General features: G+C 42.3%; 2 gene segments (V, D, J or C); both read right to left on the bottom strand.

Moving 5' to 3' along the window:
• Positions 1 to 17,430: 17,430 nt before the first annotated feature.
• Positions 17,431 to 40,550, bottom strand: LOC132808808 (Ig heavy chain C region, membrane-bound form-like). The segment is given in 8 exon segments: positions 17,431 to 17,895; positions 18,035 to 18,162; positions 23,471 to 23,800; positions 24,249 to 24,557; positions 26,527 to 26,838; positions 29,951 to 30,259; positions 40,428 to 40,473; positions 40,545 to 40,550. Coding segments are annotated over 8 exon segments (1,449 nt in total).
• Positions 40,436 to 41,822, bottom strand: LOC132808800 (Ig heavy chain V region-like). The segment is given in 3 exon segments: positions 40,436 to 40,518; positions 41,157 to 41,561; positions 41,690 to 41,822. Coding segments are annotated over 2 exon segments (453 nt in total).
• Between the last annotated feature and the right edge of the window lie 30,267 nt (positions 41,823 to 72,089).

The following is a 72,089-nucleotide window of genomic DNA, read 5'->3' on the forward strand; positions in this document are numbered from 1 at the left end:
CTATCAACCTGGGTGCCAACTTTCAGGGATCCATGTACATGGACACCGAGATCTATCTGCTCAGCTACACTACCAAGAATCTTACCATTAGCCCAGTACTCTGTTTTCCTGTTGTTCCTTCCAAAGTGAATCACCTCACGTTTTTGCATTAAGCTCAATATGCCACCTCAGCCCAGCTCTGCAGCTTACGTATGTCCCTCTGTAACCTGCAACATCCTTTGGCACTGTCCACAACCCCATTGACCTTAGTGTCATCCATAAATTTACTAACCTATCCTTCTACACCTTCATCTAGGTCATTTATAAAAGTGACAAACAGCAGTGGCGGCAAAACAGATCCTTGCGTTACACCACTGGTAATTGAACTCCAGGATGAACCTTTCCCATCAACCAACACTTTTCAGCTAGTCAATTTTCAGTCTTTCAGCTAGCCAACTTCTGATACAAACCATTAAATTTCCCTCGATTCCGTGCCTCGCTATTTTCTGCAATAGCATACCATGAGGATCTGTATCAAACGCCTTACTGAAAACCACATCAACCACCTTACCCTGATCCACCTGTTTGGTCACCATCTTAAAGCACTCAAGAAGATTTGTGAGGCACAATCTCCCCTTCACAAAACCGTGTTGTCTACCCCTAATCAACTTATTCCTCTCTAGGTAATTATAAATCCTTTCTCTTATGACTTTTTCGGACACTTTACCCACAACTGAAGTAAGGCTCACTGATCTATAATTACCGGGGTTGACTCTATTCCCCTTCTTGAACAAGAGGGAGTTGTCCTCCAGTCTTCTGGCACTATTCCTGTAGACAATGACAACACAAAGATCAAAACCAAAGGCTCTGCAATCTCCTCTCTGCCTTCCCAGAGAATCCTGGAATAAATCCCATCCGACCGAGGTGACTCATCTATTTTCACACTTTCCAAAATTGCTCACACCTCCTCTTTGTGAACTGAATTCCATCTAGTAGCCTGTTTCTCAGTATTCTCCTCGACAATATTGTCTTTTTCCAGTGTGAATACTGATGAAAGATATTCATTTAGCAATTCCCCTACCTCTTCAAACTCCACCCACAACTTCCAACTCCGGTTCTTGATTGGCCTTAATCTTTCTCCAGTCATTCTTTTATTCCTGATATACCCAGAGAACGCTTTAGAGGACACTGGTGGTTCTTAGCCTTCTCTTTAGGTCTTTTCTGGCTGACTTGTAAATCTAAAGTGCCCTAAAGTGTCTCATCCTAATAGAAGCCTTTTTCTTCTTCTTGACACGAGATTCAAACTTTTTAGAAAACTATAGCTCTATCGCTCGACAATTTCCTCCCTGCCTGACAGGCACATGCTGATCAAGGACACACAGTAGCTGTTCCTTGAAAAAGCTTCACATTTCAACTGTGCCCAACCCCTGCAGTTTCCTTCCCTATCCTATGCATCCTAAATCTTGCCTAGTCGCATCATAATTGCCTGTCCTCCAGCAATAACTCTTACACTGCCGCATATACCTATCCCTTTCCATCACTAAAGTAAACATAACTCGAATTGTGGTCACTGTCACCAAAGTGCTCACCTACCTCCAAATCTAATACCTGGCTGGGTTCCTTACCCAGTACAAAATCCAATGTGGCCTCGCCCCTTGTTGGCTTGTCTACATACTGTGTCAGGAAAACATCCTGTATACATTGGACAAAAACGGACCCATCTAAAGTACTCGAGCTATTGTATTTCCAGTCAATATTTTTAAAGTTAAAATCCCCCGTAACAATAATCTTGTTACTCTTGCTGCTATCCAGAATTATCGTTGGTATCCTTTCCTCTACATCACTGGAACTATTCGGAGGCCGAGAGAAAACTCCCAACAGAGTGCTTTCTCCTTTACTGTTGCTTACCTCAGCTCGTGCTACCTCAGTAGTTGAGTCCTCAAATGTCCTTTCTGCCACTATCCTTGACTAAGTGCATATCTCTCCCTCTTTTAGCATCTTCACAGTTGCATGTGAGTAGTTTTGGACCCAATATTTAAGGAAAGCTATTATTTCATTGGAGGCAGTTCCAGAACATTGATGTGGGTGATCCCTGATCAAGAGGTAAAGGCTAAACAGGCTGAGAATTTAGAAGAATGCGATATGATCTCATTGCAACATATAGGGTTCTTAAGGGACTTGACAGGGTAAATGCTGAGAGGATATTATCCCTCACGGGAGAGTCGAGGACCAGAGGGGATGGTCTCATAATGAAGGGTTGACAATTTAAGACTGAGATGCAGAGGAATTTGTTCCTAGGTTTGAGAGTCTTTGGAACTCCTCATTACATAGAGCTGTGGGAGTAACATCCCTGTCTATATTTAAGGCTGAGATAAATTCTTGAGCAGTAGGAGAATTGAGGTAATAGGAAAATACAGAAAAGTAAATAGTGTGGAATGTCGTATCAGCAATGATCCTAACGAACGATGGAGCAGGCTTAATGAGCCAAATGGTCTGTTCCTATTCCTATTTCTTATGGTTTAGGACCTTGAGCTATAATTAACCTATATCACGTTCTCCTTTCCCACAACATCACTCACATTTTCCATTGCTGTGACCTCAGGCACATTAGTCGAAAGTGGATGCAAGTAGAACATCTACAGAAGTCCGTGCCTGGCATTAGGAACCTATTGGAAGTAGATTATTCCTATTGGACACTGGCCTATGTTATATCTCAGCAGGGGTCAAGTAGCTGGTGTCATGGAAGTTAAATTGACTCGACTCAAATGCTAGCAAGAGCATAGACAAAGCTTTATTGTAACCTCTACAGGGGGCTAATAGATTTGGCAAAAATGTCTTATATAAGGGCCCTGAACAAGTTTCACATATTCTCTTTATACTATTTTTTGCTTATTCTTATCACAAGCTCAAGCACAAGGGTTGGGAACATTCAAGCCTCTTCCTGCCCACCCCCCATTCTTCACTCCCTCCAAAATCATTGCCATGGGTCTCCAGAGTCTGGTGACATTTGATGAAATATGCCTACATATTTGAAGAAATATGGCTATGGATTAGGATCGGCTCCTGGTCTCCTTGCCTTGGTCTATCTCCCATACAATGTCGCTATTGAATGCTTTGCACTTTTTATAATTTAAGTTGGCCAGAGGTCATGTGTATCCACGGAGTCAGGCACATTCCCTAGTAATAGGTATTTGTTTGAATCAAGCTTATAAAGTGTTTTCATGGCAAATTCAATACAGGCAGCATCACATCCACACCGTTTCACTGATGTCATCAATTAACAGAAGTCTAAATACTGAGGTGATTACACTGCTCTGGGTCAGAGACCTGTAATTATTCCTGGGTTTATTATGGTCAGATCTTTCAGTAAACTGCGAATGGATGAAGGAGCAGGAAAGGAAAAGGAATAAAATTCTCTTTTCAACAAAACAGCCAATACTGACTAATATGACATGAACCTTCAGTAAATTTGAATAATGAGAAATTACTATGTTCGGATTCTGAATCAAACATTGAGTTACAAATTGTGCTTGTAAGGGTTAAATTAGCAATCGTGTATAAAGACCTTGAGTTTCTTGTTCCGAGATAAGGAAGTTAAACTTGAATCCTTGCATTTGGGATATTTCCCCTCTGTCCCAGTGCAGACAAGTCTTTATTTGACCTATTTACTCCCCACCCACCAGCTCCTGCCCTCACAGCCAAAACTCTCGATGTTGATAAGAAGTGCCAAATATTAACTTTGTGATCATGCACATATTTAAAATGATTTAACTGATATTTTATGACCAGTTGCGGCTGTGAAAATGTTGACACCTCACACTGTGAATTAAGTGGAAATCTAAGTTTGTCAGAAACTAAAGGGAACACATTGGCAAGTAAGTTTGGTCTAATATCAGATTAAATCTGCTATATTAGGGATCCAATAATGAGAAAGGGAAGTGCTGGCAGTTGTTGTCAGATTATGTCAGGATTGCCTCACGAAGGCATCCCACGGCAGCGTGGTGAACACAAACACAGATGAGAACAATTACAGAAAACAACTGCTTGACTGGTTCAGAAATGCTTGGCTTATTTTGAGAGACCAATCTTAAATCAGCATAAAACATCCAAAGTTTTTCAATGGTCCGTTGAATTTTGCCTGTCTTTCAGTATAAAGGTATTGCATAGCCCAGAAATGGCTTTAAACAAGGATGACGTACTGTGACATACTGAAGAAATGGTTTTCTCTTTCTTTCGCTCTGTGCTGTCTCTTCCATACCCCAACCCCTGCATTCCCTCATTGTGGTGTACTGTAGACATCCTGTGGAAGTCAAAAGAACCCCATACCAACACGACCAAGATGGTTCATGATGCATCTTGAAAACAAATAAAATCCCAGCAGCATTTTTTAGATCATAGGACAGCATTGTCAATACACTCCAGGGGGATGGGTGGTGAAGACAGCAATAACTAGTTACATTAGCAAGATTACAAGACTGGGATACAAGGTATACTGCTTTGTCATTACCCCCTCATTAACTTCACCATTGCAAGGCTAAAATCGGGAGCATTGGAATCCTCACTGCTCACCTGGTGATTTGTTTAATTGCAACAATAGTCAAGAAGCTCAATATGATCAAAGAGAGAGCAGTTTGATTGACTGGCAAAAGAACTAACGTACCTAATTTCCACTCCCTTCACCATCACTGAGCTACGATGTTGGGCTACCTAGCACTTACACTGTACGGAATGAACTGCAGCAACTCATTAGACTTACACTGAAAGGACCTTTCCTGTCTATAATCTCTATTTCTGAACAGAACAATAATCAGCTAAAGGTCTGTTCCACCTGATTCTGACTTTGCATGGATATCTCTGTTCTTTTATTATCACTATGGCAAAATAATGCGATTTATTAAAATTGCAGTCATTGACTAACTTAGGAAAACTAGTCGACCAGACTTGGAATATTGAATCTCAAGTCTGTGATTTCTTTTTTGTTAAATTGCTTTGGACTTAATTCTGAATAAGTTTACTGATGTTAAATGAGTTAATTTGTGCTCTTTGATGAATTGCAGTTCTGGAAACGTCAGTGCAAACAGTGAGGAAAATGGGAATGCAGATTCTCCTGGATCAAGTGAAGTAATTACAAAGTAAGCTTAGTTGCATGCATGACTAAGTTAGTCACTATATCAGGATATGACAAACCATTAGGAAATAACTGGTGAGCTGGTAGTTTATGCAATGTTATACAACGATCAATGGTAACAACTCGGAGGCAATGATTTGATCAGCTCTCAAAGAGGAACTTGCCTATGTTCACTCCCAAGTCCTTTTACTATGTGATACTGCAAAACCTCTCCTTATGAAAATTGTAGATTCCTTTTGAAGACCTCAGTTGAAGCTGCCTCCACCACTAAACTATCAGGCAGAACAGTAAAAAGTGAGGTCTGCAGATGCTGGAGATCACAGCTGCAAATGTGTTGCTGGTCAAAGCACAGCAGGCCAGGCAGCATCTCAGGAATAAAGAATTCGACGTTTCGAGCATAAGCCCTTCAAGGGCCTATGCTCGAAACGTCGAATTCTCTATTCCTGAGATGCTGCCTGGCCTGCTGTGCTTTGACCAGCAACACATTTGCAGCTATCAGGCAGAACATTCCAGTTTCCAAGCAATGCTTTTTAAAAACAGTTTTCCTTGTAACCGTTGTTTTCTTTTTTTTTGCTGATCAAGTTAAATCCACTGATCCTTTTCTTCTCAAGCCTTTTTTAAAATATAATCCGCACGGTATGGAAACAGGCCACTTGGCCCAACAAATCCACACCAACCCTCCAATCCAAATGCATTCTCCTACTCTTTTACGCTACTCTATCCAAATCCCTCATGATTTTGAACACTTTTAAAATGAATTCTTCATCTTCTGTTCTCAAACTATCCAAATAGTTCTCCAGTTGCTCATCTCTGGTACCATTTTTGTGTACCTTTTGTGCACGTTCTCAAATCCCTTCCTGAAGCGTGCTGCATAAAGACCAGACATGAGGGAAAAGCATGTTTATAACTATTTGTCATAATTTCTTTATTTTGCATGCCACTGTCTTATTTATAATGTTCAGAATCCTCATGATATCTTCAATCTGCAATCAGAGGAAGTTGACAATTTAAGTTCACGAGTAAAGAAAGTGACAGTCAAAAAGGAAGTTTGATCCAATGTATGAACATGTTATGCTTCAACATGTGTTCAGTCTCTTTCTGAACCTGTGCCAACCTTCAAAGGTTAAATCTATAGGATGTTGCTTGATTGGAACAGCATTTCCTCAATCAATATTATGTGCAGTGAGATTAGTAATTCCCAGGTTATTCCCACATATCTCCCCATGTGATTATAGTAACTCTTTCAGGTCATTTCGATTTTCATCCGGAAGGTAACTCAGCAGTTTATCCCAGTTTTCCAGAACTTCCTAATTGTTCAATTTAATTTGAGGAATGTCCAATTCACAATCATCTGAAATTGTTTCATCACTCTGTGTTGTAGCCAGTCACACATTCTTTTTTGTTTTCCTATCAAAATAGCTTTTGAACAAAACACATCTCTTTAAGCCACAGAATGGTCACAGAAATAAGTGGAGCAGTAAGCCATTCAGCCCCTTAAGCATGCGCTGCTGTTCAAAATGACAATGGCTGATTATCCAACTCAGTACCCTGTTCCATTATTCTTTTGATAAGCTTTGATCTCTTTAGCCAGAAAAAAAACTATTATGTTTTGGACTCAATCAATTTCTATTCCTGTGAATTCTAAAGAGTCACCACTGTCAGGGTGAAGAAAGGTTTCCTCATCTCAGTCCAAAATGCCCGAGCCAGTATCTGTAGACCGTGACCCTGGTTCTGGACTCCCCAGCCGTGGAGAACATCCTTCCTGGTTATCTAATTCTGGATATAAACACTGACTTGTGCTGCATCTTGTGATCTTAGCCTGGGTCAATATGGGGAGGGTTATTCTCAGTATTGCCACACTTTGACAGTGCAAGTTAACCTCTTGCTGACAGCAGGCTGGAAGCAAGGTAGCCATTTGTTGCTAAGGAAGAGAGAGGGCTGAGTGCTCACTGCCCATATTCAAAAGGGAAGAATGACCCATTGAGGAGAGATTTTAGAGGACTTTTTGTAGCTGTAACGGTGGACACTGATAGAAATTACTGACTCCCGTATAACACACAGAGAATCAGCAAAGGTGACTCAAACTGCTGATTCCTAATTAGCACTTTCCAAATGACAACAGCCCATTGGTTGAAGAAGCTTTCCTTTTTCAAATTAAAATGTTCAGCAATGTATGACATGCCTCTGGAATAGGCAGGACAGGAATTTAAACCTACTAGGTCTAATCTAGGAACTTAAGCCGACTGATCTAGGGGTAGGGAGACTATCATTCCACCATAAGAGGCCTGTTGTGCATCTCATACAGAATCAATGCAATTTCCCTTAATTGCTTCATTAATTTCTGGGGATGTAAATAATAAGCCGCCTGTCAGAGTATTGGGTGTTGCTCAGGTGTCACTGAGTAGTGTGCTGATCTTTGAGTTGGAGGGTTCAAGACCTACCATCGGGTTTAGAACAGACTAATTGATGCTGCCACAACAGTGCAGTCCTGAGATAATCCTACGCATCAGATGTATATGAGGCATTAAACCAAAGCCACTCTGCCCTCTAAAGGGACCCTTATTATTTTGAATTAAAGTGAGGAGATTATACCTGGTGTCCCAGCCAGTACTTATCGCTCAATCCCGATGAGCAGATGATCTGGTCATCATCTCCTTCCTGCTTTTCTCATGGTACACAAATTAGATATCACATTTCTGACATGTGACTACATGATCAAAAGTACTTCAGTTGTTGTAAAGAACATCTCTGATTGAAAATTGACTTTGTCAGAACCTGCATGTATTGTTACTCAACTTGGTTGTTCATGTTTCACTCTCTGCTGTAAGAAAACACTCCTTCCCAACTTCCATCAAATGAGAATGAGACAAAGCTCAGTGCTGTAATATTTAACTTTGTACTAACATCTGGGTCAAACTAATATACCATTCAATGCAAATATAAAATAAATTGAACCAGTTTTAAAGTATCAAAGCAAATTATATTTTCCACCAAAGGAGTGTATTGAAATATTTCAATAGTTCTCATTGTGTCAAGTACCAGCAAACAGTGGAGTCTGTTCCAATCTATTTTATCTTGTCTAAAGAATAGGCTGAGGAAAAGAACAGTGCATGAGGAGAGCAGTACAGTGTGGATCAGTGATTAACAGCAGGAGAATTATTCTCCAGATTAGAATAGATATGTAGTGGAATATACTAAAATGATAGAATAAGAGAAGCTAAAGTGAGATGTTGTCAGCTGAAAGTTTTATAAGCTTGTTAAAATCTGGTTAGTCAGGATCTTATTGAATAGGGGAGCAGGCTCGAAGGGCCAAGTGACCTGTTCCCATTTATTGTTCATACCGCAAAACAATTTTGCGAGTTACTCGAGCGGAGGTATTAAACACACATTTTAAACTGTTACATGTGCACATGCTGACATTTCCATCTCTGATTCCCTGGGTTTGATAGCATGTAGTTGACAGTAGCCCCAGGGGTTCTGCACTTGTTTCAGAGATCTGGAAAGAGATGTTTAGGATACTGTGAGATTGCATTAAGATGTTATATAAATGCACAACTTTTCTACTTGCCTTCCTGCTGGGGTAGAGGGGATTTTGCTCTTCATCAAACCTGTGCATCATTTGACTTCAATTTGCTTTTCTTTGTTGCATTATTGTATGGAGTTTATTCTCTTAAGTCAATAGCCTGGATTTTGCCCAAAGTTTAAGAGGATTTTACTCACATTGGTGAGTTTCTGTATCCCATGAAGTAACTTCATTGCAGTCAGTAATGGGAAATAAAGCAGATCAAATATAATGTTGTTAATTGTTATTAGGTCAATTAATAGGGATAACTATATGCTGTTCTATGAGCCTCAGGATTTAAAAGCCTTTTCAGTAGGGCCACTGCTGATTTACCCAACGCGCTATATTGGTGAACTCACTGATACTGAAACCTCTATAATCTGGGACAATGATGAAATACAAACTGACTGGAACCGCAACTTATCAGAAAAACTAGGGAACAGAGAGAGATTGGGGCCGAAGCTCAGAACACAGAGGCACTGCAAACCCAAGCACCCATTGACACAGCTTCTCGAGATGAGTTATGGTGTGGTTCTGCACTATTCGGTTCTGATCTGTGATCGCAACCAATGCTTCTCTGTCAAGCCGATGTGGTTTATGGATAAAAATAATGTCTGCTAGAAGGCAACTACAAAGCTCTCTTGCGATAATGTGACACAGACTCAAGTGAAATGTGGAGTATCTCCTTTTGGGGCTTCTTGCATCCTTTCAAGTGGCAGCTGAATTTGATAATCAGGTATCAGTTACTATCGAATTGGATGAAATCTTGTTAATGGTTCATTTATTTACATTTCCCTATCTCTGAGGTTTGCTCCATTTCGTTATTAAAGAGCCAATGTGTGTGAGATCTCTTCAGTGCTGTCCATAGGATAGCCGTACTCCTGCCACTGTGCAACTGCATATTGATAGCTGCCTTTAAAAACAATCTGAATCTATGGTCACATACTGGTGTAGGAACTGAGCGGGGCCCAGAACAGAATGAGCAACTCTTCAACTGCTGCTAACCAATGTCATTATCACAAGGGTGCTTTTGGTGCCATCTTCACTATTCAGAATAACAATTAGTTTTCCTGCTGGTGCAGCATTTCTCTCTATTACTTTACATAATAGTGTGCTGTGTGCATGTGCATGTGGTTTGTTTCTATTTATTTCTGTTCCTCAATGACTTTGAAATTGTTGCTGTATAGGATCAAAGGTAAAGTAATGTCTCCACAAGGACATTGTTGCTGGTTTCCCTCTGAGACCAGTGCAGAACTTTACCAGTTCATTGTCGGCCTGATACATTATAGTGAAGTTTCACCTCTGCCAGCTGGGACAGCATGGACATTTGAGTATTGATGGAAATAAAGGTTTTTTTTATTTCGGTCTTTAGTATTGTACTTATCAGGACACTCTCAAGAATACCAATGGGAAGGGAGAAAGCATTTAATCTGTCTGGGTAATGAGTGCTGATTGGTAAAGGCATGGAGAATGGACCAGGTGATGATTGGCAGTTAACAGCCAATGCTTGTTGTGATTCGACTAAATTGGTGATGGCCATTCTCGGACTCATTTGGCAGGGCAATACCTTGACCACAAAGGCAACCTACCAATTGAAAACTTAACAATGTTTAGCTGTTAACTGTCTGTCACCATCTGACCAGTCCATTTCCATTGGGGACATCTCGGTCAATCATTGTGCATTTTCCAAAGCATCAGAACTCTTTTCTTGTTCAGTGTAAAATGTTGTTTCCCTTCATATCAAAATCCTTGCAGCTATCCTGATGTATGCAAGACAAAAAAAAGAGCATGTCCTATTTTATAGCAATATCCAATTTCTATATTTGCAAACAACCGTTTGAATATGGGAACCTTTTGTTAATGGAGTATCCAACATCCAGCTGATGTCATTAAAATGGAATCTAGTTTTCGAATTTGAAATGATTTAACCCCCTGACAAGCCCACTTTGTACATGCAGATCCTTTTTGAATATTGTATCAGTCTGGCTGTTGAAAGACAGCTTTGGAAAGTTGTTTATTTCTGTCAACTTCTATTTAATGAATTGCTGAAACGGTGGATAATGCATTCTATTGCATTTTCAAAACTGAGATATCGTGTGAAATCAGGAGATGTGCACAGTGCAAATAAAAATCCCATTTAATGCTGGCCTGGACAAGACTGGTAAACTTAAACTTGTGCTTAAAGAGAAAGGACTGAGATCTTAACTGGCTCATTATCATGTAATGTATTGAGATTAAACTTACGTCTATCTCTAAATTCTTCAAGGCCTTGATCCTGGCTGTCTCTTGTACCCCTTATATACACACTCTGTTCTTTGGTTCTCTGATTGCTTTTGTCCATGAGTCTGGTCAAGTCCCCTGAATTCGCTGTACTTTACTGATAAACTTCCTTACATGCCCTCCGGTACTCATTCTCACTTTGAAAGCTTGCTTAAAAGCCAGTTTCATGTCATTGGTCCTAACTCTTCTGATACATGCCAACAACCTTCTCCTGCTTGGCATTCGGTGCATCCTTTTCCAGTTTGGAAGGTCAAACTCGAATGCTGAATATAGGGTTAAAGGCAGGATTCTTGGCAGTGTAGAGGAACAGAGGGATCTGGGTGTGCAAGTACATAGATCCCTCAAAGTTGCCACCCAAGTGGATAGGGTTGTTAAGAAAGCAGATGGTGTTTAGGCTTTCATTTACAAGGGAATCGAGTTTGAGAGCAGCAAGGTTTTGCTACAGCTCTACAAGTCCCTGTTGAGACCACACCTGGAATATTGTGTCCAGTTCTGGTCGCCCTGCTATAAGAAATAGATAGAGGCTTTGGAGAGGGTGCAAAGAAGGTTTACCAGGATGCTGCCTGGACTGGAGGGCTTGCCTTATGAAGAAAGGTTGAATAAGCTCAGACTTTTCTCTCTGGAGAGAAGGAGGAAGAGAGGAGACCTGATCGAGGTATACAAAATAATGAGAGGAATAGATAAAATCAAAAGCTAGAGAATTTTCCCCAGGACAGGATTGACTGGTACGAGGGGGTCATAGTTTTAAGATATTAGGAGAAAGGTATAGAGGAGACGTTAGAGGTAGGTTCTTTATGCAGAGTGTTGTGAATGCATGGAATGCTTTCCCAGCAGTGGTGGTGGAAGCAGAGTCATTAGGGACATTTAAGTGACTGCTGGACATGCAAATGTTTAGCAGTGAGTTGAGAGGTGTGTGGGTTGTTATTATATTTTACATTAGGATTAGACCTCGGCACACTGTCGTGGGCCAAAGGGCCTGTTCTGTGCTGTATTTTTCTATGTTCTATGTTAAAGCATCTCATAAATGTGAGTATTAATATCCACTTTGGCAGATTTAATTGATTCTCATTGGAATGTATCTGCCAAACCTTTAGCAAAACCGAATCAGCAAACAGCTTCAGACTGTGCACACGTCCAACACAAAACATTGCTGCTCCTCATTCACTTTTCAAATGCACTGCTCCATTCCAAATAGCGGACCACCCGTTCCCATTCATAGACATTGGTTTCTGATGGATGGAAGTGGTTGTTTCTGTACTTCTGCCATTTTTATTGAACTCATCTCAAGTTACACTTTAGAATTTGACGGTCAGGCCAAGACTGTTTGTTTTAAGCTTTATCAATTTTGACCAGGTTGCCAGCTCTTCATGTTCTTGAATATTGGAATGGGACTGGGTTCTATCAGCCCTCTAGGGACAGGCTGCAAGGTCATTAGGTGGATAATAGGGTGGAAGATGATAAGGGAAGGAAGGAGTTTCCACCTCCGTAGTATTTTATTGATCCCAAATTCGGGAAAGGATGACCACTCAGGTGGCCAATGCAGAGTCTGTTTCTGCCAATGCTGGCAGTTTATTAGCAGTAAGGTCTTCCATTGTGTGGGAGACCTCCCCCTGCATCCTAGTGACACCCCTGGAGGATGTCCCTCCTAATGTAGTACCTTATGGTCACAACAGGGTATCCCATCTGCACACTGGAACAGTCCCCTGTCCATGGTGGTGATCATTACGGGAACTGGAAATCAGAGTAAGTGAGTGAAAGAAGCCGTGAGTGCTAGAATGTTCACAACATTCCCAGGATCAGGTTGGCAGCTCCTACTGAGGCCATTAATAAGTCATTGAGATCCCCCAATTGGTGCATGGACGATGGGTTACTCCTACTCCTAGTAAGAGTACTGTGATTACTGCTTTTTCAGTGCTATCAAGCAAATAGTGAAGTGTGGCCATGTGATAAAATCATTTACATTCAGTGCTGGATACTTGAGACTTTTTTGTGAGAAACTTTATAATTCTTCTAAATGTTCTTCATGCACTTTTTGTTTCATACAATGGTGATTTTCTACATAGGATTACAGAGGGAAAACAGACCATTTGGCACAATCAGTTTATGCCAGTGCTTATGTTCTACTCAAGGTGTTTCACATCTTTCCTCATCTAAATCACCCGTTGTAATTCTCTATTCCCATCCCTTCCAAGTGCTCCCCTAGTTTCGTTGAAATACATCTAAACTATTGATTTCAACTATTCCGTCTGGTCACATATTCCCCATTCTCATCATTCTTTCAGTGAAGAGGTTTCTTCTGAATTCCCTTTTGGACTTCTTGAGGTATCGTCTTATATTGACAGCCTCGAGTTATATTCTATCCCACAGTGAAATGTTTTCTCTGGACCTTCTCTTTTCAAAACCTTTCTTAATTTTAGAACTGTCATCCTTCTTTTCAAGAGAGAAGTGAACAGCACAACAATTCTTCGTTGACATGCACAGCCAGAAACTTGTGTAGCATTCTCGTAAATCATCTCTTCACTATCTCTCATACATTCTATAATATGTCAACTTGAACTGCAGGCAATACTCTGAATTATAGTCAACCAAATTTGAAACCCTACTTTCAAATCTATCCCTTTAGAGATAAAACTTAGAGCTTTGTTTGCATTTTTATGGCCTTTGGAACCTGTGGTGAAATTGTTAGTGACTGATGTAATTGTCTGAAATCCCTTTGTTTGTCTCCCTCACTTAGACGTGCATCTTTGTCTAAGTGACCTGCACATTATTCCTACCAAGATGTAACATCTTACGTTTATCTGTGTGGATCTTCATTTGCTAATTATTTGAATGTACGGTAAATTAATTAATGATCTCTTGCAACTTCTTGTAGTCCTCAGAATTGGCTACATTTCAACATTCCTTTCCAATTTGGTGTCATTGAATTGCTAACTTTTTTGTCGTAATTAGACGCAACATTTAATTTGCAGTTTTACTTTATTTTGTTTTGAATATTTAGAGAGGTGCAGTAATCCACACATTAACTATAACAACTAAATGTAGAATGACAGATAGATGAAAATTATTACAAACACAGGACTAATTAATAGACTCTATTAACTTCACGGTCAAAACAGGGAATTATTTTTTACACGAATGATATGGTGAGATGATCCGTAGTGCAATAACTTCTTGTCCATTTTTTTGTTGCAGTTTATTTCCCCAGGTCTTTCTGTGCTACTGATATGAAATTGAAAAGGCACCCATCCTCCATTTTAAACTAAATGATAATAAAAAAACCAATATTTATATTAAATGCAACATGATTTATGAAGCCAATCCTCTAGGCTTATACATATTCACGGCCATGTAGAGTTATATAGGGAGAGGCTGAATAGGCTGGGGCTGATTTCTCTGGAGCGTTGGAGGCTGAGGCATGACTTTATAAAGGTTTATAAAATCATCAGAGGCATGGATACGGTAAATAGACAAGGTCTTTTCCCTGAGATGGGTGGAGTCTCATCTAAACCGTGAGTATAGGTTTAGAGTGAGAGGGGAAAAAGTTGAAAGTACCTAAAGAGTAACTTTTTCATGCTGAGAATGGTGTATATGGAATGAACTGCCAGAGGAAGCGGTGGAGGCTGGTGCATTTTCAACGTTTAAAAGGCATCTGAGTGTGTATAAGAATAGGAAAGGTTTAGAGGGATATGGACCAAGTACTGCCAAATGGGACTAGATTAGATTAGGATAACATGGGCAAGTGTGATTGAAAGATCTGTTTCCAAGTCGTACATCTCTATGACTCTATGATCTACCCCTTTGCTCTTAATGTACTAGTCGAATCTCTTTGGATTATCTTTAACATTATCTCCCAAGGCTATCTCATTTTCCTTTCTTGCCCTCCTCATTCCCCTCTTTAGAATGTCCCTGCACCTCTTGTACTCTTCGAGATTCACTTGATCTCATTTATCTATATCTAATATATGATTCATTCTTAATCTGAACCAGAGCCTCAATATCTTTATTCCTCCAGTGTTCCCTCCTCTTACCAGCCTTACCTTCACACTAACTGGGACATCACGCCTCCGAACTCTCGTTATCTCACTTCTGAAAGCTTCATTCTTGCCGGCCGTCCCTTGAGCTGCAAACAGTCTACTCCAATCAACTCTTGAAAGATTTTGTCTCATACTATCAAAATTTGCCCTAGTTCAATTAAGAACTTTAACTTATATATAATGCCAATCCTTTCCATAGATATTTTAAACTAATCGAATTATGACCCTGGCCCCAAAAAGCTCCCCTACTAACCATTCAGTCACTTGCCCTGCCTTATATCACAAGAGTAGGTCAGGTTTGCTCCTTCTGTGATAGTTACATCTGTATATTAATGAAGAAAATTGACTTTAGCACTTACCAAATTCCTCACCATCCAAGCTCTTAAGACCATGGCTGTCCCACTTTATGTTTGGAAGGTTAAAATTTGCGATTATTACAATCCTATTATTCTTACGTATAAATAAGATCTCTCCACATATTTTTTACTCAATTTCACTCTGACTACTGGGGGGACTATTACAATTGCATCAAAGTAATCATGCCCTTCTTATTAATGAGTTCCATCCACATAGCTTCACTGGACCATCCCTCAGAAATACCTTGTGGTAGAACAGCAGTAGTTTCACCACAAGAAAAATTGACTCCAATCTCCTTCTAGCTCTTCCTACTTCTGCCGTACCTTTGATGGTGGGAGGGGCTTTGAACATAAATGATTCAATTTACTGGTGATGGTTAGTAGCTGAAAATAAAGATACTCTGGGGGACTTGGGTGATGGGAAATAAAAGGTTACATTGTGTGGAAGGAAAATTCTGGATATAAACAAGAATTTTAAAAAACGAACTCCACTCTGTCTGCGCAGGTCTTCCCTACACCGCTGTACCTCCAGAGTACTTTCCTTTTATTTTGATGAGTTCAAGTTAATCCCACCCACTGTTTTGTACTTGTCAACCATTTGTTAACGGGTGTTTGCTGTTTCAGAATGTAGGTTGCCTTATTGTGTACGTTCTCAGAGTTCAGTGTTTGGGTCCTTGTTGTTCCAACCTGTGCTTTGGTCTCTAATGCAAAATTACAGCAAAATATTAACAGCAATTTAAGGTAAAATGTTAGGATATTGGAAGAACAGCATAGAGCATCAAGTTTGACAGAGGGGTTGTGGGAAAGGACGTGGAAAGCAGCAGGGTTTCCAGAACTTCTGATCTCTGCCTTCCCTGATCGAAATCAACCTGTGATTGATCATTTTTGAGGATTGTTATTCATTAATATCAGTGTGTCAGATAGATCTCCGTCTCAGGGAGGGGTGACGTGCTCCTTTGTTTTGTGATGAATTCAGAGAACATACAACAGTAAGGGGGTAAACCCAAAGGGGTGAAGGAGCAGAGGATCCTCCGTGTGTATGCGCACAAATCAGGGAATGGACCATGACACGTGGACAGAAGAGCAAATAAACCCTACTTCATCAATAACACTGCAGAGAACAAACACAAAGCTATTATGTTACACTGAAATCAAACAGTCTCTTGTCTCACCTGGAATATTGCATCTAGTTTCAGGTGCCACATTTTTGACAAAATGCGAAGTTATGAGATTGGGTGTGTGACTGATTCACAACACCATTCCCGGGATGATACACCTCACCAACTCTGAGAAATTGAGAATGTTCTCCTCTGCTGATAGTTCCCAGACTCTGTGAACAGTTGCTATGATTGGTTCTCAATTCCGTCTTGCGTCATATAGATCCCAATGGCTGAATATTTCAGGGACTCATGAGCTCTGACTTGCCTGATCAACATCGACCTCTGATTTATTATTTTTGAGGGTTGCTGTTCAGTAATATCCCTGTATCAGATAGATCCCAGTCTCATTCCCTGGGATTTGACAGGTGTGGTGTGTCAAATAGATCCCAGGAATTCTGCTCCATGAGATTTATGTGTGAGAAAATCTCCAGTTCTGAGAATCCGCCCTTGGATTGTGCACATGTTGCTGTCTGACTACCTGACTGAGCGTTGACATTTTTGGCTGATGAATGTTTCGTTGGGCGTTTTAGGTGGTGAGTTATGCATTACTAACCCAGGCTGTCCGGACATTGGGAGTACATGTAGTTTAGACGGTGTAGAGTAAACTTTCAAACTCCTTTGCCTGCCTTTTATAGGCTTCTGGTGGAGCAAATCTCCTAATTTGTATCATTACGTGACCCGAGGCCGTGACCCTTGGTGCATAAGAGGAAATGTTCTCTAATCATTCTGCCTCTGGAGTGTTCCATCAGGCATATCGTGTGAAAGATGTATTTACATTAGTGGGCGGCATGGCAGCGCAACATTAAACTAAATGACTGGATGAAACACAACCAAACAGAACAAGTGAAAGTATTGGCTGGGAAAGGAGTAGGATGTGGAAAAATGTATGATTACTGACTGGCCTTGAAGAAAGAATGAAGCAAACTCAAGGTTAGTGCATATTCATTCGAGATTTATTAACCATTTCAGAAAGCATTTTTATCCAAAAAGTTGATGTAAAAGCTAACAGAAGTGAATATAATGGCTGGTTGCCACATTGAGACGAGAACACATGCGCTGTGAGGTGGGAATTTTCTGTACATCAGTAACAGTCACAAGAAAGGGAATACAAAGGCTCATCAGAAAGGGTAGGCAACCATTCTGAGTAAGGAACAAATAAAAACAAAACAAATGGGCTTCAAACAACAGGGAAGCTACAAATTCTTCCAACCACAACCATCTCAAAGATATCAAAGTAAAAACAAAAATCCATCAATAATTGTCTCAGTTACACACTGATAAACTGAAGTGATCTCACTGTTAGAGTCAGCAACAGGACAGATTGTAGATTGGGAATTCAGAGACCTTGATAAGCAGATCAGGAAAATCAAAGGGGTCCACAATTCATTCACTTAACCTGGAAAAGAAAGATAAAGCAATGACGCAGATATTTATGATCAGGGACTTTCAGATTTAATGTTTATTCAATGGCACACTTAGAGATTTCACAAAACATATTGGGCTGCTTGGCGTGAGAAAGATGTGATTATTCTCACCTTCACCAGAGTGACGGCAGCGCTGTAGAAAATACTCAGGAAGAACAAGGTGATGAACGTGGAAGCAGTTGTCCAGATGTTGCTGTTATCATCCTCATAGTCTTCAATCCAAGTGCGATTTATTGAATCTATGAATATAAAGCCGAGAGAACGCATTTAGATCGTTTATTGATCCAGATCGATCTATGTGCATCCAAGTCATGTAATTAGAGACCATTACATCTTCATAAAGCAGTCAGGTATTTCTCAAGTGTGACTCTTATCTGTATCCATCAGTGCATTATTGACTCTCAGCAAGAAATTACAAATACGAACTGCACATGTTCTTTCTTCATTGTCCATGTCAGAACGTTTTAAATTATTTTTCTTTTAATCTATTATTTCAGGATGCTATTATTTGAGGAATACTTATTAGAATGATTATTTTAATTATATCATTATATTTTAAATATAGGCTGTGACAGCACTTTAGTTGAAAATTGTGGCCATCACTGAATAAAAGTTCAAATGTGATTCTCACCTTTATGTATTGGTGACCAATTGCTTGGCAAATCGTGAATATAAGTGACATCACAGTCAGGACATTGCTTCACATTTTTGTTTGTAGGATCTGTATATTTAGGAATAAGTTTTTGTACATGTGTCCCTTAATTTATTTGACCTACTGCTTGGTGTGTTTGGTTTCCCTTTAATGTTTGTGTATGTGGTTATGAGAGTCTCTTACTTCACTCTTGCCCATGTTGGAGTCTGTGCATGAATAAACATATTCCTGTTCCTTTACTGCTGGTGTGCTCATGTGTTTGTGCACCGAAATTTTGGTCTTTTCACATTGTGTAAGCATCATCATGCTAATATGCCATTTTGTTGCTGCCTATGCTTATCTTGTAATGTCTTTGTGAGTGTTCACTTTTCATGAGTGCTATCTAAAATGTGTGCTTATGTGTCTGTTTCAGGTCCTTAATGTTTATGCTTAATAAATGTTAGCATGCAATGTTATGTTTTGATGGATGTTTATATTTATATGATGATGTTTGCTTGTGTGGCAATCTTTCCCAAACCATCTCCTGAGAAGCTTGTTTGTGTTACTGTGTGTGGATGCTTGCTGATGCTTGTGCCCATTCTCCTTATTTAATAAACGCCCCTCTATTTGTTGATCTATGCACTTGTGTGTCTGCATGTGAGACTCTGAATTTGTGTGTACGTGTGACATTGTATACATGCTGATCAATGTGGTTTAAAAATAACTAATTAAGCTGCCTCTGTCATTGTATGTTTGTGATTCTGAAAATGGGGAAATAATGATATTAATATTTATCTCTGTGCACTTACGTGCCTGTATGAGTTGACATGTGGGAGGACATTTTTCGGAATTTGTATCTGTGTGTTCATGCGTGTATGTCTGTACGCATTGTGCTGTATGAATGTATATGTATTCATGCCCATTTGTGTGTTACCGTGTGTCTATATTTCTCATGGTTATGTGTGAGTACCCCTGTTCATTTGTGCAAATAATTTTCTTTCGGTGTATGTGAGTTTTTGTATGAGCTTAGGTGAGTGTTCAAGTACCACTTGCATGTGTGGCTCTGTGCGAGTATGCGTGTGTGACATCTTATCTATATGCACATTTGAGTGTGCACATAAATATGTGTCTTTAGGTGAGAGCCCATATATGTGTCATTACGTGTGTATTTGCGATCATCTCTCTGTATCTGTTCTTATACCAGACTGCAATTTTTATTATTCTAATTTATTGTTCTAATTTTAATGGATTGCCCATAATTAGATTTGACCTTGGTGTTGTAGGAAACATTTCCCATCATCGTGGAGAGATAAGCGTTTTATGAGCAACTCTTCTGTTGCAGTGATAGAATTTCTGTCTCTGAGAGAAAAGGCGTGAGTTCAAATCCCCACTGCCCCAGAGATAACATTTCTGAATATGTTTATTAGAAAATGTCTACTTGTGTTCTGTATGTGAAACAAAATGATATCAGGTATTCGAATAACAGTAGAGGAAAGTATTGCGAGGATGATTCAGGAGAAGAGTGAAAGTAGCAGGGTGGTTGTTATGGGGGACTTTAACATCCCAGGGATTGACTGGGAAAGCTATAGCTCGAGTTCGTTAGATGGGTCGGTGTTTGTCCAATGTGTGCAGGAGGGTTTCCTGACACAATATGTGGACAGGCCAACAAGAGGTGAGGCCATACTGGATTTGGTTCTAGGTAATGAACCAGGCCAGGTGTTAGACTTGGACGTAGGTGAACACTTCGGGGACAGTGACCACAACTCAGTGACTTTTACGTTAGTGATGGAGAGGGATAAGTGTGCACTGCAGGGCAAGAGTTATAGCTGGGGGCAGGGAAATTATGATGCGGTGAGGCATGACTTAGGATGCGTGGATTGGAAAAATAGGCTTCAAGAGAAGAACACAAATGATATGTGGAGATTGTTCAAGGAACAGCTATTGGGTGTCCTTGATAAGTATGTACCAGTCAGGCAGGGAGTAAAGGTTCTTGTGAGGGAGCCGTGGTTTAATAAGGAATTGGAATCCCTTGTGAAAGGGAAGAGGGCGGCCTATGTAAAGATGAGGCGTGAAGGTTCAGTTGGGGCGATTGAGAGTTATAAGGTAGCCAGGAAGGATCTAAAGAGAGAGCTAAGAGCAGCGAGAAGGGGACATGAAAAGTCCTTAGTTGGTAGGATTAGGGAAAACCCAAAGGCTTTCGATAGGTATGTCATGAATAAAAGGATGACTAGGGTAGGTATCGGTCCAGTCAAGGATAGTAGTGGGAAGTTGTGCGTGGAGGCGGAGGAGATTGGAGAGACACTAAATCAATACTTTTCGTCAGTATTCACTCAGGAACAGGACACTATTGCTGATGTGAATAGTGAGTCACAAGTGATTAGAATGGATGGCCTTGAGGTATGTAGGGAAGAAGTCTGGGGAATACTGGAAAGGATGAAAATAGATAAGTCCCCTGGGCCTGATGGCATTTATCCTAGGATCCTCTGGGAAGCTAGGGAGGAGATAGCAGAGCCATTGGCCTTGATTTTTATGTCACCATTGTCTACGGGAATAGTGCCAGAAGACTGGAGGATAGCGAATGTGGTCCCCTTGTTCAAGAAGGGGAGTAGGGATAGCCCGAGTAACTATAGGCCAGTGAGTCTCACTTCTGTTGTGGGCAAAGTCTTAGAGAGAATTGTAAGGGATAGGATTTATGAACATCTGGATAGCAATAATGTGATCAAGGATAGTCAGCATGGTTTTGTGAAGGGAAGGTCATGCCTCACAAACCTTATTGAGTTCTTTGAGAAGGTGACTAAGGAGGTGGACGAGGGTAAAGCGGTAGATGTGGTGTATATGGATTTTAGCAAGGCATTCAATAAAGTATCCCATGGTAGGCTAAAGCAAAAACTACAGAGGTATGGCATTGAGGGTGCATTAGAGGTTTGGATTAGGAATTGGCTGGCTGGAAGGAGACAGAGGGTAGTAGTTGATGGAATAGGTTCATTTTGGAGTGCAGTTACTAGCGGTGTTCCACAAGGATCTGTTTTGGGACCATTGATATTTGTCATCTTTATAAATGATCTCGAGGAGGGGCTTGAAAGCTGGGTGAGCAAGTTTGCGGATGACACGAAATTCGGTGGAGTTGTGGACAGCGAAGAAGGATGTGGCAGGTTACAGCGGGATATAGATAAGTTGCAGAGCTGGGCAGAAAGGTGGCAAATGGAGTTCAATGTAGCTAAGTGTGAAGTAATTCACTTTGGTAGGAGTAACAAGAAGATGGATTACTGGGCTAATGGTAGGCGACTTGGTAGTGTGGATGAGCAGAGGGATCTTGGTGTCCATGTACACAGATCTCTGAAAGTTGCCACCCAGGTAAATAGAGTTGTGAAGAAGGCATATGGTGTACTGGACTTTATTGGAAGAGGAATTGAGTTCCAGAGTCCTGAGGTCATGTTGCAGTTGTATAAGACTCTGGTGCGGCCTCATCTGGAGTATTGTGTGCAGTTTTGGTCGCCATACTATAGGAAGGATGTGGAGGCATTGGAACGAGTGCAGAGGAGGTTTACCAGGATGTTGCCTGGCATGGTAGGAAGATCATGAGGAAAGGCTGAGGCACTCGGGGCTGTTCTTATTGGAGAAAAGAAGGTTTAGGGGAGATTTATAGAGGTGTACAAGATGATTAGGGGTTTAGATAGGGTAGACACTGAGAACCTTTTTCTGTTAATGGAGTCAGCTGTTACTAGGGGACAGTTTTAAATTAAGGGGTGGTAGGTATAGGACAGATGTGAGGGGTAGATTCTTTACTCAGCGGGTTGTGAGTTCATGGAATGCCCTGCCAGTAGCAGTGGAGAACTCTCCCTCTTTATGGTCATTTAAGAGGGCATTGGATAAGCATATGGAGGTTATTGGGCTAGTGTAGGTTAGGTAGACTTTGGTCGGCGCAACATCGAGGGCCGAAGGGCCTGTACTGCGCTGTATTTTTCTATGTTCTATGTTCTAATTGATCCCATGTGCTCCAGAAAACTGAGACAAAACTATGGAATTCAAACCGGGACAATGCAAACACCAGTTTTGGATTATGGGAATCGATGTTAATCATTTGTTAACAGAGCCAAGCGTGTCCAACATGTTTCAAAGGTATTATTTTGCATGGAAATGTTCAATCTTTGGACAGTAAGCAAGAAGCTGACTGTTCCTGTTAGTAACGGGGTTACATTACAGAGGACATCGACCATGAAAACTCTGCACAGGGAGCAAGAGGACAGACCATTCATCGTTCCCCTCCCCTCTGCTCCACGACAACTTATCTGTCGATTCTCTTTGGTGTGAAAGTGAAGATACATTCTGTCAACTCATGCGCTGGCGCAAGATCCCTGGCAGTTCCCCAGAAACAAAGGTTACATTCAAACTGTTCTGCACTCTTTACGATTGGTATGTTCCAATCAAATTTAATTTTAAAGTGTCTTAAATTTACATTTCCAATTGGTGCAATGTGGCAGTTGAAAACTGACATGAATTTTGTTAGAATGTCCAATCAGGGGAATCAAGAACACCAAGTTCAAACCTCGTGCTCTACCCTTGACATAAAATGGACAGTGTCAGATTTTGTCACAGAGGGATTTAGGATGGATAAGGTACTTGGTGGAATCCTGCAATGAGTGAGCTTTACTCTGTCTCTGACCCAGGGTGTATCTGAGCAGAGAACATTAACTGCACAAGACCCTTGTCCTAGACCTGTTAATAACCCACTTTAACTACACCGATGTAATGTAAGTCAGAGTGAGAAACAACTCATTCAGTATTTACCTCACAACTGGAGGGAAAAGAAACTTTATTACTTCTGTTGAATTATTAAATGCAACTTTGAGATTTTTATTGACATGAATTAACAGTGTCCATCAGTGCAAGTGAAATGTTTACGAAACTCGGTTTACCGCTGGATTTATCGACTGTTCTGTTGATGATCTTCAATGGAATCGCTTCATGTCCCACCACACAGGAGTAAGAAGCACCGCTGGCCCACTCCTCCGCTGTAATGGATAACAGGCTGTAGATGAAGAAGGAAGTGTTGTCACTCTCCGCCATCACCTCGGTGTTCTTGTAGTTACTGGGATTCACCTGCTTGTCATTGTTTGTCCACTTGACGAAGATCTCTCGGGGGGAGAAACCTCTCACTAAACAGGTGAGGGAGAGAAACCTCTGAGCGGAGATTTCTTCTGTTGGTGGCAGGAGGACCGACACTGATGGCTCCAGCGGATTAATCACTGCAGAATATTTGAGACAAATATAAATCAACCAAAAGCATCCTGAACCAATATCACAATTTCACTCAATATTAAAATACGTCATTTTAAATTTGGGATTTATTCACTTTCCTTTTCTAAAGGAGCAGTATGGTACACATTCTGTTCAGTAAAAAAAGTAAAGTGAAAGTTGCCTCCATGTTTCCAGCCCACAACAAGGGCATTCTGTCCAACTGTCATTGCTGATGGTGACATCACAACCCAGGTTACTTCCCACCTTATCTGACTTAATCAGAATACAATATCCTTTGGTCCATCTTTTTCTTAATCAGCTACTTAGCTATCCTGCCTTCAGATGCATCATTAATGCTCCCAACGGTGTTTGTTCATTACCAGTGAAAGCCTGCCATTGATGTAACTGGATCTGGATTCCACATGGGATGCTTTGTGTTTTAATCTCACCGCTCACCTTTCTCCTTGTGGATGGAGTCTCTCAGCGGAGTCGGTAGATTCTGATGGTACACCACACATTCAAAAGTAACGCCACTCAGCCAGGCTTCAGTAGAAATGTCTAATTTGCTGATCACGCTGTCGGGATTCTGTCCAGGCTGGTCAGCAATCTCTGATTTCAGAGGCTTCTTTTCTTGTTTCCAGGTCACGTTGACTCCAGAAGGAAGATTGGACACAACGCAGGTTAACGTCACTGTCGCCTCCAGTAAGACTTGTTCTACTGGCGGTGGGAGGATTTTAACGGTGTTAGGGTGGCACTCGGTATCTTCTATGAAACAAAAATCAAAGTCAATGAAAAATGCCCCTTTATGATACAAACACCCAATCTTCAGATTACTTCTTCACAGGGTGAAGACACCACCTTCAAAATGGCAACTCCAACCATTGCTGAAACGATGCTTACTATTGTTGATGTATTTTGATTTGTGAAAGCATTTGTGATTACCTATGACATACCCTGTGTCATTATTCCTAAAGAACACTGGCTTTGTAACAAGTGACACCTGTGAAAAAAGTAAAATCATCGAAGATACCATTATGTAACCCATGGAATTACCTTTCTTTCAGAGTTTGTCTCTCACTTAAGACCATCTATTGATACTTGTGACAAGAGTAATCTGAATATAATGAGTTCAATTCCATGTTCATAACCCTTAGGTGTAAGTGCTGCTGGTCACGCTGACTGCTAAATCACATCCCAAATTTCGGACAAATTATAATAAATAATAATTATTCTCTTTGCAGAGTTCTAAAGTGTTACAGGAGCGGTGAATAGCCATGGAAATTCTGTTCATTATATTTAACGTGATCAAAAATACTTTGCGTTATTGGTGTGATGTCATTCTCTAATTTATGTCATTGTTCCTCGTGGGCTGAGTTTGGAGTAGATCTGAAAACAAGGCACTGAGTACAGCATTGGATATCGAGAAGGACACCCATCTCCTTAAGTCTTTCCCTCCATTCAGTTCGTTCATGACTGGTCTGTACTTTCACTTTATTTACCAAGCTGCATTTTTAAAATTTCTTCATAGAGCAGGGGAGAAAAAAAACAAACAAAAACGTCTTAAATTAATCTACAAACGTGATGGAAATGTACACTAATATTACAGACATCCACTACCCACTGTGTAAACATCACCACCCTAAACCAGGCTAAATCAGCCTGTCTCGAGTTCCTCGTTCATTCATCCCTTTTGTAGCATTCTTACCAGAATTTATTCTCCTGCCTCATCCACTACTTACAGAGAGCATCTTAAAGAAGCTCAGTGAGACCACGTTTATCCCAGTTCATCAAATGTGATACCCACTTGGTCTGTGGTCTGATCCCATAAATGTAGTTAAAGAGCTCAGTACCAGATAAAAATCGATGTCGTACAATGTCCAAGGCCAACAGGTCATTCCTGATCAGGGAATGAAGCATTGAACGCATTCTGATTTACTTTCAAGTAAGGGTCACTGCATATTTTAACCACGTCATTTTGAGACCACATCATCATAAGATAGAGGATCAGAATAAGGCTGTTCGGCCAATCCAGAGTTTAGGTCAGAATGATGCTGGAAAAGCACAGCAGGTCAGGCAGCATCCGACGAGCAGGAAAACCGACGTTTCGGGCTAAAGCCATTCTACTGTCTTCTCCCCACACGAAACAAGAGCCGAACTATCTCTGGCTTGAATATACACAATGGCCTGGTCTCCACAGCCCTCTGCAGCAACAAGTTCCACAGATTCATCACCCTCTGGCTGAAGAAATTCCTCCCCATCTCAGTTCTAAACGGTGCCCCTTTGACCCTGAGACTGTGCCCTTAGGTCCTAGTCTCGCCTACCAGTCAAAACGTCTATTCCACGTTCACTCGACCTCAGTCTCTCAGTATTTTTTATGTTTCAATTAGATATCTCTCCAATATTCCCCTCCACCCCCAAACTTATCCTTGAAGCCACTACCAGGCAAGGATTCAGCACTCTGAATGCCTCTCCCAGCAAGGTCAGGCAACAAACTATTTAACAAAGCTCACTGTCTATATATCTATCTTCAACAGAGAGGAAACATGCTTTTCTGACTTGCCAAAATGTTGAATTATGAGCAATGCTAATGTAACACTCAAACCGAAATGAGATACGTGACATGTGGGGAAACGAGAAGCTGTACCTTGCTGTTTACTACGCCTGATAAATTAGTGTGTTTGATTCACATCAGAGTTCAGAGTGATTTGTAGCTCTCTCAGTATGTGTCTCTTACCCTGGAGTGCGGTGATGTTTTTACTTTGAATGTTGTCTTCATGAGTGACCTGGCAGGTATAGACTGCGCTGTTGTACCATTCACCATAAGGGACCATCAGCCGACTCGTCACCGAGAAGTTCCCGTTCGCCTCACACACGGGAGACATGAAGAAGCCAGAATCCAAGAGTCGGCCATTTTTCAACCAACTCACGGAGATTGACTTCGGATGGAAATCGATGATTGAACAGACAATGGTTGCAAACTTGCTGCTTGCGATTTCTTCACTGGAGCTCACAGTTAGGAGAAGAGTTGGTGGGAGAGGACCTCTACCTTTAGGAAACACATCGCATAAATTATCTGATGAATTTCATAACAAATACAATCAGTTCTCATATATCAAGGTTTCTTGTGGTTAATGGATACAAGAATCATAATTGTGCAGAGTGCTGGAGAAGCTGGGATCCACACAGAAAGATCATCAGGACAATGTGAAAGGCTAAAATTATAGGACACAGCAAGGGAGTCAAGGAGGCATAGAAACTGTAGACCGGTAACATCAGAAGGGAGATAGCAATGTTGGATGGTATTCGTTTTAATGACAGAGTCTGATGAACAAGGCAGATGAATTACCGCCATAAATGAGGAAATGATGCGGTTGCTATCACGGAGACATATTGAGAGATGGGCAGGAGTGGCTATTCAATATTCCAGGATTTAGTGCCTTCAGGCGAGACAGGGAAAGATGGAAAAGGATAGCGGCGGGGGTTTGCGGCACAGAATGTTGCTTCTGTCACAATTCTGACAAGAGTATTTTAGGCTGTAAATAGAAATGAAATAATGGATACCTCCTCGAACAAAGGCAAATGGACAGTACCTCAAAACCAAAATCCAGCAAACATCACTACTGGGAGAACACGATAGACCGTACTATAGGTCCAAAAGACCAAGTGCAAATACATGGGCAAATTTCAGAGAAATGTAAATTAAATAGGGGATTGAGAAAAGAGGTTTTTAACTTCCTCAGAATAGGCTTGGATATTCATTGTGTCAAAAGTTGAGAGGGAGCACAATTCTGAAAATGCCCCCAGGAGAATATTTTAACAAAGTATGTGTTAATACAGAGAATTTTAATCCAGACCTTGCAAGAAAGGGGTGAACCTGGACTTAACTTTTGGAAATGAAGTCGACCCAGTGGGTAAAACATCAATGGTGGTGCACTTTGCAGACAGTGATCGTAAATCAGTTGGATTTCAGATTGTACTGCAACGGAATAGAAATTGTCCCAAAGTTCTGAAAAGGGGAAGGACAATTTTAGTAAGATCAGGTAATGACTTAACCAGAGTGGATTGGAAGCTGACACTTATTGGTAAATCTGAGTCAGAGCAGTGTGACACATTTAAGAAAGAGATAGGAAAATCACAGGGAGGACATTTCCCAGGAACCCACTGAATGGGACCAAGAATGTAGCGGGCTCTGGACACCAAAGGGCATGGAGGGTGAGATAAAGAGAAACAAGGGAGGCTTCCGGTCTATACTGAAATCTCAAAACAATAGAAATTAGTCTGGAGTACAGAACGTGCAAGGGGGAGTTTGAAAGACAAAGGAATTAGAAGAGCAAAGGGGACCATGAGAAAATAATAGCAGTCAAAATAAAGGAAAATATTTTTAAAAGTTACAGGCTCATTCATAATAAAAGAATGATTCGGGAAACAGTAATGCCCATTAAGTGTTATTATTGGAGTGGAGCCGGAGGATTAGGTTGTGGTCAAAACGAATGTGTTGTGTCAGTGTTCACTAGTAAGACGGACAATGTGGGGACAGAAATCATGGAGGGGTGTTGTGATGTACTTTCAGAAATTAGGACACATGATGTGATCTTCTGTGTTGTCTTGATGAATGAAAAGTGGTTATATTTCCAGGGCAGATGAAAAGTATACCAAGCGGTTGAGCGATGCAAAGGATGAAATAGTTGGGTCGCTGACAATAATTTAGAATTACTGCCTGGCCACAGCAGTTGTGCCAAGTGAGTGTAGATCAGCCAACGTTGCACTGTTACGCAGGACAAAGTAAGGGGTAAATAATGAAAACACAGATCTGTCAAGCTAGTCACAGTGGTAGGGAAACTATTGAAAAGTGAAATTAGTCTTCATTTGGAAGATAAATCAACAATTTTCAGCACGGTTTTATTGAGAGAAAGTCATGTGTAACAATTTGATAGTAGTTTTCAGAGAGATAACTCGATGTACAGATGATAGCAATAATCAGAGCCAATGGGATCCGAGTTAATTTGACAGATTGGATCTCGAACTGCCTGAGTGATGGGAGCAGGGGATAATAGTCATCGGGTATCTGCGTGACTGGAAATCTATGTCTCCTGGTGTTCTGTAGGGATTGGTGTTGATTTCCATGTTATTTCTCTGACATACCAATGATTGAGACTCAAATTTAGGAGGATTAACCAGTGAATTCACAGATGAAATGAAAACTGTCATGTTGGTAAGTCATGAGCATTATGGCTTTAGATTGCAGGAGGATATAAAAGAGTTGGTTGTATGTGAAGAGAAGTTGCAAATGGAAATTATTCTGGATAAATGTAAGGTGATGGAATTCGGCAGAAGAATCTGTGAGGTATGACATTTTGAATGGTGGAACCCTGGAAAGGCCTGAGGATCTTTGGTGCATGTACCCACCGATCCCCTATAGTACTGTGTCGTCTGGATAAAGAGACTAAGAAGGTGGGAGGATATTTGCTTTTATTAGCCTAGACATTGACAATGAAGAATAGGGAGATGATACTGGAACTTAATAGAACACTGGTTAGGCCATATTGAAGCGTTGTGTGCATGTTATCGAAGGAATGTGATTACATTACACTGAAGGCAGTATTGATGAGATTTGCCAGGATCTTGCCTGGGTTGGAGGGTTTTAGTTATGAAACTAGATGAGATAGACAGGGGTTTTCCTTGGAGCAGAGGAGAGTTAGGGAGAAGATTATCATGATGTCTAGAATTATTTTAGGCATAGACTGGGTAAACTGGATCAAACCTTTCCCCTTGATGGAGAGATCAATGCCTCAGGGGCACAGGGTGAAGGTAAGGCCAGGAGGTTCCAAGTGGATCTCAGGGGAAAACAAAATCAAACAGAGGGTGGTGTTAGCCTGGAGCTCAGCACCTATAAGTCATGTAGAAACTGAGCCCCTCATAATAAGTATGAAGTATTGAGATGCATCCTTGCAAGGGCAAGTCACACAAGGCAATGGATCATGTGCTGGCACATGGGACTGGAATAGTTAGGTGGCTGTTATTGACAGGCGTAAACTGGATGGATCAAAGGGCCTTTTTTCCTGTGCTGTATAAGGTGATTCTGTGAAAATGGTTATAAATAATGCCTTATTCATATTAATCCCAGATGCTCTGTTTATCTCAGTTCCCACAATACGTACCACATGGCATTTCTTTGCTCTTGTGTGAGTGTGACCCGCTGTGTTCAACCTCACAGTAGATTTTGCTGGGGCAATCTACCGCTGACCCGGGCAGGGTTAACTGGCTGCTCAGGGTGTAGGTTCCCTTCTTGTTTCTCACTGATGGGTAAGTCTTCAATCCATCCGTGATTAGCTCCCCACCTTTCTTCCAGGTTACCTTGGTGACGTCAGGGGAATAGTCCATCACCAAACAACCAAAGATTGTCGAATCGGTGTTGTGCCCCTCACAGGAGGAGACCAGGCCATAAAGCGTGGGGGGAGATGGTGTCTCTACAATAGAATGACCAATTGAGCATGTTAGTTTCTGTTAATTTGACCTTATCAGTTACTCAAATGTATCCTCAGCTGTAACCGTTTGCCAGTATGCTCCCGCTGAAGTCTACAGCATAACTGGAGTTTATTTTTGTTTCCTACCAGTTGCTGATCATGATCATTGGTTCCCTCTTTAGGAACATGCCCTCGACCTTGAACATTGCCATATCATTTAGGAAGAAGAACATCCTGATCCCACCCCAGGAACTGTTTGAAGATCTCACCAACTGACACTTTCATTGGATTGCTGTGAAGAGCAGAGAAGTTTCACAAAATACAAACCAAGGAAATGCAGATTCATTGAAATTCTACAGTGTAGACAAACAGGCCATTTGGCCCAACAAGTCCACACCCACCCTCTGAAAAGAAACACATCCAGACCCATTCCCCAACCCTATTATGCTACAGTTAACCCTGACTAATGCACCTAACCTCCCAATCACTGAACACAACATTTGCAATTTCCCCAGCTTGTACATCTTTGGACTGTGGAAGAAAATGCAGACAGATATGGGGAGGAAGTGCCAACTCCACAGACAGTCACCCGAGGCTGGAATGGAACCCGAGTCCCTAGCACTGTGAGGCAGCAGCGCTAACCACGGAACCAGCATGCCGCCCCACTAGGTACCCTGCTGCTGGAAATACCCAACAGCTGGCAGTACCCCCGGAGAGAAATCAGAGTGAATCATAGAACATAGAACAGTACAGGGCAGTACAGGCCCTTTGGCCCTCGATGTTGCGCTGCTCTGACATACTAATATGAAGCCCATCCCACCTACACTATTCCATGTACATCCATATGCCTGTCCAATGACAACTTAAATGTATTTAAACTTGGCAAATCTACGCCCGTTGCAGGCAAAGCATTCCATACACTTACTACACAATGAGTAAAGAAACTACCTCTGCCATCTGTCTTATACCTATCTCCCCTCACTTTAAAGTTGTGTCCCCTCGTGTTTGCCGTCCCCATACTTGGAAATCAGGTCCAGTGAGCCTTCCTCACTTATCACTGCAAGGCAGAATGTTCTCTCTGGGAGGAAGGTCACAGCAGCAGCAGCAGCAGCAGCAGCAGCAGCACAGGCAGGAGCTGAGCACTGGGACGGGGAGGATGGCTGTCACGGCTGAACTCAGGCCAATTGGCTGGAAGTTGAAACATCTCATTTACAATGATCTGAATTCTGGCGGCCTCTGAAAAATGGAGGACCATTAAGGTTCAGAGACTTTGGACTGTTACAGCTGAGTATTTACGTAAATATGATTTGAGAAATGAACAAGTAATCTTTAACTTTAATAACTATCAAACTGATACGCAGTTCACCACCAAACCTCATCTCTCAGACTAACCACTGCACTTACTCTGCCTAGACCTAAATTTCCACTCACATTGACAAACCCTACCCTGCTATACACCCATTCATGCCCGGAACACACAACCCCTATCACACAAAACACATCCAAGGCAATCCATATTGGTAGTGTAGCTGAGCAGAGAGATCTCGGTGCCCATGTACATAGATCCCTAAAAGTTGCCAGCCAGTTTGATAGAGTTGTTAAGAAGGCATACTTTGTGCTGGCTTTCATCGATAGAGGGACTGAGTTTCAGAACCATGAGGTTAGGTTGCAGCTGGACAAAACTCTGGTGTGGCTACACTTGGAGTATTGTGTACTGTTCTGGTCACCACATTATAGAGAGAATGTGGAAGCTTTGGAAGAGTTCAGAGGAGGTTTACCAGGATGTTGTTTGGTATGGCGGGAAGGTTTAATGAGGAAAGGATGAGGGTCTTGAGGCTGTTTTTGTTTGAGAGAAGAAGGTTGAGAGGTGACTTAATTGAGACATAAAAGATAAACAGAGGGTGGACAGTGAAAGTTTTTTTCCTTGAATAGTGATGGCTAGCAGGAGAGGACATAGATGACAGATGTCAGAGGTTGTTTCTTTACTCAGAGAGTAGTAGGGCCATGGAACGCACTGCCTGCAACAATAGTACACTCGCCAACTTTAAGGGCATTTAAAAGGTCATTGGATAAACATATGGATGAAAATGGAATAGTGTAGGATAGATAGGCTTCAGATTGGTTCCACAGGTCAGCGCAACATCGAGGGCTGAAGGACCTGTACTGCACTGTAATGTTCTATATTCTATATTCCAGATGGACATATGATCTCAATCCCTTTCAGTCATTTACACTCCTGCCATCCTGCACCTGGCCCATAGCGAATCTGGCCCTGACTGGACCTGGCACCATCATTTTCACAACCTCTGACAAAAGCCCACTACCCAAGACATGACCTCAGCCCTTGATCACTGACCTCTCATCTTACCCAAGACAACCTGTGCACATTGCATCCTAGCTCCGCTGGCATCTGTGCTTTACAACCTACCATTTTGCCAGACTCCGAGCTTTGCATTTTGACAACACGTCCACCTGTCACTTCATTCCAGTGACCTTCCACCCCCGAAACATCCTGGCACTCTGCCCACCTCTACACTAACCAGCCTGGCATCCTGCCCACCTCTCCATAAACCAGCCTGGCAAAGACAGACCTCCTGCATTTCAGCTCAAACTACCCCTCACCTACCAAGCACAATTCAACCAAATTATCCTGTGACCATTACCATTTACCTTGATGCCACCTTTTGCCAGACAGAGTGCACGCAAGCTTACCCAGCAGCCAGCCAACCAGCCTCCCAGCCCAAACTCTCCCACATGCCCAATCTAGCCCCTCACTTGCTCACCACCTTCCAACTTTAAGCCTCCTCCACCATAAAGTCAGTGAGACATAAAGTCGTACAGCACAGAAACAGTTCCTTTGGTCCAGCCCAGCCATGCTGACCAGAGTTCCCAAATTAAACTCATTCCACTTGCCTGCCTTTGGCCCATATCCATCCAGACCGATCCAGTTCCTGTAGCTGTTCAAATGTCTTCTCAATGTGGGACCGATCTCTGCACTTCCCGCTTCCTCTGGCAGTTCATTCCAATGTTTTGGACAGTTACAACATGAAGCCCTAACTCCTGCACTCAGTGCTCTGACCAATGAAGGTACATGTGCCAAACACCTTCAACACACTAGGTACTTGAGACAACGCTTTCAAGAATCGATGAGTCTTGAATCTATGAATTTCTGTGGTGGAGAATTCCAAAAGAATTCACCATTGTTTTGTTGAACAGGAAACAATCAGGTTCAATGTTATCGAGTGTTGGGAAACTGGTGAGCAGCAAGATTAATCATGATCCCATGAATGGAATAGCCTTCTAGAGAGGCCGAGATGCCTTCTTCAGCTTCCATTTTGCATGCTGACATGTCCCTTCGGCAGCATGTTCCAAAATTGTGATCCTTGAGGATAAGGGCACACATGCATGTAAAGCTTGCCTCCAAATCAGACTTCAACTTGACTCTCAACTATTTCCCTGCCCGTTTCCTCTTCCTCAATCACAGCCATGGGACTCACTTCCTAACAGCGCTGTGAATGTGCTAATACCACACAAACTTCAGCAATTCAAATAAACTGATGACAACTGGTTTCTCAAGGCGATATAAAAAGTCTGACACTTCCACACCTGTCTAGAGATTCAAACAACCACTGGAAGAATTGAAAATGATTTGATGCACTTGTGTGTCTACACAAGATGACATGGTTTCCTTTTTTAAAAATCACACAACACTAGGTTGTAGTCCAACAGGTTTAATTGGAAACAAACTAGCTTTCGGAGCGTTGCTGATAAAGGAGCGTCGCTCCGAAAGTTGGTGTGCTTCCAATTAAACCTGTTGGACTATAACCTGGTGTTGTGTGATTTTTAACTGTGTACACCCCAGTCCAAAACCGACATCTCCAAATCATGGTTTCCTTTTGTGTGATTTGACTGTGTTTTCACTGAATGAACAGAGCTATTTCTTAATCATATAATAGGAATGAAGCTTCCCTCATTTTTAGCAACTGCTGAAAATGTGTTGCTGGAAAAGTGCAGCAGGTCAGGCAGCATCCAAGGAGCAGGCAGTATCCAAGGAGCCCTTCCTGAAGAAGGACTCATGCCCGAAACGTCGATTCTCCTGCTCCTTGGATGCTGCCAGACTTGCTGCACTTTTCCAGCAACACATTTTCAGCTCTGATCTCCAGCATCTGCAGTCCTCACTTCCTCCTCATTTTTATCAAGGCAATCACACATTATATTTCTTTATTCCAGGGAAGTATAGTGTTAAATTAATGAAATATGATGATTGGGATGTTTCAATTGGAAATTGTCAGAGATTTAAAGTTTACTTTCATGAGCAATTAATTCCAGCCTCATTGTGTCACTGTACTCACAGGAATGTCTTTCAGAAATAGTGTCTCCCTTTGTTATGGGCAGTCGAATCAGTAAATCTGGGATAGTTTTTGCTTGTTAAAGAGTTTTAGCCAAAGGGAGACCTGGGGATTGAGCTCACAGATGCACCATGATCTAAGTAAGTGGTGGAACAGCTCGAGGGGCTGAGTGCCCTCCTCTTGTTCCTACCTTTCTATCATTGTGTCATTCATTAAGCTAGCACTGGCCGTGAATACTTGTTATTAAAATATTTCAACAAATTAATTGTTTGACACGTGCTTTAAAAAAAAACTTCTGTTGATTATTTGGAACGGGATCATTGACATTCTCTATTTGAGTGATCAAAATAACTTCCACCCAATTACAGCAGCCACTGCACTCTGCAGTGTGTTGTTACTTCATAGTAGTTTCTTGTGAAACTACAGCTCGAGATCAGGGCACTCAAATTCAATAATATCTCTGAACATTCGCAATTTGTTCAAATGCATCTTTTCTCTGAAGAACGTGTTTAATCGAACAGAACTTTTTTCAATGAAACAACAAACTTTAAATGCTAGAAAACCAAAATAAAGACAGAAACTTCTGAAGAAACTCAGCAGGTCTAGCAGCTCCTGTGGAGAGAAGGCAAGGTTAACCTTTCGCATCCAGAGACCCCTCTTCACCAAATTGTTTTCATGTTTTTGGCACAAGAGCTCACATCTGTTGAGATAAACAGTGATTACGTTGGCTTGAGTCCTGTTGGAAAAAGAATTCTTAGCAGAGGTACTGGATGGTCTGAGATAGCAATGGAAGACCAACTGAAAAGCTATCACCATCTGCTGCAAGTGTTGGATCAGCAGAACCCTCACCGTACTGAACTATCAAATTCAGCTACAGCACTGGTTTAATATAAAGTAAAACAGCCTCAGCATAATCTCATCAAATATACTTTGAAAATGATTCATTCGGGATTAGTTATAAATGATATTGTTAGAACAGCAAGTCAAAAGCTGGGATTTCTTTGAGCACTTACTCCATTAACCCCATCTAGCGATGCCCAAAAGCTTGTGAACAAATATTGATCTGGAAAAAGCTGCTAACCACCAAAATTCTGTTTAATATCTAAGAGACACAAGTCAGGACAGAGATTGAATAGATTTCACTGGCCTCTGTGAGTGGAATTCCAACAAACACCCAAACATCTCAATCTGCTTTCTTGCATTGAAGTAACCTGATAAGAGATGGTGTTACATACCTCTCTAACAGGTGGTAAGTGAACACAGACCACCTGGCACAGAATCAGGGACCCTCCTATAACTTCACAACAGACCTGAACACAATGAGCTCGACACTATCACGGAGAACATAGCCCACCTGTTTTGACAGTACATAAACCATGTTAGTTATTAACACCTTCCAACAACTAGGGATTGTTCCAGAATGTTTGTACAATGAAAGTAACGTTTCAACATTTATCCAAGAATACTTTGACAGCAGCTCCAAATTGTTCAAACTCTATGGGAACTACAGAGGAATAAAACTAGGAATTGCATTGCCATCAATTCACTGTCACTGGATTCCAACCTCGAACTCCCTTCCTCTTTCCGCTGTGAATGTTGCTGCACTAGACGGTCTACTTAGTTTGAGAAAGTTTAAAATGTTTTGAAGTGTAATATTACTGTTGCCAGTGACATTAAAAGCTGATAATAGGTTTTCAAATAATAAGGTGCAAAAAAATTCTGATTCTGCATTGTGCCACGAAACATGTCCTGCATAACTGAGGCACAAAGAAAATATGCAGCATATTTCCCTCTGCCTCGCTCAATCAAATATCTCTTGTTGCCAACAACCAATTTCAGAACTCTTGCTATCTGCCTTTTGTTCCTGAAACGTTCGTTCTGATTGGAACAACTTAGTCAGGGCTCTCAATTCTGAGGCACCTATTGTATTTCTGGCAGATAAAAGTGGTTTTGAAGCGCGAGATGGAATTGAACTGTCTGAGATTCAGGTATCCCAACTGGACAATTTACAAATGGTCAGGACCGTTGGCAAGTTAGTCAGAGATAGCACTGAAACAAACTGTACAACAGACTTAATCCTAGAGGATACATTGCTCAACTCCTCACGTCAAATATATTCACTGTAATTGAATATTCATCAGAAGAATTAACCAGTGGATTAATATGAACGAGAATGTGTTCATAATGAACATAAATAACCACTGAATTAATAAACTTAATAAGTCATTGCATAAATTATTGAGGTGGGAAATATCACCAATTAAAGCACAGATCTGGAGGAAATGGGTTATTCTCTAAATTATTTTTACATATTCTTAAAATGTTCCTTGAACTGTGGAGATTTTGCATGCACTGTATAAACAATACTGCATTCCAGTGTGGAAAGCATTTCTGTTGAAGGAATTAGGGCAAGGTTATTTTCTTGTTAACTGCTTTTAATGAACTAAAATGTTTAAAAAGGTATGAATTGAAAACATGCTTCTGTCTGGAGTTGCCCACTTTAATGGATGTCTAAGTAAATGTGGCACTGCTGCCTCACAGATCCAGGTACCCAGGCTCGGTTCCAGCCTCAGGTGACTGCCTATGTGGAGTTTACACAATCTCCCCTGTGTCTGTGTGGATTTCCTCCCACAATCCAAAGATGTGCATGTCAGGTGAACTGGTCATGCTATATTGTCTATAGTGTTCGGTGCATTAGTCAGGGGTAAATATAGGGTAGGGGAATGGGTCTGGGTGGGTTACTCTTCAGAGGGTCAGTGTGGACTTGTTGGGCCAAATGGCCCGATACATACTGCAGGAAATCTAATCTGAAAGATTGTCACACTTAACTAACGTGAGCAGATTCCTTCTGATCGCTACATTGCAATAAATAGGTCAAGTATATTAATTAAAATAAATATTACTCTATTTTCAGTGTCTGAATAAACAATGTGCTCTGTTATCCTCTAGTTCATGTCTTCTGCAAATTTGTGAACTCTGCATCCGTCTGAACACATCGATGTAAAATGAATTCTCTGCGTTTGCAGCAAGTACTCCCATGGTTTTAAGAGGAGAGTTCCTACAGTAAGGAAACAGGCCATTTGGCCCAACAATTCCACACTGACCCTCTGTTCAGTAAGTAGCCCACCCAGACCCATTCCCCCTAATTTATATTTGCCCCTGACTAATGCACCCTGACATACACATCCCTGAACACTATGGCTGTGCTCAATTGCACAATCACCTGACCTGCACTTCTTTTAGACTGTGGTAGGAAACCAGAGCGCCCGAAGGAAACCCACGCAGACACAGGGAGAATGTGCAAACTCCACACAGGCAGTCACCCGAGGGTGGAATCAAATTTGGGACCCTGGTGCTGTGAGGCAGCAATGCCAATCACTGAGCCACCATGCTGCCCTGCGAGTTCATGAGTGGATTACTTTAATTAATTCGAAATTTGGCCTTGGTCACATAACTCACTCTCGCAGTTGTTTCCGGAAGAATGACTCCTCAGTTGATATTTTGTTGTAAAATGTAATTATTTATTTAAAATGCACAGATTGGGAACACCTAAAGTACTGTGCAGGTTAAATAATTCAGTTAATGTTTTATTTTTATCCTGCAAATCCAGTTTAATCAGGGACATAACAATTAATTAACTCAAGTTATGTGTGAAACTGATCAAAGCAGTGAAACTGATCTGTTCTTCATAGAATTGAGCAGAATTTCCAAATGGTCTTTGCCAATGATCTTTTCCAGCCAGAAAAATATGTATGTAGTGTACAGCGGAATTGAAAGGTGTTTCTTGATCAATTATAGCACAGTCATGGCATTTTTGCTCAAGAGCAAGAACTATTAGAACATTAGACTTTTGAAATTCTATTTATATTTCTCTATGACTTGCAAACTGTTTAAAGACAGACCTTGTGATTGAACTAGATAGTTGAGTTTTGAATTTGGATTGTAAAGCATGGATTCGATTAATCCTTAATTATTTATTTTAAGTAAAAATGGTGCCTGAAGGTATCTGTTTTCCCTTCATTTCTAAAACTTTGCAATTTGCTTTCACTTAATAAACGAAATAATTTCACTTTATGAAATTTTAACTCGCATGCTGATTGCATTGAATGAGGAAAGAGCAGTTCACTGTCACCAACCGTGTTAACATTGCAAAAACAATGTAGAAACCAGAAACAGTTTCCCAAATATAACACATTTAATGTTACCCAAGCACAGTCCCTCCTCAACAGATCAACGATCACCAGATCACAACACGGTGTGTTTGCAGCAGAACTAGCTCTGCAAACATTTTCAACAGAACCAAGAACATGACGTAACCTCACAAAAAAAACAAATTGAAGTCTATCAAAGCTGCTTAAAATCCACCAAACTAATGATTAAATTGAATAGAAATAACAAGTCATAACAGCAACCTTGTTTGTAGGGGACTTAACACTTAAAGCTGTAACGTTTCTGGCAATAGTTCAATTTATTTCCAACCTGCACACTCTTCCTGATCATGACTATCTTGTGCAGTGCACAGTAGAGTGGGGTTGAAGGCATATATTGATTAATCACTTCATGGTCAAAACAAAATTACTGAATGGACAAATATTACCACATTATAATTTTAAGTTAGTTTCAATTACGTAATCTGATCAATTCTGCAGTTTCAGATTTTAGTCCCAAATTTTATTTTGAATGAGGCTATTCAAAACAAAATTCAGTTCGTTTACAATTAGAACGGAGTTTTTTTTAAAAGTCAACGCATTAAAAACTCGTTTTTTTTTTCATTTCTCACACTTCTGGGTTTCTGCCTTGAGTTGTTTTTCAGACCGTTACAAATAGATGTAATGTTTTCAATCAAGCAGAGAAAAATGTGTCATATAAGTTTAACAAATGCAGAAATGATTCATGAAAACCAAAAGAACTTCACAAATATTGGTAATGAAAAGTAATCCAGAGAGTCAATCTCCTCACCAGAAAGAAAACACCAATTCAGAAAGCATGAAAACGCAGATCAATTTCACAAACTGAATAAGAATCCAATCAACTCAATTCAACAGAATCCAGGAAAATAAAATCAGAATCCAATCAACACAAAACAACAGATTTGAATGAAACATAATCAGAATCCAACCAATTCAATTCAACAGAATCAAATAAAACCATTTCAAAAACCAATCAACAAAATTCAACAAAACTAAGTAAAAACAAAGTCAGAATCCAATCAACACAGTTCAACCCAATCAACTAAAACAAAGCCAAAATCCAATCAACTCAATTCAACAGAATCAAGTAAAACAAACTCAGAATCTAATCAACAGAATGCAATATAGCACCGCAAGAAGCTTTTATGACAGTTTCTAACCTGCTTGTCATCAACAAAATTAACAAAATAAATGAGAAAATATAATCATGGTAAGAACATATATTCAGGAAATGAATCATGATATTTTAGCATATTTTAGTCATGTTTGGTAATATCTTGAACATCTTTGAATTCTTAGCATTTGTTGTTGATAATAAAACTCACAGTCAGGGTGTCACTGGCATTAAACATTATTTATAGCTGACTGATTAAGAGACATTAGGTGTTTCAAGTAACCCAGCCACACAGAATGCCCATCTGATCAAACAATAGAGATACACCGAGCAACTGACTCCATCATCACCATTTTAACTATTTGCTGAGCATTAACTGAAGTCTATAATCAGTCTGAACAAAAATCAATCCGAACCAAACCAAACTCAGCACAGAATCTGAGCTTCATTTAATTCAGAAATTAGTCACATGGATAGAAAGTTTTTAAAAAGTCACTAGGAAAGTTCAAAGTTCTTACCTGAAGTCACAGTCACCATGCTCCCTTGGCCCCAGTAATCAAGATACTCACAGTGTTACGTTCTCTGGACTGAGTCACATAATAACTAGCTCTGCATAAAACAAATCAAAAATCTACCATCATTTTAAATTTTCAGAACCACAGGCAAAATAAAGTCCCGATAAATCTTCATCACATAATTGCGCTAGTGAATTCTGATCATTCTTGATAAATTTTAATACTGTTTTATACTTCACAGAGTAACACATGAGCTGATTCTCAAAATCCCCAACTGGTATATCAATAATTACCCAACCCTTTTCCAAATTAAATAGTGATACTGGCATAAAACCCACAGAACTAATACTGCACTGCAAGTTAAGACGGTTTGTAGAAATAATCACTGACTAGTTTCAAACAATGGAGGCTGAATAGGTTTTTGTATTGATCATAATTGCAGTGCCATTCCAGCTCTCTCACTGTGAGACACGTTGTGTCAAATACTATGACAGACTGTAAACTGTAAAATGCAAATAATTTCTTCACTTCCCAGAAAGCAGTGATTCAGACTCCTCTAAAAATGATTTGGTGCATTATTTCAGCTTTTACTATTCATTGTATTTTGAAAGCTTGGAATACTTTTCCAGGTTTGGTCTGCATTTAACTTGACAATCAACACGAAGAAAGTAGAAAAAAATTATACATTTGTACAAACTAGCCCGACTGGATTGTGTTTAAATTGCATCTCACATTATTTCTCGCTCCTGCCACGGTAGAAATCACCAATTTGAGATAAATCCTTGTCAGTGGTTATTGTATGAGGATGTCGCTGTGCACAACACTGTGACCCGTCTCTTGCACAGTAATAGATGGCGGTGTCTTCGATCTTCAGGTTCCCCATGTCCAATGCGAAAATGTTGTTTGAAGTGTCTTTGGACGCAGTTAATTGACCCTTAATCGCTGGTGCATAGTAACTGCTGGATGAACTATAGTAGCTAACCAGCCACTCCAGACCCTGGCCGGGAACCTGGCGGACCCAGTACATCCAGTAGCTGCTGAGATCGAACCCGCTGGTTTTACAGGTCAGTTCCAGGCTGCCGTCGGGACGGCCAGTCTCTGCCTCTGGCTGGGTCAAAACAATCTCCGAGTGGACACCTTTAAAAAAGACAAGAAATAAACCATGAGCATTAATGCAGATGAAATGATGCCTGAGTCTTTTACATTCCTGAGGTAGACTAACATTGAGACAGTAACAAAGACAGACTTGAACAAAAAACACTCACATGATAAGAAAGTCAGTAATAAACTGAGAAAAATTGTCGACACAATCATTCTGATAACTTCTGGGAAGCGGTTCTGTCAAGATCTTTCTAAACAAAGCCGATCCCGGAGTGTTGAATTACGGTCCAGTGCCTAGGATTTATATGGCCATCGGAAAGGGCAGGCTTACAGCTTCCGCCTGTTGGTTTCCTGCTGGAGGCTGAGACTGGATCCTGGTCTCAGCTTGCACAGCCCCAACACATGGGCTCATGTATTTACCAGGTTACGCTTAAACATGGATATATACACATCTTGGGATATTTATTTTGCTGAATAGCTTCTTTGGGAGTTTTTTTTTAAATGGTGGGAGTAAAATTGAGTAGCTTCAGGTCTGTTTCACATGATAGTTGCAAGTATTTTGTTTTTAAAAAATTCATTTGAAAGTTAGCTCCCTTTATTTCTACATTCATTCACAAGCAGATAAAACTAAAATCAAAGTTCAAACGTATTACTAGCTAGTAAAACAATTGAGCTTTTATTTCCCAGGACACTGCCAGTCTCTGTCCCACTACAAAATAACATGTAATTCATACTAAACATTTCAAAATTCAATTTAGGCAACTGAATACAGAGCGTGTCCAAAGTGATTATATTCAGAATATTCAATTTGAAGTTAACTCCCTTTAATTCTACATTCCACCACAAGCAGATAAAGCTAAAAAGAACTTCAATCATATTATTAACCAACAAAATGAGTGACTTTATTTTTGCTGTCACTCAAAGTCTCTCTCACTTTACAAAATAACATCCCATTTCTAATCTGCGTTTCTAAATTCCATTTAGGCAACCGAATATGGAGCAGGTCTAAAGTGATTATTAGATTAGATTAACAGTGTGGAAACAGGCCCTTCGGCCCAACAAGTCCACACCGACCCGCCGAAGCGCAACCCACCCATACCTCTACATTTACCCCTTACCTCACACTACGGGCAATTTAGCATGGCCAATTCACCTGACCCGCACATCTTTGTGACTGTGGGAGGAAACCGGAGCACCCGGAGGAAACCCACCCAGACACGGGGAGAACGTGCAAACTCCACACAGTCAGTCGCCTGAGTCGGGAATTGAACCCGGGTCTACAGGTGCTGTGAGGCAGCAGTGCTAACCACTGTGCCACCGTGCCCCCAACGATACATTATGTTCGGATTGTGAATGGATATCACTAAACAGCTTGGACCCGGAGATTAGAAGCACCTCCTTACATTGCAGAATGTCTCTCCTTGCATCGTTTTTTTCAAATTGCTCTGACCCTAAAATGCATAGTAAAGGAAAGCTGTGTGCCTGAGAAACAAAAAGTGAGTTGGCAGTGATACATAACGCCTAGGTAAACTTTTGAAAGAGCATCTAATGAATTAGAACAGGACAGTCCATACGTTTTTTTCAATATCCTCAACATCTAAACCATTGCAGGTAACTGCCTGGGGACATCAGGAGTGTTTGGTTAAATTAGAGAGTATTACAATAATCATTACCACGAATGTAGGTTATAAACAGTACATTTCTCTGCTCACTGATAGCTCTGACAGGGGCAGTTAACTCATAAAAATAAGCAAAAATTCACTGTTACACGACACCAGTGTTGACCATGTATAAAGGGCCCACTCAGTTTTAATGAGATACATGAATCAGAGAATGATGCAACAAGTGATGTGAGTTTGAACCAATTCAAGTTTGTTAATTTACTTTGAGATGATAACAAATGTTACTGCAATGTGGGATTTTGGATCCATTAACTTCATATTCAGGAGCTTTAAAGATACTCAATAAACAGACTGAACTAACCAGAATGTTACTGCATTCAATGTCCTGGCTCTGATAGTCATACAGTGAATGCTGTATTCTGTGACTTTCCTTTTTAAAGAAGAAATGCCAAGTGAAATGTATCCATTGTGAGTAAATGGGAAAATATAGTTTGTTTGGTAGGATTTTACTTTAGTTGATTCATTTTCCCTTTAATCGGCCAGATACAATAGTTGGCAGCAATTAAGCTGACTGCAGAAAAGGTCCTTGAGTTTCAGTTTCATTTACTGGAAGCAAGTGGAGTTTCTGCAGTGGATCAAAGATATTTTGTCTCACTGTTGACCAGTTGGTGGAAAGCAAACTGCAAACCATAACCACTGCCTCTGCAGGAACACATCTACTCAGCAACAATACTGGAGAAAAGTTTATTTTTCAGTTGTGAAACTTGGAGAACTAGTCACTCCTCTCATTGAAGGAAATATACGCAGAGTCTCAGACACAACCTAAACATCAACAGTTCATTCGAGGGTCACTACAGCACTGTTTAATATTGAGAAACATTGATAAATAGTCATAGAGTCATGGAGTGAGACAGCATGGAAACAGACACTTCAGACCAACCAGTCCATGCCAGTCATAATCCCAAACTAAACTAATCCCACCTGGGTGTACTTGGCCCATATCCCTCCAAACATTTGATATTCATTTACTTATCCAAATGTCTTCTATAGGTTGTAAGTATCCACCACCAGATCATCGCACACACAAACCATTCTCTGTGTAAAAAGTTGTCTCTGATATCTTTTTAAAAAATTTTCTCCTCTCATTGTAAAAACATGTTCCCTATTGTTGAAATCCCCCACCATAGGGGAAATACGCCAATGTCTGGGTCAAAAATTGAAAACAATCCCAGCTCCACCTGACTCTCTGGCTAGCGATGTGGGAATTAATGGTCTAATTAATGGTGCCAGACGATGCCTGGGACAACATCACTTTATTCAACTAAAGTCAGTAATATACATTAACAATGTGAAAGGCACAAACTGTACTTTTACCCAGAGCAGCCAGTTACATCTGCATTCAGATACAAAATTCAGAACATTGCACAGAAGATAGACGAGTCCTCACAACATTGGAAATGATTTTGTTTGATAAAACAGTCCATCCTAGACTTGTTTAGAACAACTTGTGACAACAAAATTGCTTGATTGTTTTTGTGTGGGGTAACACATGAAATGTTACTGTATTCCGACTGATGGGAACCATTTGCACTTCAAGTTATTTGAAAACGTCCTTCACAACAGATATGGGAACAAATTTTAGAAATCATTGATCAAAGGGACATTTTATTTTGGACTCAAGGAAGATCCATAGTGATATTTTGTAAATGTTTGGAGCTGTGATTGCTTTAAATTTTTAACTAAGACATTGGCATACAGTGGACAACATCACAATTTGCTATAACATGAAACTCACAACCACTGAGAACCACCGCCTGATGGTTCAGAATTTAACAAGGATCTAGCAAGGTTCATGGAATGGACCGACGAGTGATACATGAAAATTAACAAAGGCATTTCTGAAATGATTAATTTAGCTAGGAAGAATGTAGAGACCTCACATCTCTGTTTGCATTTCAATATACTATAAATTACTTTTCTATTATATCCTAAAAAACTTGTGTCTTTGTTCATATTTAATGCACTCTATCTTTTTCTGGGGTTAAGATAGTTTCTTTATTTATTTCACTCAAGACTGGATGCTGTAGTTTTGCCTCAGTATTGACCAACCTCGGTTTGGTGCCAGCTTATATCACTTGAGCTGCTTTTTCAGGAAGTGAATCTCTCCACCTGTTCAGTCAAAATAATCTGTTCATGCTTAGATCGAAATAAATCCTATTAATATCATCCCAAATTCAGACTCGGTTATTTTGTATTTATTCATTGGAATTAAACAGGAATATGACCGGCTGTTCTTGGTGGAGTGGGAGGGGGAGTTAAAGTGTTCAGCCACGGGGCTGTGGGGTTGGTTGGCACGGGTGTCCCAGAGATGTTCTCTGAAATGATCCGCAAGTTAGTGTCCTGTCTCCCTGATGCAGAGGAGACCACATCAGGTGGAACAGACACAGTGGATGACATTTGTGGAAGTATAGATAAGTTTCTATGGGATGTGGAAGGATCATTTGGGGCCTCGTCGGAGGTGAGGGGGGAGGTGTGGGCGCAGGTTTTGCACTTCCTGTGGTGACAGGGGAAGGTGACAGGGGTGGGGAGTGGGCTGGTGGGGGGCATGGACCTGACGAGGGAGTCGTGGAGGAATGGTGTCTCCGGAATGCCGATAGGTGTAGGGAGGGAAATATACCCCGAGTGATGGGGTCTGTTTACGGTGGTGGAAGCAGCAGAGGATGATATGATGTATGCAAGGTTGGTGCGGTGGAAGGTGAGGACCAGGAGGGCTCCCTGTTGCAATTGGAGGGATGGGGTTCAAGGGCATCATCGACCACGTGGGAGGGAAATTGCAGTCTTTGATAAAGGACCTGGGATGTTTTATGGTGGAACTGGTCCTCCTGGGAGCAGATGCGGTGGAGGCAGAGGAATTGAGAATGAAGGATGGCATTTTTACCTGAGGTCGGGTGGGAGGAGGTGTAGTCCAGGTAGCTGTGGGAGTCAGTGGGCTTGTAGTAAATGTTTAGTTGGTCACTGGAGATAGAGATGAAGAGGTCTAGGAAAGGAAGGGAGGTGTCCGAGATGGTCCCTGTAAAGTTTAGGTCAGGGTGGAAGGTTTTAGTAAAGTAGATGAACTGTTCAACCTCCTAGTGGTTGCATGAGGTGGCGTTGATACAGTCATCAATGTAGCGGTGGTAAAGATGGGCAATGATACCGGTGTAGCTGTGGAAGATTGACTGTTCCACATATCTGACGAAGACGCAGGCATAGCTGGGGTCCATATAGGTGTCCATGGCTACCCCTTTGGTTTGGAGGAAGTGGGAGGATTGAAAGGAAATGTAGTTGAGGTTGAGCATGTACTGCTTGGGTTGGCGTGACAGGAAGAAACGGAGGGCTTCGAGGCCTCCATCATGGCGTTTGGATGTGTACAGGGCCTGGACATTCTGTTCATTCTGGGGCTTATCAATAGCTTGCAGTTATTATGGAACTGCAAGGGCAATGGCTGGGAACTCAGAGAAACCAATGGTTCAGTCTTCTGCTTGAAGCAAATTTTGACCAGAACATTTAAACACCACAAAGCTCACTGTAGGAAATGCCAGTGCTGCAACTTTTAATAATATTTGAAACTTGGTTAAAAATAGGGATTTTTAATTATAGTTTCTGAAATAATCAAGAAAAGAATTAACCGTTAGAACAAGCTCTATCAAAGAGAGAGGATTTGCAAAGTTTGAAACCACACAGTGCTGTGGTTTATTTGAATTCAATGTCGGTCAGAGTTAGATACAGCCAAGGTGATCTCTCCATATATTGATTGATTCTGTTAATCGGACACACCAACAGACCTGTCTGTACTAAACTGTATTATTTGTTTAATTGATCAAAATTTAGGAAATAGATCAAACAGAATGTATTCGGCTGGGAAGGTGATGAATACAGAAGACAGAATCAAAAGCTGGGAACATTAAATCTGAAGAGACAGTAACAAGTAGTACACGATCAAAGACATGAAAAGGTGCATGTCAATGTGTTCCAGACATTAGTGAATCGAATGAGCTTGTTCGATAGTCGAGAGACTCGTCCAACGACATCCTGGAATCAGACCGTGAAATAGAGATCGAAAGGTCGATTTGCAAATGTCACTTCAATGTGATCACTTCACACTCTGTGTCCTGATATAGGCCACATTGGCAGGTGGTTCTGCCAGATTGTATCCCCTGGGTTTATTTTCTGATCAGAAGTGAGATGTGTGGCTTGCTGCTGGCACATAGAAACAGGAAGTTGCGCGCCAGCTGAGAATGATACATCAGGCGCTACTTTCCATATTATCAGCACAAACAGTCTTCCTACCTCTGAGGGTGAACACACTGACAGTGTCAAGAGCAAACAGACAGTTTGCTGATGGTCTCAACATTGTATTCAATTCCATTCCCATTTTCCAGAATGAAACAGAAGAGACACAAGATTATTTCAGCGAGAGTAAATTATCTGTCAGAGAGATAAGAAAGAGTTATCACCGGGTGAAAGGAGCGAAATGACAATATGTAGTTTCGCTCATAAACCTATGTTTAAAAGTAGAAAGCTTGGGGGAAGTTAATAAATAAATCTAAGAGACAGCATTCATTAAAAGTTGGAATTGTAAGGTTTAGTCAATAAAATTCAGCAGGGCTTTGGTGGAAGTGAGACCATCTGGGAAGTGGTTGATTCTGTTTTCCGCAGAGGCAATGAGATGTGCCATCGGGTGTAAAAAGTGGATGTGATGCTTCTTGACTTCAATCAGGTTTTTGACCAGATCTTGCATCTTCAATATGCTAAGGGTTCATGGGATCTGGTGCAGTTTGGCAAATGCATCGAAGGTTTATTTGTTGGCAGAAGCTAAAGGTCAAAGGTAGTCATTGTGAAGACATCTTGTGTCCAGTGGCTTACCATATGACTTGGTGCTGGATCCTTTGCTGTTTGCAGCGTATATGAACGGTCTAGTCAAGAATGTAGCAATTTTGATCAGTAAGTTCAAAGATGAGGTGAAAAACATTTGGTTTTGCAATTAATGAGGAGGAAAGCCAGTGTGACATCGATGACCTTGCCTGTTGGAGAGAAAAATTGAAAACAGAACATTATATCCTAAAGTCTGTGAAGTAAAGCATTTTCAAGACTAACAAATTAAGCGAATATATGATGTATTGTTGAAATCTACAAATACAAAGGATAAGCGATCTTCTGTTGTGCATATCACATCATGGAGTGCGAGTTGGAGTTATAGTCTGGAGATATTGTGGCTAGACCATTAATTCAGGAAACTGGGGTCTGAGCCTGCAGTGCTGCCACATCAAGTCATGAACTAAAGTTGATAATTAAACAACTCATTGCAGGAATAAGCTCCACAGATATCCCCTTGCTCGGCTTTGGAGAGCACAACACATCAGCGCAAAAGTTAAGGCTGAAGTATTCACAGCAATCGTCAGCCAGAAGTGCCAATTGTCTGATCCATCTCAGCATCTTCCATAGATCACCAATATTACAGATACCTGTCAGCAGGGAATTCGCTTCTCTCCATGTGAAATCAAGACACGGTTGGGCTGGGGGGCACTGGTTACTGCAAATGCTATGGAGCCTGACAAAATTCTGGCAATAATACTGATGACTTGTGCTAGCCAAGCACTCCCAGTACAGCTACCACACTGGCATGGACAATGTGGAAAATAGGCCAGGCATGTTCTGTGCACAGAAAATAGGTCAAACCACCCTGGCGACTTCCTGCTCCATCAGTCCATGCTCAATCATGTGTTAGGTGTAGGAAGGTGCTTTCAACAGTGCTATCAAGCAGCACTAGCTCAGTAATAACCTGCTTGGTGACATAAAATGTGGCTTACGCAAGGCCTACTCAGCTCATGACTGAAGTACAGACTTGATTTAAACATGGCTTAAAAATGTGTTGCTGGAAAAGCGCAGCAGGTCAGGCAGCATCAAAGGAGCAGGAGAATTGACGTTTTGGATATAAGCCCTTCTGAAGGCTGATTCCTGAAGAAGGGCTTATGCCCAAAACGTTGATTCTCCTGCTCCTTTGATGCTGCCTGATCTGCTGCGCTTTTCCAGCAACACATTTTTAAGCTCTGATCTCCAGCATCTGCGGTCCTCACTTTCTCCTAGTTGATTTAAACATGGACAAAGAACTGAATTCCAGAAATGAGGGAAGAGTGACAGCTCTTCACATTAAGGTCACATTCGACAGAGTGTGATATTATGGAGTCCTAGCAAAACTGGATTCAATGGGTATCAGGTGACAACCTCCCTGCTGCCTGCAGTCAGACCTCACACATTGGAAGGTGGCTCTGCTTGTTAGAGGGCAGTCGTCTCAGCCAAAGCAAATCTCTGTTGGAGTTCCTAAAGAAAGTGTCCTTGGCCCAATCATGTTCAGCTGCTTCAGCAATGCCTTTCCCTCCCTCAGAAGGTCAGAAGTGAAATCTGCATTGATCTAGCACTTTTTTTGGGACTGCTCAGTCCACATTCAAACGCAACAAAATCTGGACAATTTCCAGCCTTGAGCTGACAAGTGGCAAATAGCATTCACACCACAAACTTGCGAGACAATGACCATTGACAATAAGAGACAATCTAACCAAAACCCCTTGACATTCAATAGTGTTACCATCACGGAATCCCTCACCATCGACATCCTGGGTTTTATTGTTCATTAGAAATTGAGCTGGACACTCCATATAAATACAATGGCTGTAAGAGCAGGCCAGAGGCTAGGAATACTGCAGTGAGTAACTCACCCTCCTGACTTGCAAAGCCAATTAATTGTCTAAGAGACAGAAGTCAGGAGGGTAATAGCACAGCTCACCCTTTGACTGGACAGGAGCACCTTCAACTGCACTCAAGAAGCTAGGCATTGTCCAGGACAAAGCATCCCACTTGATCAGCAGCACATCCACAAGCGTCCATTGCCTCCAAATCTGATGCTTAGTATCTGCCATATGCTGAAAAATGTGTTGCTAGAAAAGCGCAGCAGGTCAGGCAGCATCCAAGGAGCAGGAGAATCGATGTTTCGGGCATAAGCCCTTCTTCAGGCATACCTGCCGTATGCACTGTCTAAAATACTGCACTGCAGTAACTTAGCCACTTCCTTACACAGGACCTTCCCACTCCCACTTGCATCTCGATGGATAAGAACAGCAGATACATGGGAACAGCACCACTGTAAGCTCCTCTCTAAACTACTCGGCATCCTGACATGGAAATACATCATCGATCTTTTACTGTAACTGGGTCAAAATCTGGAATTCCCTTCCTCAGGTCATTTTGGAAGATGTTATTTCAGAAAGGCAGCTTTCTGCCATCTTCTGAAGGACACCTACCGACAACTAAAAGCAACCACCGTGTTCCATGAGTCAATAAAACAATCATTGAAGCTAATATGACAGTTTGAGAAAGTGGTTAAGGAGGCATTATGAGTATGTAATAAGCAATCAAAAGGTTTGGAGTAAAGTTCCAGAACCAATCTCTACCATAGTAGCTTCAATTCATGAAAGAGTATGAAACGAAACTGCTGAAGTAACGAATGATAATCACAGACCTACCAAAGTTTTGAAGCATGTTACATGGTTCAGTATTGTCCTTCAGAGGAGGATGTGTGACCTTCCTACCTGGCCTGCCTGACCTGTTCAACAAAAAGGCGATGGTTCCTTTCCTGTGCCGAACCTGACTAAGAAACCCATCAGGAGAAAGTGAGGACTGCAGGTGCTGGAGATCTGAGTTGAGAGTGTAGTGCTGGAAAAGCACAGCAGGTCAGGCAGCATCCAAGGAGCAGGAGAATCAATGTTCCAGCCATAACAGCTACATCAGGTATCTTAATGAAGGCCTTCTGCCCAAAACGTCGATTCTCCTGCTCCTCGGACGCTGCCTGACCTGCTGTACTTTTCCAGCACTACAGTCTCGACTGAGAAGCCATTTGGTTGTAATAAAGCTTCTTAAGAAAGATCAACCATAATTAGCCGAGCAAGATGGCAGGCCTTCAAAAAGGGAGCTGATGACCACCTTCTTGGGATATGTGACTAACGTTTTCATAATTCAGTGAAGAATTCAACAAATGCAAATGACGGTGAGTCAGGCTCTTCAGACAGATCCGATACAGATTTTAGATTGGTGAGTGGATGCAAAGTCTCCTGTGATGTTGCTGTGAACAGCAAGAGAGTTCTTGCCAGTATTTCACTCCAATATTTGTTCATGATGTAAAGTGTCAGATTTATTGCATTTCTGTGCTTTCTGTACATTGCCAACATTTGGATCACAGTGATGATATCATGGGACCAGTATTCTCGAACTCCAGTTTGATGTTGGATGGCCAGGGTTTGGAATATCATCGTTTGCCCAGGGTGAAATGTGAATTTAAAGAAATCCTGGAATCAGAAAGGAAGGCAAATGGTGACCATGTAACCCGAGTCAATGGAAAAATACAAAAACAGCTGGTTCACGAATGACAAGGCATCTGTCACCTTTACATGGTCTGGCCGACATGAGATTCCAGACCCACTGGGAAGTAATTGACTGTGTTCTGAAGTGGCTTTAGCAAGCTATTCAATGGGCAGTTGGGGATAGGGACTCATTGCTGACCCTTACCATTAAGTAATACGTGTAACGAAACCTCGTAACAACTATATCAATTAAATGTAATTGTTGCGGCAGTTCCTGTATTTCACGTGAATATTCTAAATTTGCAGAATTTTCAGCACTGAATTGTTAACCTAAATAAAAGTTTTAAATTGTTTATCTTTCAGAAATAAATAAAATCTGTTGCAATTCGGCTTCATAAATTTTTATTCACTTCTGCAAATGGTCAACATTCTTAAAATAAACTTGTTTCGATTTGAAACTTACCACCAAATCACTTCATTCACCTGGCTTTGCTGCCATCATCACTTCCTTGAAGCCAATTAAGCATTTATGTAAATAAACACAGAAATAGAATTCTCAGAATAGATTACAGAACCACAAAACCCTAATTTATATTTCCCCACAAGCACATCACACGAATTGTGGAAAAATGCAAATAACTCAATGGATTCCAATACTAATTGATGTTAGGACTTTTTAATACATAAGTTGTATGATTGTTGAATGACAGAGGTATCAATTGTCATGTTTAGTCAAAAAACTATAATTAAGAGATACATTGGCACAGCTAATATTTCTGTGTCTCTTTTTCTCTCTTCCCCTCCTGCCTGCCCCCTTTTTACTTTATCTCTGATGCCTTGTTTTGCCTCTCCACAATCGGACAATGTTTTCCTCAATAACATGAAGCCAACACCTCACCAACATTGCCTCTCAGCCAAATTCATCCATTTCTTTCGAGAGATTTGAGTCAGGACAGCAAGATTTTACAAACATCTGTCTGAGTATTGAGTGATCTGGAAATGCTTGATAGGAATGAGGCTGCAAGACTTTACTGTGTTCGCGTTTTCATTGTATCTCAGCACTATTATTCTTGTCTGAGGAATGTTTAATGGTTCAGTGTAATGCATATTTAGTCTATAATTAACCTTACACTGCACATCTCATGGAAGGTTTAATATTGTAGAGGTCAATTTATTTTGTGTCAACTCTGGGAGGATTTTTTTTAGGGAATCCTGGATGCAGCTCTACTCTGTGTCTAAACCAAAATATATTTGACATGATTGCATTGGACAACACAATATAGAGGGAGATTTACCCAGCACATTACATGAGCTGTACAATCACGGAAAACATTTGATGTAGCCGTGTAAAGGGGCTTGAACTCCTACCCACTGTCTTTCTGATTTTGAAATGCTTGATACCAGAATAAAAAGGGAACAGCACTATGCATCGAAACTTTGTTATACAAGTAGATTATCATCTACAGGCATAGACATACACACACACATAAGCAAATCATCTCTGAACAACCCTTGCAGTGTTTAATGGATGAGTACTGAGAGAGCTTTAATATGCAATGTGTGTGTATTCCATGCAACACATGCCAACAGTGTGCTTGATATGGTAGTTTAAATGTAGTTTTGATCTGTCTTTAACCTTTTCTGTGACAGCCGTGGTTGTGTTTGACAAATATTCAACAGAACTGGAGGACTATAAATGTAGTCACTGCATTAGGGGCAGAATGCAATGCCATCTAACAGTGAGAAAGATGATCCCTGTCTCTTTTCATGATGAGGAGGGATTGAAGTAGCTGGGCTTCAAACATGAAATGGAGGGTAATTTCGATGAGACCTATATAATTCTGAAAAGACTAACTTCGAGCAAAAGTCAATGAGAGGGAACCAGAAGCAGTCTGTTCAGCCAATGGGGTTTGGGCTTCCAAACAATGACATCATAGCTGAGCTGATAATCCTCACCTCCACTTTTCAGCGTTTAACTGTAAGCATTGATTCAATTCCCAAATCAAAACCTGCCCATTTCAGCCTTCAAAATACTGACTGACCCAGCCTCGACAGTGTTCTATGGAAACAAATTCCACAGATTCACTACATTCTGGGAGACAAAATTCTGTTCTGCCTGACATTTGTGACCTCTAATTCAGAGATTTTACTCACTGGTCCGAACCTCTCCCACAAGGGGAAACAACATTTCTGCATTTACACCATCAAGTTTCCTGAAAATAATAGATGTTTCAGAATGTCACCACTGAATCTTCTATGTTCTAATGAGTATAGGCCCAAACGACTCAGTCTCTACTCTCAAGACAGTCCCTCCATCCTCAGGATCAGTCGGCTAAACCTCGTGTGGATTGTCTCACAGTCCAGTGTACCTTTTCTTTGTGATATGAGTCCCAAGAACAGTCCACAGTATTCCAGCTGTGGTAAAAATACAGGTCCTTTTCAGTTTAAACAAACATTATAGTCATACAGATATCCAGCACAGAAACAGACCCTTCGGTCCAACTGCACTGACCAGATATCCCAACCTGACTGAGTACCATTTGCCAGACATTTGGCCTATCTTTCTCTAAATGTTACCTGTTCATACACCCATCCAGGTGCCTTTTAAATGCAGTAATTGAACCCACCTCCCCCACTACCACTGGCAGCTGTTTCCATATATGCACGTGAAAAGGTTACCCCTCAGGTTCTTCTTCTCAGTTTCTCCTCTCACCTTAATCTGCTGTCCTCTAGTTTTGGACTCTCCCACTCGAGGAAAAAGGCCTTGGCTATTCACCATATCAATGCCCTGCATGGTTTTATAGGGTCTTGTTCAGGCCACTCCTCAGCCTCCTTTCCTCTCACTGTAGGGAAAAGAAAAGCCCCAGTCTATTCAGCTTCACCTTATACCTTAAACACTCCAGTTCCAGCATCATTCTTGGAAATCTTTTCTACATCCCCTCAAGTTTCACAAAATCCTTCATAGAAATGGTCAGCCAGATTTGTCTGTAATAATTCTAAACGTGGCCTCACAAATGTCCTATACAACTGAGACATGGCATCGCGACTCCTACACTTAATGTTATGGCCAATGAAGGAAAGCCTGCCAAACACCTTCTTCCCCACCCTGTCTACCTGCAACTCCACTTTCAAGGAATGATGCATCTGCACCCTTTGGTTTCTTTGCTCAGCAACACTCCCCAAGGCCCAGCCATTAATTGTATATGTCTTGCCCTGGTTTGCCTGACAAAAATGCAGCACCTCACATTTATTTAATAAAGCTTGGGTTCATGAAAGGCAGGTCATGTTTAACTGATTAACTGGAATTCTTTGAGGTCATAATGAGCGTGGTAGACCATGGGGAACTGGTGAACGTGGTGTATCTGGATTTCCAAAAGGCATTCAGCAAGGTGCTGCACAAAAGGCTGCTGCATAAGATAAACATAGAACATAGAAGGATACAGCGCAGTACAGGCCCTTCGGCCCTCGATGTTGCGCCGACCGAGTCCTACCTAACCTATACTAGCCCAATAACTTCCAAATGCCTATCCAATGCCCGCTTAAATGACCATAAAGAAGGAGAGTTCACCACTGATACGGGCAGGGCATTCCATGAACTCACAACCCGCTGTGTGAAGAATCTACCCCTAACATCTGTCCTATACCTACCACCCCTTAATTTAAAGCTATGTCCCCTAGTAACACCTGACTCCATTAGCGGTAAAAGGTTCTTAGTATCTACCCTATCTAAACCCCTAATCATCTTATACACTTCTATCAGATCTCCCCTAAACCTTCTCTTCTCCAATGAGAACAGCCCCAAGTGCCTCAGCCTTTCCTCATAAGATTTTCCTACCATTCCAGGCAACATCCTGGTAAACCTCCTCTGCACTCGTTCTAAAGCTTCCACATCCTTCCTATAGTATGGCGACCAAAACTGCACACAATACTCCAGATGAGGCCTCACCAGAGTCTTATACAACTGCAACATGACCTCAGGACTCCGGAACTCAATTCCTCTGCCAATAAAGCCCAGTACACCATATGCCTTCCTCACAGCACTATTTACCTGGGTGGCAACTTTCAGAGATCTGTGTACATAGACACCAAGATCCCTCTGCTCATCCACACTACCAAGTAGCCTACCATTAGCCCAGTAATCCATCATCTTGTTATTCCTACCAAAGTGAACGACTTCGCACTTAGCTACATTGAATTCCATTTGCCACATTTCCGCCCAGCTCTGCAACTTATCTATATCCCGCTGTAACCTACCACTTCCTTCCTCACTATCCACAACTCCACCGACTTTCGTGTCATCCGCAAACTTGCTTACCCAGCTTTCAAGTCCTTCCTCTAGATCATTTATAAAGATAACAAAAAGCAATGGTCCCAAAACAGATCCTTGTGGTACACCGCTAGTAACTGCGCTCCAAGATGAACATAATCCATCAACTACTACCCTCTGTCTCCTTCCAGCCAGCCAATTCCTAATCCAAACCTCTAATGTATCCTCAATGCCATACCTCCGAAGTTTTAGCATTAGCCTACCATGGGGAACCTTATCGAACGCCTTACTAAAATCCATATACACAACATCTACTGCTTTACCCTCATCCACTTCCTTAGTCACCTTCTCAAAGAACTCAATAAGGTTTGTGAGGCACGACCTGCCCTTCACAAAACCATGCTGGCTATCCCTGATCACGTTATTCCTACCCAGATGTTCATAAATCTTATCCCTTACCATTCTCTCTAAGACTTTGCCCACCACTGAAGTCAGACTCACTGGCCTATAGTTACTAGGGCTATCCCTACTCCCTTTCTTGAACAAGGGGACCACATTCGCTATCCTCCAGTCCTCTGGTACTATTCCCGTTGACAATGACGACATAAAAATCCAGGCCAATGGCTCTGCTATCTCCTCCCTAGCTTCCCATAGGATCCTGGGGTAAATGCCATCAGGCCCAGGAGACTTATCTATATTCATCCTTTCCAATATTCCCAAAACCTCTTCCCTGCATATTTCCAGGGCATCCATTCTAATTATTTGTGATTCCATATTCACATCAGCAACAGTGTCCTGTTCCTGAGTGAATACTGATGAAAAGTACTGATTTAATGTCTCTCCAATCTCCTCCGCCTCCACACACAACTTCCCACTACTATCCTTGACTGGACCGATACCTACCCTAGTCATCCTTTTATTCTTGACATACCTATAGAAAGCCTTTGGGTTTTCCCTAATCCTACCAGCTAAAGACTTTTCATGTCCCCTTCTCGCTTCTCTTAGCTCCCTCTTTAGCTCCTTCCTGGCTACCTTATAACTCTCAATCGCCCCTACTGAACCTTCACGCCTCATCTTTACATATGCCGCCTTCTTCCCTTTCACAAGGGACTCCAATTCCTTACTAAACCACGGCTGCCTCACAAGGCCCTTTACACCATGCCTGACTGGTACATACCTATCGAGGACACGCAGTAGCTGCTCCTTGAACAATCCCCACATCTCATTAGTGTTCTTCTCTTGAAGCCTGTTTTTCCAATCCACACAACCTAAGTCATGCCTCACTGCATCATAATTTCCCTGCCCCCAGCTATAGCTCTTGCCCTGCGGCGCACGATTATCCCTCTCCATCACTAAAGTAAAAGTCACCGATTTGTGGTCACTGTCCCCGAAGTGCTCACCTACCTCCAAGTCTAACACCTGGCCTGGTTCATTACCTAGAACCAAATCCAATATAGCCTCCCCTCTTGTTGGCCTGTCGACATATTGTGTCAGGAAACCCTCCTGCACACATTGTACAAACACCGACCCATCTAATGAACTCGAGCTATAGCTCTCCCAGTCAATATCTGGGAAGTTAAAGTCCCCCATAACAACCACCCTGCTACCTTCACTCTTTTCCTGAATCATCCTCGCAATATTATCCTCTACTTCTCTAGGACTATTAGGAGGCCTGTAGAAAACACCTAACAGGGTGACCTCACCTTTTCTATTTCTAACCTCAGCCCAAACTACCTCAGATGGCAAGTCCTCTTCCATCGTCCATTCCACTGCTGTGATACTGTCTTTGACAAGTAATGCCACGCCTCCCCCTTTTTTACCCCCATGTCTGATCCTACTAAAACATTTGAACCCTGGAACGTGCAACAGCCATTCTTGTCCCTGTTCTACCCACGTCTCTGTAATGGCCACAACATCGAAGTCCCAGGTACCAACCCACGCTGCAAGTTCACCTACCTTATTCCTTATACTTCTGGCATTGAAGTATACACACTTCAATCCACCTTTCTGGTTACAGGCACCCTCCTTAGAGATCGCTGCATTATTCCTAACCTCCCTACACTCAAGGTCCTGTACCCTAAAGCTACAGTCCTGGTTCCCATGCCCCCGCGGAGTTAGTTTAAACCCTCCCAAAGAGCACTAGCAAACCTCCCCCCAAGGACACTGGTGCCCCTCAGGTTCAGGTGTAGCCCATCCTTTTTATAGAGGTCCCACCTTCCCCAGAAAGGACCCCAGTTGTCCAGAAACCGGAATCCCTCCCTCCTGCACCATCCCTGTAGCCACGCATTTAACTGCTCTCTCTCCCTATTCCTCGACTCTCTATCACGTGGCACGGGTAACAAACCAGAGACTACAACTGTTTGTTCTAACTCTGAGCTTCCAACCTAGCTCCCTGTAAGCCTGTCTGACATCCTCACCCTTCTTCCTACCTATATCGTTGGTGCCAACGTGGACCACGATCTGGGGCTGCTCCCCCTCCCCCTTAAGGACCCGGAAAACACGATCAGCGACATCACGTACCCTTGCACCTGGGAGGCAACATACCAAACGTGAGTCCCTGTCGCCCCCACAAAACCGTCTGTCTGTACCCCTCACTATTGAGTCCCCAAGAACTATTGCTCTACCTTTCTCCACCCTACCCTTCTGAGCAACGGGGCCAGGCTCCGTGCCAGAGGCCTGAACCTCGTTGCTTGCCCCTGGTAAGTCATCCCCCCCACAAGTATCCAAAACGGTATACTTGTTCTTGAGGGGAATGACCGCAGGGGGTCCCTGCACTGGCTTCCTCCTCCCACTCCCCCTCACTGTCACCCATCTATCTTGAACTTTCGGAGTAACTACTTGCCTAAAGCTCCGATCTATGACCTCCTCTGCCTCCCGAATGATCCGCAGTTCATCCAACTCCAGCTCCAGTTCCCTAACACGGGTTTGGAGGAGCTGGAGATGGGTGCACCCCAGATGCACAGTGTTACGAGCAATGCATTAGCATGGACAGAAAACTGGTTAACTAACAGAATGCAAAACGTGGGGATAAATGGGTGTTTTTCTGGTTGGCAATCAGTGGCGAGTGGTGTGTCTCAGGGATGAGTGTTGGCACTGCAATTGTTTACAATTCAGGTAGATTGCTTCGAGTTAGAGATCCAAGTGTAGTGTGTTGTAGTTTGCAGAAGGCACTTAAATGAGTGATAGAGCAAAGTGTGCAGGTGGATATAGATAGGTTAAGTGAGTGGGCAAGAGTCTGGCAGATGGAGTACAATGTTAATAAACGTGAGGTCATCCATTTTGGTAGGAATAATAACAAACAGAATGCTGCTGTGCAGGGGGACTTGGCTGTTCTTGTGCATGAAACAAAACAGTATGGTTTGCAGGTACAGTAGCTAATTAGGAAGACAAATGGAATAATGTCCTTCATTGGCTGTGGATAGAGTTTAAAATTAGGACTTTCTGTTGCAGCTGTATAGGGCGCTGGTGTGACCATGCCTGAAGTATTCTGTACACTTTTCATCGCCTTACATGAGATGGCACTGGGGTGGGGTTTGCTGAGGAGGTTGATTACGTTGATTCTGGAAATGAGGGGGTTGGCTTGTGAGGAGAGATTGAGCAGACTGGGATTATACTCATTGGAATTCAGAAGAATGTGGGAGGGGGGTTGTAAAATTATAAATGGAATAGATAAGACAGAAGCAGGGAGGCTATTTCCACTGGTGGGTGAAATTAGAATGACGGGGCATAACATCAAAATAAGGGCAACAGATTTAGGACTGAGTTGAGGATCAACATCTTCACCCAAAGGGTTGTGAATCTGTGGAATCCCCTGCCTAGTGAAGCAGCTGAGGCCAACCTGTTGAATGTTTTAAAGGTGAAAATAGATTTTTTTAACAGTAAAGGAATGGAGGGTTATAGTGAGCGGGTGGGTAAGTGGAATCTTAATCCATTGAAAGATGATCCATGATGTTATTTAAAGGAAGAGCAGACTCATGGGGTCAGATGGCCTACTCCTGATCGTATTTCTAATGTTTGGATGTTGTTATGTTCTAACAGGCCTCCCATCCAAAACGTAATGCTCTCTGACTACTAAGTAAAAACTGAAAGAACTGTGGGTGCTGTGTATCAGAAACAAAAACGGAAACTGCTGGAAATGTTCAGAAGGTCTGGCAGCATCTCTGGTGTGAAAGGCTCACCAGTTTATGGTTCCCTGGCTTTTCCATACAACTTTCTTCAATAATGTTGCCACATTAGTCACTCTCCAGTCTTCTGGCATCTCATCTATGATTATCAACGATACAAATATCTCAGCAAGGGGTCCACGAATCTCTTCCCTAGTTTCCCACAAAGTTCGGAGAAAACCTAACCAGGTCTCCAGGATTTATTTCCATTTTTCTACTGTAAGACCTCCAACACCGCCTCTTCTGTAAGATGAACTCATTTTAAGATCACATTATTTATTTCCCAAGTTCCTTAGCTTCTATGCTCCTGTCTACTGTAAATATTGATACAAAATATTTGCTTAGTGTCTCAGCCATCTCCTGTGGTTCCATGCATGGAAAGCCATGTTGATCTTTAAGGGCTGTATTCTCTCCTTAGTTATTCTTTTAACCTTAAAATAATTTTAGAATCTTTGCGGATTCTCCTTAATTCTATTTGCCAAAGCAATTTCATGCCCCCTTTTTTCCCTCATGATTTCCTGGTTAAGGATACTCTGACTGCCCTTATCCCCTTCTCAGGATTCACTCAATCCCAGCTGTCTATATCTGATGAATGCCCCCTTCGTTTTCTGGACAGGAGTTGCAATTTCCCTCATCATTGAGCTTTTCCCATGCCTTGCCCTTCACACAAACAGAAACATACCATCACTGAACTCTCATTGTCTCATTCTTAAAGGCCTCCCACTTGTCAGCCGTCCCTTTACCTGAGAATAACCTCCCCCAACCAACTTCTCAAAGTCTTCTACCTTCGAAACTGGCCACATTCCAATTTGAAACTTTCATTTTTAAATCAATTCTATCCTTTCTCATCATTATTATTAAACCAATAGAATTATGATCACTTTCCCTGAAGTGTGCCCCTACAGACACCTCAGTCACTTGTCCTGCCTTGATTCCCAACAGAAGGTCAAGTATTGCGAACTGTCCAGTAGGTGCATCCACATATTGAATAACAACGTTTTCTTGTACACACTTAACCAATTTCTCCACATTCCAAGATCTAAACACTACCCCAAACTCTGTTTGGAAAGTTAAAATTCCCTACCATTATCCTCTTTCCTTACAGATAGCATAATCGCTTGTAAATTTCCCACTGACTATTAGGAGGCCCATTTTACAATCCCAGCAAGGTCATCACCTCTTTCTTATTTTTAAGTTTCATCCATATAACTTCACTGGGCAGTCTCCAAGAAATGTCCTCTCTACATCCAGCTGTAATGTTCTTTCTAACCAAAACACCACTCCATCTCCTCTCTTGCTCCTCTGTCTATACATTCTATAACATCTGTATCCTGGAACATTAAATTGCCAGTCCTGTTCATCCCTGACCCACATTTCTGTAATGGGAATGTTATCCTTGTCCCACATTCCCATCTATGCCCTATGTTCATCTGTCTCACATGTCAGATCTCTTGCATCGAAGTAAATGCAGTTTAGCAGTCTTACCTTGCTCTTGCCAAACTGTTGTCTGCCTTGACCCCTAGAATTGCTCACCACATCTCACCTCAAAAATTTCTCTTTTCTCACTATCTTGTTGGTTCCCACCATCCCCCTTACTAATTTAAAACCTTCAGCATACTGCTAGCAAATTTCCCCACAAGAATATCGGTCCCCTTCCAATTCAGGTCCCTCTTATATAGGTCATTTCTATCCCTGAAGAGATCCCAATGATTGAAAAATGGGAATCCTAACCCCTGCAGCAGCTCCTCAGCTACACATTCGCTGCTCTATCTGACTGTTCCTAATCTCAGTATTCCATTAGTTTTTAAACAAACCCCAACATGACATTTGCCATCTTTATTGACAGTTGAAATTAAAAGCTAACTTTTTGTGGTTCGGAGATGCAGACTTCCTGTAGATTTCTGAATTCAATCTCTATCTTGCCTGTTAAAATGCACAAGTTCACTGTTTATGCCTGTTCTCATTTATTTAATCCACATTACATTAATGTGCAAAGCTCCTTGTTCACTCCCGTCCTATCTGTATCGCTCCACAAACTTCTTTTTGTGTCATACTCACCACTTGTCTCTGCTCCAATTTTTGTGTCATTCGCAAACTTGCCTACAATATATTCACTTTCCTCATCTAAGTCATCAAAATACTTTGTAAATTTTTTTTCTCCCCCAGAACAGATTTATGTGGTACTCCACAGATTGACATCCTGTAAAATAAAACACTTCATCAAACTTTTCTGATTGGGATTTCAAAAATCCTCTCTCCACGTTAATACAGTCCCTCCAAAGCCAAGGCTCCTTTCTTATTCAGTAATCTTATGCATGGCTGCTGTCAAACACCTTCAGAAAATCAAAACATATTACAATCATGTTTTCCTCCATTTTCTCCAAGAATTCCAATACATTTATCAGGCAAGATTTCCATTTTGTAAAGCCATTCTCAGTTTTCTGCTGTAACATTCTTTTTTAAAGACTCCACCATTTTTTTCAATAAATGATGTTAAACTAAGTAGCCTCAGTCAACCTTTTGTGTGCCTTAACTTTTTATGAGTGAAGGTGTTGGTTGAAGGATCTACTATCAGCCGTCACTTCCACCTGCTGGAGAAGCACTGTCATCTACTGTGAAAAACTCAACAAAATGTATCTATGTTCATTTACTGAGAAAGCAATTCCACAAATGTTCTAGCTCATCACCTTCTGCTGGCGGTCCCAGATTTTATGAAGCAATTCATTGAAAGTCGACAAGGCTAATTAGCATCAATCCAAGATCAATAATTAAGCAGAAATATCTCAATTCCTGGTCATGTATTTTTGTTCATCTCTTTTTAGGACATTAGCTTTGACAATGTGGAGACTGTATGGGTGGAGCTGTGAAATACCAAAGGACAAAAAACATTAGTGGGTGTCATACACAGACCCCCAGACTGCAGTGGTCATATCGGAATAGTATTAAACAGGAAATTAGCCAAGCATGTGATATGGAGACATCTGTGATCATGGGTGATTTTAATCTGCATCTAGATTGGACAAATCAAATTAGCCACAATGTCTTAGAGGAAAAATTCCTGGAGTACATGCGGGATGGTTTTTTAACCAATATGTGGATGAACCAACTAGAGAGCAGGCCATCTTAGACTGGGTACTGTGTAATGAGAAGGGAATCATTGCCAATCTAGCTGCGTGAGACTCCTTGGGGATGAGTGACCATGACATGATACAACTTTTTTATCAAGATGGAGAGTGAGCCAGCTGATTTGGAGACTAGGGTGCTGAATTTTAATAAAGGAAACTATGAAGACATATAAGGCATGAGTTGGCGTTGATAGATCAGTGAAAGTTGCTTAAAGGTGTGACAGTAGATAGGCATTGGCAAATATTCAAGGAAATCATGGGGGAACTGCAACAACTATTTATTCCTGTCTGGTACAAAAGCAAAATGGGTAACAGGGCCAATCCATGGCTTATAAAGGAAATTAGATAGCATCCAATTGAAGGAAATAGCATAGAAATGGGCCAAGAAAAATAATAGGTCTGATGTTTGAGAGCAGTTTTGAATTCAGCAAAGAAGGACCAAGGGATTGATTAAGATGGGGAAAACAGTCCAAAAGAAAGTAAGCTTGCAGGGAGCATGAAGACTGACGCTACAAGGTTCTACAGTGCATGAAGAGAAAGAGATTGATGAAGACAAATGGTAGGTCCCTCCAGATGGAAATTGGGGAAATGTATAACAAAGGACAACGAAACAGCTGAGCAATTGTATCCATCCTTTAGTTCTGTCTTCACAAAAACCGACAGTTATACAGGAGGTGGGTGAGGCTGCAGTTGGAGCATGTGTTCTGTTTTAGTCACCTTGCTCGAGGAAGGATGTTATTAAACTGGAAAGGTGCAGAAGAAATTTCTAAGGATGTTGCTCGCACTCAGTGTTATAAGGAGAGGCTGAACAAGCTAGAACTTCTTTTCTTGGCAGTCTAGGAGACTGAGAGGGGATCTTATAGAACTGTACAAAATTATGAGAGGCATACACTCAGTCTTTTTTGTCTTGAAGAAGTTTTCCTCCTCTGTCTACAAGATCTTTCCACTCTGCAGGCTCCCTGCCTCTATTCCTGATGGAGGGTTTTTGCCCGACACGTCGATTTTCCTGCTCCTCGGACGCTGCCTGTGTTTTTCCAGGTCCACTCTCATCTAGACTCTGGTTTCCAGCATCTGCAGTCATTGTTTTCAATTAATTGGTTTATATCAGACAGGGGGAGATTGGCGTCAGTGTCTGTGGGGCTGGTTTATATCAGACAGGCAGAGATTGGCGTCAGTGTCTGTGGGGCTGGTTTATATCAGACAGGCAGAGCTGAAAAATGTGTTGCTGGAAAAGCGCAGCAGGTCATGCAGCATCCAAAGAGCAGGAGAATCGACGTTTCGGGCATGAGCCCTTCTTCAGGAATGAGGAAAGTGTGTCCAGCAGGCTAAGATAAAAGGTAGGGAGGAGGGACTTGGGGGAGGGACGTTGGAAATGCGATAGGTGGAAGGAGGTCAAGGTGATGGTGATAGGCTGGAGTGGGGGTGGGGACAGAGAGGTCAGGAAGAAGATTGCAGGTTAGGAAGGCAGTGCTGAGTTCGAGGGATTTGACTGAGACAAGGTGGGGAGAGGGGAAATGAGGAAGCTGGAGAAATCTAGTTTCATCCCTTGTGGTTGGAGGGTTCCTAGGCAGAAGATGAGGCGCTCTTCCTCCAGCCATCGTGTTGCTATGGTCTGGCGATGGAGGAGTCCAAGGACCTGCATGTCCTTGGTGGAGTGGGAAGGGGAGTTGAAGTGTTGAACCACGGGGTGGTTGGGTTGCTTGGTCCGGGTGTCCCAGAGGTGTTCCCTGAAATGTTCTGCAAGTAGGCAGCCTGTCTCCCCATCATTGGGGGAAGAGCACCTCATCTTCCGCCTAGGAACCCTCCAACCACAAGGGATGAACCTAGATTTCTCCAGCTTCCTCATTTCCTCCACCTTGTCTCAGTCAAATCCCTTGAACTCAGCACCGCCTTCCTAACCTGCAATCTTCTTCCTGACCTCTCCGCCCCCACTCCCACTCCGGCCTATCACCCTCACCTTGACCTCCTTCCACCCATCGCATTTCCAACACCCCTCCCCCAGGTCCCTCCTTCCTACTTTTATCTTAGCCTGCTGGACACACTTTCCTCATTCCTGAAGAAGGGCTCATGCCCGAAACGTCGATTCTCCTGCTCTTTGGATGCTGCCTGACCTGCTGCGCTTTTCCAGCAACACATTTTCAGCTCTGATCTCTAGCATCTGCAGTCCTCACTTTCTTCTATCAGACAGGCAGAGATTGGCGTCAGTGACTGTGGGGCTATCAGACTGGGGGAGATTGGTGTCAGTGACTGTGGGGCTGGTTTATATCAGACTGGGGGAGATTGGTGACTGTGGGGCTGGTTCTGCAGACTCCCTGCCTCTATCCCTGATGAAGGGTTTTTGCCCGACACGTCGATTTTCCTGCTTCTCGGATGCTGACTGACGTGCTGTGCTTTTCCAGCACCACTCTCATCTAGATTCTGGTTTCCAGCATCTGCAGCCCTTGTTTTTTAACTAGTTGGTTTATATCAGACAGGCAGAGATTGGCGTCAATGTCTGTGGGGCTGGTTTATAGCAGACAGTCAGAGATTAGTGTCAGTGACTGTGGGGCTGGTTTATATCAGACTGGGGGAGATTGGTGTTAGTGACTGTGGGGCTGGTTTATATCAGACTGGGGGAGATTGGTGTTAGTGTCTGTGGGGCTGGTTTATATCAGACTGGGGGAGATTGGTGTCAGTGACTGTGGGCTGGTTTATATCAGACTGGGGGAGATTGGTGTCAGTGTCTGTGGGGCTGGTTTATATCAGACTGGGGGAGATTGGTGTCAGTGACTGTGGGGCTGGTTTATATCAGACAGGGGAGATTGGTGTCAGTGACTGTGGGGCTGGTTATATCAGACTGGGGGAGATTGGTGTTAGTGACTGTGGGGCTGGTTTATATCAGACTGGGGGAGATTGGTGTCAGTGTCTGTGGGGCTGGTTTATATCAGACTGGGGGAGATTGGTGTTAGTGTCTGTGGGGCTGGTTTATATCAGACTGGAGGAAAATGTTGTCACTGTCTGTGGGACAGGGTGAAATCAGACATGGGGAGATTTGTGTCTGTGGGGTGGTTTATATTCAACAGGGGGTGATTGGTGTCAGTGAGCGAGGGGCTGGTTTATATCTGACAGGAGGAGTTTGGTGAGGACGTTATAAAGCCAGAAAAGGATCACTTCATGCTTTAATTCTCTTTCAAGGCATACTGGGCACTCAAGGCTTAAACATTCCACTGTGAAACAGACTCACACAGTATCAATTACAGAATAGACAGAACATCTCAGTAGGATAACTGAATCTTCGTGAAGGAATCCATTGCAGCCACACATGTGGATTCCTCTGCAGTCTCAGGCAACGGTATTTGTCCTCCCCAGCCCAGACTGATAGCCTTGGCCACAACCCTGTTAAACTGCCTCCTGCTCCCATTATCTTGCTTCCTCTCCATATTAGCATAGGGATGTGATTCCCCGTTGAAAACAGGCAAAACCCTTCAGTTTTAATCTCTTCCCATTGATACATGATCATGAAGAATACGATAATCAGTCGTTATTGCAGGACATCAACATTCACCGGACCTTGTAAAATTATAATTGCCCATCTTAAACAATGTAACGACAGTCAACCATGTGGATTATAGACCTTTTGTATCACCACAAGTAGACACACAACTACTTTCAGGGACATGGAGAATCCCGCGCTGCACTCCGATAATAAAGCATCTGCTGTTGTACTGAAACTTGTGTCGTCTGGATTTGTGGAACAAAATATAGATTAACAGCCTCACAATTCTATGTTTGACTTTTCATTTTCAATCAGGAAGTGTCTGCTTCGCCTTCCCATATCTAACAAACCATCAGATTTCATCTCTGCAGCTTCAGATCCTCTCTGTAACCACAAATAAACACTGAGTGATGAAGATATTTAGCAGGTGCAGAAGCATCTGCAGAGAGCGAGAACAGAGTTCAAACCCAGGTCTGACAGTGTGTCAGAATAAAGCTCAATCTTGTGGCACTGCCACATTGACAATTGTTAGTGCCAACACCTCAATCAAAGGCTCTTCATTGTCCTGTTGTTTATCGAATGGCAGTGGTCTACAGTGCAGAACAAGTCCCTTCAGCCCATTGCTTCTGTGCCAGTCATAAACAACCATCAAACTATGGTAATCTCATTTCTCAGCCCTCGGCCCATCACCTTGTATAAGGTAAAAACAAGGACTGCAGATGCTGGAAACCAGAGTCTAGATTAGAGTGGTGCTGGAAAAGCCCAGCAAGTCAGGCAGCATCCAAGGGGCAGGAAAATTGACGTTTCGGGCAAACAGGACAGACTACAGATTCAAAAACACCAGCAACGGTTCTCCTTCAAGACTCATCACCTTGTATGTCTTGGCATTGCAAGTGCACATCTGAATCCTTCTTCAATGATTCGAGAGCTTCTGTCTGTAATACCCTTCCGGCAGTGAATTCAGTTTCTCACCACCCTCTGGGTGAAAGCCTTTTCCCTTCATTATACAGACCATGAGTATAGGAGTTAGGACATCATGTGGAGGTTGTACAGGCCTCTTCTAGAATACTGTGCCCAATTCTGGTCTCCCTGTTATAGGAGGGGTATTGTTAAACTGTTCAGAAATTATTTACGAGGATGTTGTCAGGACTGGAGGGTTTGAGTTATATGGAAAGGAGCTTGAAGGTTGAGGGGTGACCTTACAGAGGTTTATAGTATAATAAGGAGCATATATAAGGTGAATGTCAGATGTCTTTTCCCTCGGGTGATAGACTTCAGGGTTTGTATATGAAGAGGAAGTGATTAGAGAGATATGGAACAAGGACAGGTAAATGGGACTAGGGTAAATTAGGATATCTGGTCAGCATGGATGAGTTGGGCCGAAGGATCTGTTTCTGAGCTGTATATCTCTATTATTCGATGACATGGTTGAGATGTATAAAATCATGAAGGATGTTCATAAGGTAGATCATGGGGAAATTTTCCCCTTGGACTAGGGAGCTTATTCCCCCTAGACTTCAGCACTAGGGGACATACTTTTAAAGTGAGAGGAGAAAGATTTAAAAGGGAAATGAGGTTCAACTTGTTCTACACAGAGAGTGGTTCATGAGGAATTAATGGATGCGGGTTCAGTTCCAATGTTTAAAAGGTATTTGGACAAACAGGAAAGTATTGAAGGGATATGGGCCAGGAGCAGGTGGTGGGACTAGTTTTGTTTGGGATTATGGTTAGCATGGACTTTGGGGGGAACCAAAAGGTCTGTTTCCATGCTGTATGACTTTATCACTGACATTCCCCTTCAGTCTCCTGCCCCTCACCTTAAATATCTGCACTGCCTTCCAGTCTTTACAACATTTGTCTGAATTGGTTCCTCCATCAAGGGGAATATTTCCTTACTGTCTACCCAATCAACACCTCTCATTATTTTGTACATCTCAGTGATGTCATAGAGTCAAACAGATGTACAACACAGAAACAGATCCTTCAGCCCAACTCGTCCATGCTAACCAGATATCCAAAATTAACCTCGTCCCATTTACCAGCACTTGGCCCTCTAATCCCTTCCAGTTCAAATTAAAACTCACCCAACATCAGGTTATAATCCAACAGGTTTATTTGGAACCACTAGCTTTCCGAACACTGCTCCTTCATCAGGTGGTTGTGGAGTTTTCTTCTACCCCTCCCGATGCCTTTTATATGTTACTAGCCTTGTACTGGCCTGCACTTCCTCTTGCATACACGCACCGCCTGTTGCATGAAAAACTTGCCCCTTAGAACCCTTGTAAGTCTTTCCCCTCTCACCCTAAAACCTATGCCCTCTAGTTCTGGACTCCCCCACCCCAGGGAAAAGACCTTGTCTATTTACCCTATCCATGCATCCATGATTTTATAAATCTCTTGAAGGTCACTCCTCAGCCTTCGACACTCCAGGGAAGACAGTTCCAGCCTATTCAGCCTTTCCTGTAGTTCAAACCCTCCAACCCTGGCAACATCCTTGTAAATCTTTTCTGAACCCTTTCAAATTTCACAACATCCTTTCTATAGGATTCAGAGCAGAATTGCACACAATACTCCAAAGGTAGACTAACCAATGTCCTGTACAGCCACAACATGACCTCCAAACTCCTTTACTCAATGCTCTGACTAATAAGGGAAAGCATATCAAATGCCTTCGTCACTATCCTATCTACCTGTGACTCCCCTCTCAATCTCTCTGGTCGAAGGAAAACGACCCAATCTTTCCAGTCGCTCTTCATAACTGAAACTCTCCAGCTCAGAAAACATCTTTCCAAGTCTTGAGTACTAACACATCCCTCCTTAAATGGGGATTCCAGAAATGCAGACAACAAGCTAGCTATCCCCAATGTTTTCGACAGTTCTAACAGAACTTCCCAGCTCAAACTCTGTGCTTAACAAGGAAAGGCGAGTTTATCACCTGCCCTGCTGTTTAAGTGACTGGTGGACATGCACAACAAGGTCCCTCTGATCTTCAGTGCTTCCCAGGGCCCTATAGTTCATCATGTATTCCCTTACCATGTTTGTCCTCCTATGATCTAAGCCCATCTTCCTCACTGTTTACCACCACACTAGTTTTCATATCATCTGTGAACTCACTGATCAGTCCTCCAACTTTCAAGTGAAAGTTATTTCCACAAACTTCGAAACTGCAAGGACCCAATACTGGCCTCTGCAAGATCCCACTGGGAGAAAGTGAGGACTGCAGATGCTGGAGATCAGAGCTGAAAATGTGTTGCTGGAAAAGGGCAGCAGGTCAGGCAGCATCCAAGGAGCAGGAGAGTCGACATTTTGGGCATGAGCTCTTCTTCAGGAATGAGGAAAGTGTGTCCAGGAGGCTAAGATAAAAGGTAGGGAGGAGGGACTTGGGGGAGGCGCGTTGGAAATGGAAGGAGGTCAAGGTGAGGGTGATAGGCCGGAGTGGGGGGGGGGCGAGAGGTCAGGAAGAAGATTGCAGGTTAGGAAGGTGGTGCTGAGTTCGAGGGATTTGACTGAGACAAGGTGGGGGAAATGAGGAAGCTGGAGAAATCTAGGTTCATCCCTTGTGGTTGGAGGGTTCCTAGGCGGAAGATGAGGCGCTCTTCCTCCAGGCGTCGTGTTGCTATGACCTGGCGGATCTGCATGTCCTTGGTGGAGTGGGAGGGGGAGTTGAAGTGTTGAGCCACGGGGTGGTTGGATTGGTTGGTCCGGATGTCCAAGAGATGTTCTCTGAAACATTCTGTAAGTAGGCGGCCTGTCTCCCCAATACAGAAGAGGTCACATCGGGTGCAGCGGATGCAGTAAATGATGTGTGTGGAGGTGCAGGTGAATTTGTGGTGGATATGGAAGGATCCCTTGGGGCCTTGGAAGGAAGTAAGGTGGGAGGTGTGGGCGCAAGTTTTGCATTTCTTGCGTTGCAGGGGAAAGTGCCAGGAGTGGAGGTTGGGTTGGTGGGGGGGTGTGGACCTGACAAGGGAGTCACAGAGGGAGTGGTCTTTTTGGAACGCTGTTAGGGGAGGGGAGGGAAATATATCTCTGGTGGTGGGGTCCTTTTGGAGGTGGCGGAAATGACGACGGATGATACAATGTACATGGAGGTTGGTGGGGTGGTAGGTGATGACAGTGGGATTCTGTCCTGGTGGCGATTGGAAGGGCGGGGCTCAAGGTCGGAGGAGCGGGAAGTGGAAGAGATGCGGTGGAGGGCATCGTCGATCACGTCTGGGGGGAAATGCGGTCTTTGAAGAAGGAGGCCATCTGGGTTGTACGGTATTGGAACTGGTCCTCCTGGGAGCAGATGCGGCGGAGACGAAGGATTGGGAGTATGGGATGGCGTTTTTACAGGGGGCAGGGTGGGAGGAAGTGTAGTCTAGGTAGTTGTGGGAGTCGGTCGGTTTATAGCAAATGTCCGTGTTGATTCGGTCGCCCGAGATAGAAATGGAAAGGTCTAGGAAGGGGAGGGAGGAGTCTGAGATGATTCAGGTAAATTTGAAGTCGGGGTGGAAGGTGCTGGTAAAGTGGATGAACTGTTCAACCTGCCTCCACAAGGCAGCGCCGATACAGTCATCGATGTAGCGGAGGAAAAGGTGGGGGGTGGTGCCAGTGTAGCTGTGGAAGATATATCCTATGAAGAGGCAGGCATAGCTGGGGCCCATGTGGGTGCCCATGGCTACTCCTTGGTTTGGAGGAAGTGGGAGGATTGGAAAGAGAAGTTATTCAGGGTGAGGACCAGTTCAGTCAGTCAAAGGAGGGTGTCAGTGGAAGGGTACTGGTTGGTACGGCAGGAAAGGAAGAAGCAGAGGGCTATGAGTCCTTCGTGATGGGGGTTGGACGTGTCCAGGCACTGAATGTCCATGGTGAAGATAAGGCGTTGGGGACCAGGGAAGTGAAAATCATGGAGGAGGTAGAGGGCATGGGTGGTGTCCCGAACGTAGATGGGGAGTTCTTGGACTAAGGGGGTCAGGACCGTGTCGAGGTATGCAGAGATGAGTTCTCTGGGGCAGGAGCAGGCTGAGACAATGGGTCGGCGGGGGCAGTCAGATTTGTGGATTTTGGGCAGGAGGTAGAAACGGGCGGTGCGGGGTTGTGGGACTATGAGGTTGGAGACGGGGAATGGGAGATCCTCTGAGGTGATGAGGTTATGGATGGTCTGGGAGATGATGGTTTGGTGGTGGGAGGTGGAGCCATGGTCAAGGGGGCAGTCGGAGGAGGTGTCCGCGAGCTGGCGTTTAGCCTCAGCGGTGTAAAGGTCGGTGCGCCAAACTACTACCGCGCCTCCCTTGTCTGCCGGTTTGATAGTGAGGTTGGGGTTGGAACAGAAGGAGTGGAGGGCTGCACATTCCCAGGGTGAGGGGTTGGAGGGGGTGAGAGATTGAGGCGGTTAATGTCGCGGCGGCAGTTGGCTATGAAGAGATCGAGGGCAGGTAAGAGGCCAGCAGGAGGTGTCCAGGTGGATGGGGTGTGTTGGAGGTGGGAGAAGGGGTCGTCAGAGGGTGGGGGAGAGTACTGGTTGAAGAAGTAGGCACGGA

Source organism: Hemiscyllium ocellatum (assembly GCF_020745735.1).
Source record: "Hemiscyllium ocellatum isolate sHemOce1 chromosome 40 unlocalized genomic scaffold, sHemOce1.pat.X.cur. SUPER_40_unloc_1, whole genome shotgun sequence".
Classification (NCBI taxonomy): Eukaryota; Metazoa; Chordata; class Chondrichthyes; order Orectolobiformes; family Hemiscylliidae; genus Hemiscyllium; species Hemiscyllium ocellatum.